This window comes from Lotus japonicus, chromosome 1 (assembly GCF_012489685.1).
Source record: "Lotus japonicus ecotype B-129 chromosome 1, LjGifu_v1.2".
Taxonomy (NCBI): Eukaryota; Viridiplantae; Streptophyta; class Magnoliopsida; order Fabales; family Fabaceae; genus Lotus; species Lotus japonicus.
The window spans coordinates 64,206,256-64,267,203 of record NC_080041.1 but is presented as its reverse complement, the minus strand read 5'-3'; the positions used below and the strand labels follow the sequence as shown (position 1 = coordinate 64,267,203).

The 60,948-nt window shown below is 40.2% G+C and overlaps 5 protein-coding genes across 5 annotated transcripts; 3 read left to right on the top strand and 2 right to left on the bottom strand.

Moving 5' to 3' along the window:
- Nucleotides 1-15,342: 15,342 nt before the first annotated feature.
- LOC130742148 (uncharacterized) lies at nt 15,343-17,731 on the bottom strand. Its single transcript, XM_057594437.1, has 3 exons — nt 15,967-17,731; nt 15,763-15,881; nt 15,343-15,657 (listed from the first exon to the last, which is right to left on the bottom strand). The coding sequence occupies exons 1-3, from the start codon at nt 17,729-17,731 to the stop codon at nt 15,343-15,345; spliced, it is 2,199 nt and encodes a 732-aa protein (XP_057450420.1).
- A 5,932-nt stretch (nt 17,732-23,663) lies between these two features.
- Nucleotides 23,664-31,049, top strand: LOC130738178 (IAA-amino acid hydrolase ILR1-like 6). Its single transcript, XM_057590111.1, has 5 exons — nt 23,664-24,239; nt 25,577-25,702; nt 29,375-29,689; nt 30,107-30,235; nt 30,339-31,049. Exons 1-5 carry the CDS (start codon nt 23,772-23,774, stop codon nt 30,702-30,704), a joined length of 1,404 nt encoding a protein of 467 aa, XP_057446094.1. The 5' UTR covers nt 23,664-23,771; the 3' UTR covers nt 30,705-31,049.
- A 763-nt stretch (nt 31,050-31,812) lies between these two features.
- Nucleotides 31,813-38,025, bottom strand: LOC130738172 (delta-aminolevulinic acid dehydratase, chloroplastic). Its single transcript, XM_057590099.1, has 12 exons — nt 37,694-38,025; nt 37,496-37,607; nt 37,336-37,409; nt 36,164-36,232; nt 36,003-36,086; nt 35,832-35,901; nt 34,554-34,609; nt 34,037-34,158; nt 33,313-33,384; nt 33,130-33,211; nt 32,944-33,021; nt 31,813-32,217 (listed from the first exon to the last, which is right to left on the bottom strand). The coding sequence occupies exons 1-12, from the start codon at nt 37,925-37,927 to the stop codon at nt 32,050-32,052; spliced, it is 1,221 nt and encodes a 406-aa protein (XP_057446082.1). The 5' UTR covers nt 37,928-38,025; the 3' UTR covers nt 31,813-32,049.
- An 11,766-nt stretch (nt 38,026-49,791) lies between these two features.
- Nucleotides 49,792-51,194, top strand: LOC130742132 (uncharacterized). The gene is made up of 2 exons (XM_057594436.1): nt 49,792-49,986; nt 50,322-51,194. Exons 1-2 carry the CDS (start codon nt 49,792-49,794, stop codon nt 51,192-51,194), a joined length of 1,068 nt encoding a protein of 355 aa, XP_057450419.1.
- Nucleotides 51,195-56,944: 5,750 nt separating this feature from the next.
- On the top strand, nt 56,945-58,243 carry LOC130742100 (uncharacterized). The gene has a single exon (XM_057594435.1). It carries the CDS (start codon nt 56,945-56,947, stop codon nt 58,241-58,243), a length of 1,299 nt encoding a protein of 432 aa, XP_057450418.1.
- The last annotated feature ends 2,705 nt before the right edge of the window (nt 58,244-60,948 follow it).

Sequence of the window (60,948 nt, the reverse complement as noted above, 5' to 3'; positions counted from 1 at the left end):
AGCAAAGTAGCGATCCTCAACCACCCGGACCCAAAACTTATCCTGCCGCTGCACTAAACTCCACAAATTTTTTCCCAACAAAGCCACATTATTCAACCGAGCACTACGGATACCAAGCCCTCCATGCCGCTTTGGCTTCGTAATCGTTTCCCAAGCAACTAAAGGAATACCAGTGCCATTAGCATTCCCCCAAATAAAACGGCAAACAACAGCATCAATTTGATCACAAACAGATTGAGGAAGCCAATTTAATTGCATCACATACACCGGATTGGCAGACAACACAGATTTGGCAAGAGTAAGGCGAGCCGGCTTATTCAATAAATTAGCCTTCCAAGAGGACAGTCTAGAAGTGACCCGATCCACAATTAACGCAAAATCATCCCTCTTTACACGACCCTGATGAATAGGAAATCCCAGATACTTCCCTATGTTATTAGTGAAAGGAATAGTGGTAATCGAGACCAACCTATCCTTTAAAGCACTATCCACACACCAGGAAGCCATTGCCTTGGACTTGGCAAAATTAATTTTAAGCCCAGAAGCATGACAGAATTCATCGAGCACCGTCTGAAGTACCCTTATCTGAGATACCTCCTCTTTGGCAAACAACAAAACATTATCAGCAAAGAAAAGGTGAGAAATACCTGGACCCTCACGAGAGATGGTGACTGGCTTCCACCTTCCAACGCTAACCTCATGCTGAATCATATGAGCCAGTCGCTCCATACAAAGCACAAACAAATAAGGAAAAAGAGGATCGCCTTGGCGAAGACCCCTAGTGGCACTAAAGGCTGGGAGTCTCACCCCATTCCAAATTAGTGAAAGAGAGGAAGACGATACACAGTGCATGATCAAACCAATGATTGGGACAGGAAAGCCAAAGTCCCTAAGAGTGCCCTCAAGGAAGCTCCAGTCCACCCGATCGTAGGCCTTCTCCAAGTCTAGCTTGAAAAGCACATTCCTGCTTCTCTTCTTTTTTGACCTCATAAAGTGAGCAACCTCCTGCAAAATGATGGCATTATCAGAAGTACCTCTTCCAGGAATGAAGCTACTCTGCAGCGGCCCCACGATATCCTGCAAACAAGGTCTCAAGCGAAGAACAAGGACCTTCGTGACAATTTTATAGAGGACATTACATAAACTTATGGGACGCAAATCACGGAAAGAGCCAAGCACATCAACCTTAGGGATCAAGGCCACAAGAGTCTCCGAAATAGAGCTATCAAAGGAGCCTGTGACAAACGCATCTCTAACCAGCTGCCAAACATTATCTCCCACCGTATGCCAACAAGACTTGAAGAAGATGGCTTGGAATCCATCCGGCCCTGGGGCCTTAAAAGAACCCATAGTGGACACAGCTTCCCAAACCTCCTCTTTTGTAACAGGAGCAACAAGACGCGCCACATGCTCATTACCCATCTTAGGGCACGCAAAAAGGGGACGAAGGGAAGGTCTAGTCGCCGAAGGTGAGCAAAACAGGTCTTTAAAAAACGGATTGCCTCAGTTTGGAGCACCTGCTCATCCATACAAACCTCCCCAGAAGGCAATGCTAGGGAAAAAAATTTACTCCTCCTACGACGGATGATAGTTTTAGCATGAAAGTACCTCGTATTGCGGTCTCCGAGAAGAACCTGCTGCACCCTGGACTTCTGGAACCATAACAACTCCTCCTGTGCTAGAGTTTGATCAAGCTCGACCTGAAGCTGATTATGAAGCAAAGATAAAAAAGCAGAATCCACGCGATCTAGCCTCAGTTGAATACCTTTGATACGAGCTTCTAGGATGCGCTTCCTCTTAATAATATTCCCAAACACCTCCCTATTAAACGCTATAGAGCGCTCTTGCACTGCCATCAAGTTACTAGGGAGAGCTGCCCTGTTACACCAAGTACTCGCCACCACCTGATCATTGAAGGTATGAAAAACGGTAGAAAGGGGGGGTTTGAATAACGTTTTCAGTATAAAACTTCCACCTTAAAGATTTTGACAAATCTTTCGAGAACTTAAGTGCTAAAGATAAGAAATAGAAAAGCACACAAGGATTTTATCCTGGTTCACTTGATAAATCACTCAAGCTACTCCAGTCCACCCGTTAAGGTGATTTCTTCCTTCTTAGAATGAAGGCAATCCACTAATCAGGTAAGAGTTACAACTGCACTTGAAACCTACAAGTGACTAACAATTACACTGACTTAGCTCACACTAAGATTCACTCTCTTAGTCTTCTCTAGGATCCGATCAACCTTGATCTCCTAAAGGAACTAAACAAACTGTTTATCAAAGAATCGTTTACAAGAGATTTGCTTCTAAAAAGCTAATAGTAAACTCAATGAATTTCAGATGAAAGAAAACTTAAAAGATTTTCGAATATGTCTTGCGTATGTGAATGCTTCTTCTTTCTAGCCGTTTCTTTCAGTCTTCAGCCTCTTTATATACTCCAAGGATTAGGGTTGAGCGATGCATGGGAAATGCTACCGTTGGAGGGCAGTTCTGGAAAATCCAGCTTCTGCTGTGGCTGAGAACGTTAGGTAGGTCGTCAGGAAGGTACAGTTGCTTTTGTACTTGGATAGCGACGCGACCTTTAAACCTAGGAGACTTCTGATCAGAGGAATGCTTCGTATTGGAATTTGTGAAGCCGGTTGATCAGAGTCAGAGGGAAAGCACAGATCCTCTGACCATTGTATCTTCTGATTCTGAACTCAGAGGGAAGAACATGGCCTTCAGAGTTTCTTGCTTCTGGACTTCAGAGATTCCACTATTCAGCTTCTGGATCTTCAGAGTCTTCTACACCATCAGAACATCTGAACCTTCAGTGTTTCTTGGTTATCAGAACTTCTGGATCTTCAGAGCTTCTAGCGACTGAGTCCACATCAGAGTTTGTATAACTTCAGAACTTCTGAAGCTTTTCCACTGTTCATACTGAACATGGTGAATGCGAAAGCGTTGCTTGGGTCACCCTTTGTACACAGTGCTTCTGATTTGTGTGAGATTGAGTTGAGGTCAGAGCCTGTAAATAGCACACTCAGAAAAACACGTTAGAGTACCACAATTGTTCGTATCAAAAGGTTAACTTGTAATCATCAAAACATAGAGTTGTACTACTAGATCAAAACTTGATCTTACAATCTCCCCCTTTTTGATGATGACAAAACTAAGATTTTTGATGAACAATTCTTAAACATTAAACTGAATTCACTCAGAGTTTAGAGATATAGAATAATACTTATCCTGATGTGAATAGTTTATCTTGATCATTCTGAATTCAAGTCACTGCTTGATTCTGAGCTTAGCTCCCCCTGAATCTAATACTTGATGAAAACGTTAGTAAAGTCTAGATTCTGAGCTAAATAATATAAGAGTTCAGAGTGAAAAACTTATGACATAGATGAAAATCGAATAATCAGAGCGCATAAGTAATCAGAGTCATGGACAAGGTATCAGAGTTTTGGGTATCAGAGTCAACTTGTAATCACTTCAGAAGAAGTGAAATGTATTCCTTGTATTTGCCCAGTGACACATCTATGGTCATGAAGGTGGAACTCTTAAAATCTCCAAAAGAAAAATAACTCACACTAACACATCTTACACATCAAAAACTGGGTTTACTCCCCCTTTTTGTCATAAGCAAAAAGCTTGGGGTGTGAAAAACTTAGCTTGAAGTACAAGGTACTCCCCCTTAGAGAAGGTCTAAGTTTAAAGAAAATGAATACGATGCAAGACTCAGAGTTAGGCGAAATAAATAGAGGAGTTAATGCAAGAGAAGAACGTTTACCACCGGTCAAGTGAGTAAAGAGAAGGGTCAGTTACCAAGAACTTAACCTCGAGAAACTGTAGGAGCATTAACTTTCAGAGAGAAAGTGAAGCCTATATAAAGCGTTGGAGAGAAGGGTAAGCTTCACATCTCGAACAATTTTCAGTAAAGAAAAAAATGGCATCATACATCGTAGCACTAGAAGAGCTGAGGAAGAAGGCCTTTGAAGAGGACTTGTTCCTGAACATCAGGCATCCAGAGGGTACAGCGACCATCTCGGAGCTAACACGGACACTGCTGGAAGAGGACCTGCGTCCAGAGTTGGAGAGAGACCTGAAGGAATTTCTTGCCTTCGTGGAGGAGGTGCAAGAACTCAGCCGGCTTGAACTCAAGCTGCTGGAAGAAAAAGAAATCTTGGAAGAGAAGCTCAAGACTTCAGAAGAGAGTCTGGAGAGGGATGAGCTAAAGGTCAGGCTCAACAACATCCAGCATGTACTGGAGCGTCTGGAGAAAGATAGGTCAGAGCAGCGCCAGGAGTGCAGAAGAATGAGGAGGAATCCTCCATTCTAGATTTTTAGGGAAAGAATCGAAGATGTAACCATAAAGAATGTATGATGTAAACGGTAAAATATTATGAATAAAAGGATTTTTGCAAACATATGCGACACAAATATATATATAGATGCATATATAATCACAAACGAATAAAGTAGAATAAGTAAATAAAAAGAAACAGAGTTTAAATAAAACAACGTTAAATAAAAAGAAAGAAAAATGAAGAGATCCTAAAACTAAGGTTTGTCAGATCGTCGCAGAAGTTCCATCATCATGTGCTTCATCTCAATCAGCATGGATTCATGAATGTCAAGACGCTGTTCCATGATGTCGAGTCTGGATGAGCTTGTCTGAGTAGAGCTGGAAGGAACATTCTGAGCAGCTTGAGAGTCTGGAATGGAAGCAGAAGCAGCAGGAGTAAACACAACTGGTGCAAGTGCTTGGCATCTAAGAGCTTCAGCCTCAGCTTCAAGTCGCTCTGCCTCAAGTCTGGCTTGTTCAGCTTGAGCTGCTGCTAGACGTGCAGCTTCTTCTGCTTGAGCCTTCTTTCTCTTGGCTTCTTCAATAGCTTCAAGAAGCTTATTTCTCTGTTCTTGTTCATGAAGAGCCACCTTTCGAGCAAACCTTTGCTTTGCAGCCTCAATGCTCTGACTTCCCTCTGCATGCAGGAGCTGCATCATAATTGGAACTTGAGCCACTAGCCAAGTGCCCAGATTGTTCCACTCATCAGCCACACATTCAGCATTCTCACTGAGGTCAGTCTGACCGTGCACATTGCGGAGCCTCAAAGAGGCTTCATGATAGAAAATATTGATGCACTCAGAGAGAGATGTAGGTTGGAGGTGAGTATAGGGAATTATGGAGAGGTTGGGTTCAGGAGAGGCTGGGTGATTGCTGCTATGAGCTTCAGAGGCACCTTGTGGAGAACCAATGTTAATCAGTTGAGCATTGGGTTCAGAGGTTCCAAGGTGAGGGTCTGAAGTTTCAACCAGAGGATGGGGTGATCTAACCGAGGATTGGTTAGACACTGAATGTTTGGGTTCAGGTTCTGGTTGAATAGGCTCTTGTTGGTCAGGGACAGGGTGAGCTTGTTGAGCCAAAGGGTCTGCCTCTTGGATAGGATTGGCCAAGATAGGTTCATCTGGGTCAACTAGACGTTCAGGTCTAGGGCCAGGATATCTCCTAGGGCTTGGACAAGTAAGGTAATATTCCTCTAAGGTAGACACCTTTTCTTTTCTAACCTCCATGAATTTTCTAATGGATTCAGAGTTATTGGAGGGAGAAGAATCAGCAACATTGGTTGGGAAGGATACAGGTGTAAAGGCTGTTGAAGAGTCTGTATCCGTGGTTCTGGCAGCAGGACGTTCTGATGCTCTGGGAACAGAGTGATCAGACGTTCTGGGTTGTGGTTCTGTTTGGTTTGGCTCTGGTTGTTCATGGATGATGGGTTCAGAAGATAATGGGTCGTACGGAATGGTAAGGAGAGAGGTTGGTTCTTCTGACCTAGAGGGTTGATTCTGAAGCAAATTCCAGAGAGGTGCTTCAGTAGGGGAAGGTTGAAAGAAAGAAGATCTTGGGGAATGTGGTGGAGAGGTGGTTTGTGCGGCTGGTTGGGATTCAGGAATAGGAGTGAGGGGATTTGAGGAGTGTGTGAGCAAGGCAGAAATAGGGAGTGCATCAAATAAATTCAAATCATCATCAGAAGCAAGTGCAGGCTTACTTGGATGTGCTGATGATCGAGTCACTCTGGCAGGAGGTTCAGTCCTTCTGACCACTTCAGCAGCTGGTTCCACCCGAGTAGGCTTCACCACGATTCTGACCTTCTTCTTCTTCTTCTTTGGAGGACCATCCTCATTGTCACTATCATTACCATCATCAGGCTTTCTCTTCTTCTTTTGGACCAGAGGGACATCGGATTCCTCAGAAGATTCGTCCAGTAGCATCTTCCTCTGAGCTTTCTTCTTGGGAGGAGAAGGAAACTCTGGAGCTGGCGGTAGTCTGCTGACGAAATCATCAAGGTCAATTTCGAATCCTTGAGCCCTGAGGTCTTCAACATAGCATCTGATGGCGTCAGGATTGTCTGCCTGTGTCCACAGAGGGTAGTCATTCAGAGGCATCCTTCTACCTCTGATCTCAGAAGATGTGTCTTCATGAGCAGGAGCAATCTTCTTCTGGACCAAACCCATCTTCTTCAGAGAGTTTGCAGTGAAGACATCACTGACAATTGTGCTCAGATCTTCTACACATCCAGCATTAACCAGATCTTGCACCAGGTTGCTTTCAATGAGAAAGTCTGAGAGCAGCCTCCCAAAAGGGATATATTTGATTGCAGACTTGATGGAGGCAGTGGTGCGAGACTTCCGGATGCATTCCTTCAAGTAGGAGAACAGGAAGTAGGGAAGGCAGATCTTCTTCTGATCTTGGATGAAGAACAACATCACCTTCTGGTTGAAGTTGATGTAGTCTGGAGAACTGCCCTTCGGTCTCTGGTTTATGCAGTGGAGCAGGATCTTGTGCCAGATCCTGAGTTTGGGGTGAAGATCCATCACCTTGTAACTTGTCTTGCCCGGTTTGAAGGTGGTGTACAGGGCCTGGTTGATTGTGTCCTTGGTGCTGGGTTTCAGTTTCGATTCCGTGAGTTGGAACCGATACCCATAAGCAGTATCTGCACCCAGCAAGTTCACGAAGGACTTCTCCGTGATGATGATCTTTCTGCCAAGAATATGAGATACCACCTGAGTATCATCGCAGTCGGCGTGCTTCCAGAATTCCTTGACCAATCTATCATACACCGGTCCGCGAAGTCTGTTGAAGTAATTTCCCCAACCTTGAGCTTGGACTTCAGGACGAAGATCATACCCATTTGTAGCCAAGTTGTCGAGGTTGAATCTCCATTCTGCCAGGACTTGGAGTTCCTCAGGAGGATAAACACAGTGAACGGCACAGCCCCGTTCTGCAATTGGAAGAATCTGCTCTTGAGCTTGACCTTGATCTGGTGTCGGATTCTCAGGGCCCCTTTGACCCGTTGCTAGACCAACTACCATGTGAGGGAACTGAGGTGCATCTGCAGTAGATCTTCTGGTTTGTCTCACCATTTTTGAAGAGGTTGAAGGTTTGAGGTAGAAGATCAAGGTTGAAAGATGAAGAAAGATCGAGAGAGAAATCGAGAGGAGCGGTTTTGAAAAGCAGAGAGAGCAAGAGTAAAAACCGGAAGTGAAAGAGAACGTGTGTGTATAGTGGGTTTTATCAAATAACCGTTGTTGATTCAAAAAGCACTTTAAGATCAACGGTTGAAAATTAAAGATAGATAGTAACAGTAAAATACACAATCACACACAGGAGAGAAGCACATCTACACGCAATCATAACAGACTGTCACACGAGCACAAGGAACAATGCATCAGAAAAACTGACACACGCGTTGTTGTCTCAGCTTCAGAGTCAGTACCAGTGGGCACACACACTCTGATTGAGTTACCTTCTGGACTAGACATCTTCTGATCAAGAAGTATCATAGTCAGAGGTTCTGATCCATCTTCACTCTGGACAAAAGTCCATGTTCAGATTTTTCAGAATAAAATTAAATCTATCCTCAGCTAAGGGCTTTGTAAAGATATCTGCCCATTGATGGTCAGTATCAACAAACTTCAGAAGAAGTACGCCCTTCTGTACATAATCTCTAATAAAGTGATACTTTACCTCAATGTGCTTTGCCCTTGAATGCAAGATAGGGTTCTTACTCAATGAGATTGCAGCAGTGTTATCACAATAGATTGGGATATTGCTCTCAAGGATCTGATAATCCTCCAGCTGATGTTTCATCCAGAGCATCTGAGTGCTGCATATAGCTGCTGAGATATATTCTGCCTCTGCAGTTGATAGTGCAATGGTTGATTGCCTCTTGCTTGCCCATGAGACTAGATTGCTTCCCAGAAATTGACAATTTCCAGAAGTACTTTTTCTCTCTGTTCTATCTCCAGCATAATCAGCATCACAGTAACCTGAAAGCTTATACTCTGATGTTTTCTTATACATCAAGCCAAGGTTAGTGGTGCCTTTCAGATACCTTAGGATCCTCTTAACAGCAGTTAAGTGGGTTTCCCTTGGATCTGATTGGAAACGAGCACATAAGTGGACACTAAATAATATGTCTGGCCTAGATGCAGTTAAGTATAGAAGTGAACCTATCATGCCACGATAGAGCTTCTGACATACTTTACCACTTTTATCTTCTTTCTCCAGAATGCATGTAGGATGCATTGGAGTCTTGGCCACTGTAGATTCCAGCATATTGAACTTCTTCAGAAGTTCTTTAGTGTACTTGCTCTGATGGATATATGTTCCTTCTGGTGTTTGATCAACTTGTATTCCCAGAAAGTACTTTAATTCTCCCATCATACTCATCTCAAATTCAGCCTGCATCATCTCAGAAAATTCTTTGCATAGAGATTGATTAGCAGAACCAAATATAATATCATCAACATAGATTTGCACAATTAAGATATCATCTTTATAAGTCTTGCAAAAAAGAGTTGTATCTACTTTACCCCTTACAAACTCATTCTCCATAAGGAATGAGCTAAGTCTCTCATACCATGCTCTGGGAGCTTGCTTCAGACCGTAGAGTGATTTCTTCAATTTGAACACATGGTCTGGTTTCTTCTCATCTTCAAAACCTGGGGGTTGATGAACATAGACTTCCTCTGAGATATAACCATTTAGGAAGGCACTCTTTACGTCCATCTGATGTAGAACTATGTTGTGATTTACTGAGAAAGAGATCAACAGTCTGATAGCCTCCAGTCTTGCTACTGGAGCAAATGTTTCAGTGTAGTCTATTCCTTCCTGCTGGCTGTAGCCTTGAGCAACTAGCCTTGCCTTGTTTCTGACTACATCTCCTTTCTCATTCAGCTTGTTTCTGAATACCCATTTCGTTCCAATAACATGGACATTCTCAGGCTTCTTCACTAAGCTCCAAACATCGTTCTTGGAAAATTGATTCAGTTCTTCTTCCATGGCCAGAATCCAATCCTTGTCCTGAAGAGCTTCATCTATGGACTTGGGTTCAATTAAGGACACCAATCCTTTCAGACTGAGCAAGGTCTCTTCAGAGGGTCTGAAGGCAGATCTGGTTCTGACTGGTTCGTCTTTGTTGCCCAGAATCAATTCCTTAGGGTGAGCTGCAGTGATTCTGCTCTTCTTCAGAGTTTGTGAGTTAGAGGGACCAGCTTCTTCCTCTGATTCATCTTCCTCTGGCTCATCTTCCTCTGGAGCTTTGCCTTTGTCAGAAACATTAATGCTTAAATCTGCAAACTTTTCAACTAGCTTTGACTGGTCAGAGTCAAGCTTATCGTCAAATCTAACATGAATAGATTCTTCAATAGTCTTAGCATCAGTATTATAAAATCTAAAACCTTTAGATCTCTCAGCCTTAGAAGACTTAGCATCAAATTTATGCAATCTATCCTTAGTATTGAGAACATAACAAACACAGCCAAAAGGATGAAAATAAGAAATGTTGGGTTTTATGTTCTTCCACAATTCATAAGGAGTCTTATTCATAATTGGTCTCACAGAGATTCTGTTCTGAATGTAACATGCTGTATTTACTGCCTCTGCCCAAAAGTGCTTAGCCATGCCTGTTTCTTGGAGCATGGTTCTAGCCATCTCCTGAAGAGTTCTGTTCTTCCTCTCAACAACACCGTTTTGTTGAGGAGTTCTGGGACAAGAGAAATCATGTGCAATTCCATAGGAATCAAACAGACTCTCAAATTTATCATTCTCAAACTCTCCACCATGGTCACTTCTGACACGCACAATCCTACAAGCCTTCTCGTTTTGCACTTGAGCAATAAAGGTAGAGAACACAGCATGAGACTCATCCTTGCGGGTTAGAAACTTTACCCATGTCCAGCGGCTATAGTCATCAACGATAACCATCCCATATCTCTTGCCACCTATAGACTCAGTTTTCACTGGTCCAAAAAGGTCGATATGCAGAAGTTCCAACGGCCTTGAGGTTGAGACAACATTCTTTGCCTTGAAAGGGACTTTTGTGAATTTGCCTTTCTGACATGCTTCACAAAGAGCGTCTGAAGCGAACTTCAGATTGGGTAAGCCCCTGACAAGGTTTAGCTTGCTCAGCTGAGAAATCTTTCTCATACTGGCATGCCCTAACCGTCTATGCCATACCCACTGCTCTTCATTAACAGACAGAAGGCACTTCACGTTCTGAGCCTCCAACTCAGATAATCTGATCTTATAAATGTTGTTCTTCCTCTTGCTGTTAAACAGAACAGAGCCATCGATCTGACTTACAGCCCGGCAAGACTTTTGATTGAATATAACATCATAACCCTTGTCAGCTAATTGACTTATAGACAATAAGTTATGTGTTAAGCCGTCTACCAATAACACATTATCAATGCATGGACTACTATCTACACAAATAGTACCAGTACCAACAATTTTACCCTTTTCATTTCCTCCAAAGCCAACTTCGCCTCCAGGCTTAAGTTTTAGCTCTCGGAACATACGCCTTTCTCCCGTCATGTGACGCGAGCATCCACTGTCCAGATACCATGATTGGTGTTTCAGTGGAGCTATCAAGGATATCTGCAACATAGATAATCTTGTCCTTAGGTACCCACTTTCTGGGTCCTCTCTTGTTAGTTACCCCAGAGGTTCTGATCACCTTGGGTGTCTCAACATGATATTTTAAAGGAATATTTGCATGATATTTAGTCATAGAGAAAGATCCCTTTTTAAGAGGGTTTTTAGCAACTTTAGCAGGTAAAGGATCAGGCAATATGGTACCAGAGGGAACAAAGCATTCATACAAGGATTTAGCTTTAGACACAGAGGGCTCATTTCTAATTGGTTTAGAATAGCCAATGTCATGCATTCCATTTCTGCTTACGCCATAGATCATTGAAGCCATTAAGCTTCTATCCACGCTTTTAGCTAGGAATCTTTGAAAGGACTTTTCATACTTAGATTCATTTCTACAATCAGAGGCATCACATGCAACAATTTCTTCTAACTTAGCAATTTGGTTCTTAAGCACAGAGTTAGAATTGATCAAAGCATGATTATCATTTTTCAAATCAGAAATAATTTTCTCATGTTCAAAAGGAGTTTTGGAAACAACAGATAAGTTCTTTTTCAGCTTCTTATGTTTAGACAATAAGGAGTTATACTTATCCATAATATCAGACAATGCATGTTTCAGTTCAGAGGTAGAGAAAGAAGCGAATACCTCATTTTCATCGTCTGAGTTAGGATCTCCTTCTGATTCTGAGTCAGAGTCAACAGCTTCCTTTGACTCTGCTCCTTTGTCTTTGACAATGGCCATGAGTCCTTGGACTTCACCATCAGAGTCAACATCCTCTGACTCTGATTCATCAAATGTCACCATCAGACTTTTCTTCGTCTTGAAGTGCTTCTTTGGCTTCTTGTCTTTCTTCAACTTTGGACAATCACTTTTGTAGTGCCCAGATTCTTTGCACTCAAAACATGTGACTTCCTTGATTGAAGACTTCTTCTGGCCTGAGGACTCATACTTTCCTTTTGCCTTTCCAGAGCCTTTGAACTTGCTCTGCCTGTGCTTCCAGATGCGGTTGAGTCTCTTGGAGATCAGAGTCAGCTCATCTTCATCAGAATCTTCTGATGCTTCTTCAGATTCCTCTTCTTCAGCTTGAAGAGCCTTTGACTTCTCAACCTTAGCTTTTTCAGATTTGGATTTCAAGGCTATGGACTTTTTCCTCAGATCTTGCATCTCTGAGCGCTTCAGCTCATGGCATTTCAAAATGCTGATGAGTTCTTCTAAACTCATATTCTCAACGTCTCTCGTGAGCTCTATTGAAGTCACCAAAGGCATCCAACTTTCAGGAAGACACCTGATGACCCTTATGACATGATCTTTTACTGTGTAGCTCTTGTTGAGAGGTCGTATGCCAGCTACAAGCAACTGAAATCTGGAGAACATTTCTTCAATGGACTCATTTGGCTCCATGATGAAGGATTCATACTTTTGGATCAAAGACAATGCCTTTGATTCTTTGACTTTCTTGTTTCCTTCATGAGACATCTTCAGAGATTCGAAAATGCCTTTTGCAAACTCACGATCTGTAATCTTCTGGTACTCTTCATAGGAAATAGCACTTAGAAGAGTTGCTCTTGCTTTGTGATGTTGTGAGTACAGCTTCTTTTGATCTGCAGTCATCTCTGACCTTGGGATCTTCTTGCCATCTGCATCAACTGGACGCTCGTAGCCATCCACAATAATATCCCAGAGATCTGCATCGAAACCCAGAAAGAAACTTTCCAGTCTATCTTTCCAATATTCGAACCTTTGACCATCGAACATAGGAGGCTTTGCATTGTAACCATCTCTTTGAGTTTCACTGGTGGTGGCAGCCATTGTTTTTCACACCGGCCCGGATCACTGAACACTGTTAGGTGTGGTAATCAGAACTTGCGCTCTGATACCAATTGAAGGTATGAAAAACGGTAGAAAGGGGGGGTTTGAATAACGTTTTCAGTATAAAACTTCCACCTTAAAGATTTTGACAAATCTTTCGAGAACTTAAGTGCTAAAGATAAGAGATAGAAAAGCACACAAGGATTTTATCCTGGTTCACTTGATAAATCACTCAAGCTACTCCAGTCCACCCGTTAAGGTGATTTCTTCCTTCTTAGAATGAAGGCAATCCACTAATCAGGTAAGAGTTACAACTGCACTTGAAACCTACAAGTGACTAACAATTACACTGACTTAGCTCACACTAAGATTCACTCTCTTAGTCTTCTCTAGGATCCGATCAACCTTGATCTCCTAAAGGAACTAAACAAACTGTTTATCAAAGAATCGTTTACAAGAGATTTGCTTCTAAAAAGCTAATAGTAAACTCAATGAATTTCAGATGAAAGAAAACTTAGAAGATTTTCGAATATGTCTTGCGTATGTGAATGCTTCTTCTTTCTAGCCGTTTCTTTCAGTCTTCAGCCTCTTTATATACTCCAAGGATTAGGGTTGAGCGATGCATGGGAAATGCTACCGTTGGAGGGCAGTTCTGGAAAATCCAGCTTCTGCTGTGGCTGAGAACGTTAGGTAGGTCGTCAGGAAGGTACAGTTGCTTTTGTACTTGGATAGCGACGCGACCTTTAAACCTAGGAGACTTCTGATCAGAGGAATGCTTCGTATTGGAACTTGTGAAGCCGGTTGATCAGAGTCAGAGGGAAAGCACAGATCCTCTGACCATTGTATCTTCTGATTCTGAACTCAGAGGGAAGAACATGGCCTTCAGAGTTTCTTGCTTCTGGACTTCAGAGATTCCACTATTCAGCTTCTGGATCTTCAGAGTCTTCTACACCATCAGAACATCTGAACCTTCAGTGTTTCTTGGTTATCAGAACTTCTGGATCTTCAGAGCTTCTAGCGACTGAGTCCACATCAGAGTTTGTATAACTTCAGAACTTCTGAAGCTTTTCCACTGTTCATACTGAACATGGTGAATGCGAAAGCGTTGCTTGGGTCACTCTTTGTACACAGTGCTTCTGATTTGTGTGAGATTGAGTTGAGGTCAGAGCCTGTAAATAGCACACTCAGAAAAACACGTTAGAGTACCACAATTGTTCGTATCAAAAGGTTAACTTGTAATCATCAAAACATAGAGTGGTACTACTAGATCAAAACTTGATCTTACAATCATAATCCGCATGAGTAAGCCAAGCTGCCTCAAAGCGAAACGGTCGGGAACCCACAGGAGAAGAAACACCACCACACTTGACAAGGACCGGGGAATGATCAGAATGAATCCTGGTAAGATTCTCTGCCACTACATCAGGGAAACGAATATTCCACTCTTGATCCGTCAAGCACCAATCCAGCTTCTTATGCATAATTGGTAGTCCACCTCTACGATGGACCCAGGTGAACCTTAGACCAAGGGTATGAAGAGGGTCCAAGTTACAAGCATGAATCATATCAGCAAACAACGTAGCCCTGGCCTGAGAAAACACCCCTCCTCGCTGATCAGTGCTCAAGAGGGATTCATTAAAATCGCCCACAAGCATCCAAGGACAACTAAGACGATGGCGAAGAGAACACAAATACTCCCAACACCTGCGACGTACAGCGGGAACGGGGCTAGCATACACTCCTGTGCAACACCACGACCACTGAGCTAATTTGATCTCCACTGTGATAGCATGTGCATGCACTTCAACAATGGTGAAACTAAGAGAGGTCTGTGTGGGCACAAGACACCACAATCCCCCGGAATGTCCTTGAGCTTCTACCAAATGTAATGCTTTGAAACCCATATCATCCCAAAAATGCTTCACCTTCTGGAATTGCACATGAGTCTCCATGATAAATACTAACATAGGTTTATGTTTGCAAATGAGGCTTCTAAGATGCCTCCTCACCCCTTTGCTTGCTGCACCACGGACATTCCATGCGAGCACTGTTACTTCTTTGTGGCTCAGCATAAACACGTATAAAGTGGTGCAAACCAGTGTAATTAATCGCGGATCGCGGCAAATCGCGATGAGCCCAAAATCCGCTATGACATATAACGGATAGCGTAGCGGGCAAATAGCGGTTAAAATAAGTAAAGTTTTATATAAAAAATAGCTTGTCACAAGCTATTATTTCAAAAAAAAAAACTGCTGCACAAAATAAAAACAAGACATGTAATGAAAATGCATGAAATAACCATTCATAACTCAAAAATATTAAAATATCCAAGGTAGTTCCAAATAACCAGACATGGTAAACTCAAAACAGTGAAAATAAAAACACAAAACCAGTCACTGTAAACTCAAAACAGTGAGAATAAAAACACAACAAGGTTCTACTCATTATCCCCTCCTTCCTCTTCCCCATCAGAGATAGAGAAATATCCTGAAGCATCAACCTCTGAATCCTCCAAATCAATATTCTCTACCTCTTCTTCATCCTCTTCAGCTACAACAATCTCTTTTCCTTTTGCAGAACCTTTCTTCTTCTTATTCTTCTTCCTAGAACCTTCAGCACTTGAACTCTTGTTTCTTTTTTTTTGTTTTCTGCCTAGTTGTCATTCGATCATCTCCAAGTCCAGAAGCATCCATTACAATATCCCAAGTAAGGTCTTCATCTGCAAACACCCTCTCATTTCCAACATAATCTTCATTCGCATCCATCCTCCCAACCAGCCACTCATTGCACTCATCAATGTCAGACAGCGAGATAAGATCCAACTCGTCTCTAACATTGTACCTCCTTAGTAGTGCTTGATTATATTTCACAAACACCAAATCCTGAAGTCTTTTATGCTCAAGCCTATTCCTTTTCTTAGTGTGAATCTATAAATAGGAAAAGATATAATAATTAAAATCTAAGTGACGAAACTCAAAAGTTAGAAAGAATTACTATTTATAATTTGTTCAGTTTGGAGTTTAAGTGCTTACTTGCTCAAAAACACTCCAGTTGCGTTCGCATCCCGACGCACTACATGTCAAGCTTACGATCTTAATAGCTAGCCTTTGTAGATTTGGTGTTGACAATCCATACATTCTCCACCAATGAGCTGCAAAGGACAAGTCCAATTTTTGTTAATATGTTATGCTGAAAGCAAGCTGTAACATATTTAAAAAAAATTCAACTATGCTCACCAGGTGCAATCTTGCTCCTTTGTTCAATAGCAAATGGTTCTCCAAACATGCCAGTACCAGTTTTGTAAAGTGGCAGCTCCTCAAGTATCTTCCTCCTAATCTCAACAGAAGGTATCAGCCTATCAATACAGTCATACAGCCCTTTCGTCACCTCATAATCAAACTCCAAGTCAGGATTACTATAGTAGAACTCCGGGTTTAGATAGTGGCCAGCAGCATGTAAAGGCTGATGAAGTTGGCATGTCCACCTCCCATCAATGATTTCCCAAATTTTCAAATATTTGCTTTCATTCCCTTGAAATGATTTCTTAATTGCTTCTTTAGCCTTATCCATAGCCTCATAAGTATAACCCATAGAAGGTTTTCTCTCACTGTCTGCTTTGCGCAGTACTTCCACAAGTGGACCCATGATTAAGAGTATATAAGATACAGTGTTCCAAAAAGCTGTTGAAAAAACAATTTTTGTAGCTTGCCTCCCTTTGGTCTCTTTTGACAGGTTGTTATTTGTCCAATCATCAGACACAAACATCTTTTTCAAATGAGATCTCTCTTGTTGCAACCTTTCCAATGTAAGGTAGGATGTAGCAAACCTAGTAACAACATGTCTCACCAATTCTCTTTTGTCGGTATAGAACCTTAACAAGCTCAAGGTACTAGAGTGACCATAGATGAAACCAACAAGATATATAGCCTTTCCAATTGTTTTCTTTATTAGAGGGATCTTTCCAATGTCTTCCAAGATTAAATCCACACAATGGGCAGCACATGGGGTCCAATACAAGTTCGGCCTTTTTTCTTGTAGTAACTTACCAGCACGAACATAGCTGCTGCCGTTGTCAGTTATAACTTGAACAACCTTGTCTTCCCCTATCTCATCAATTATAGAATCAAGCAACTCAAATAACTTCTCACCGGTTTTCACAAAGTCAGAGGAATCAATGGATTTTAGAAACATTGTCCCAGCTGAACAATTGACCATAAAGTTGATGATTGATCTCCCCTTTCTATCTGTCCATGCATCGGACATGATAGAACATCCAAATCGTCCCCACTGTTCCTTCTGGCCCTTCAACAATTCTTCAGTATATTCCACCTCCTTTGTGAGGAGTGGAACTCTGATGTCATGAAATGAAGGCGCCTTCAAATGAGGTCCAAAGCTTCCAATGGCTGCAAGCATGTCCTGAAAGCTTTCCAACTTAATCATATTGAAAGAGAGGCCAGCTTGATACCAAAAGCGGGCTATGTATTGATGAACTCTTGCTGTGGCCTCCTTGTCACAAGCTTCTCTAATACTTGCCTGCTTGAGTTTCTCAACTCTATTCCTTGTAATTGCACTTTCTGGTTTTCGAAGATACAAATCAAGCTGGCCTTTAGGAACCTTTTTCTTTCCCTTGTCTCTCATGGCAGCAATCTCTGAGCGTCCTTCATCAAAAGCACGTTCTTCATCGCTATCACCACGATCACATATTTCGTCAAGAAGATCAAGCCTGACCCTTGCATATGCTTCGCTGTCCTTTTGCTTCTTTTCATTCAAATATCCCCACAGTTCATCTCGAACCTCTTTTGGACACTTATGACAAGGAGCAACGTTCCCTTTCTTCCCCATCAAGTGTTCCTTCATTCTGGTAATTCCGCCCTTTGTGACTTTAGAACAGAAATTGCAAACACATTGACTGGTATCATTCGGGTCAAGTGGTTTGCAAAATTTCCATCCAATGTCAGGCCTTGGAATTGCAGGGACTGGGGTTGAACCTTGTGCAGCCATGGTTTCTGAGGTTTTAAGAGAAAAGAAAGAAAACAAGTTAACAGGGATGAAAAACTAAATAAAAACAGAGTGTGAAAAGCCAAAAGAACAGAGTGTGAAAAGTGAAAAAAAAGGAGTCTGAATGAAGAAGAACAGAAAAGAAAAAGAGAAGAAACGTTTGAATAAATAGTATGTAAAGGCAGAACATGAAATTGATGAAAAACAAAATAGCTAATAGAAGAGAAGGTAAAGGTAGAAGAAATAATGTTTTTATAAAAAAACAGAGCATGAACTTAAGAGTGAAGTAGGGAAACTGTTTACTCACCAAAAAGACCTTAGAGATTCGCTTGTTGTCTGGGAAGGAGAAGAAGAGTTTGTTGAATGAGGAAGAGAGAAAGAGAATTCAGAAGAGAGCATAAGGAGAATGAAGTGAATAGGTCTTAATAAAGGGAAAAAAACGTTCAGGTTTCCTAATTTAATGCCCCAATCAACAATTTCCTAATTCAATGCTCCAATTAACCAATTTCCTGATTCAATGCACCAATCAAGCAATTTCCTTATTCGATGCTCCAATCAGCCAAAAAAAACGTTTAGGTTTCCAGGAAATCCGTTATTTCCGCTTCAGTATCCATAGCCGCTATGGCTTTCGCGGCCGCGATTGCGTTTATCGCGGTGGCCGCGATGTCGCGGCGTCGCGATCGCGCCAGCCCTAAAATCCGCTACGTTATAACGGCATAGCGCCGTTATAACCGCTATTTGATTACACTGGTGCAAACAAGAAGGGAGATCCTTCTCAATTACGTGCATGGGCTTCATCAGGTGGCTTATCCACCTAAATTTCACCCTCCTCAGCCTCCGCACCACCCATCTCTGTCATGTTCCCGCTTCCGGCGTTCGCCCCCACTTCCGGCGGCACGGGCTCATCCTTTCCTTTATCAGAGTGAATTTGCTGGATATCCTGCTGCACAAACAAGCCCCGAGCCACCTGCTTCAATGGAACAGTATGCTTGGCAGCCCATCTTTTATTATTGTTAACTCGCGACCTGGTTTGTGGTGTGTCGACGACGCCTTCTTCGCCCCGGCGACGTTTTGATGGCTGATCTCATTAATAACTATTAAATGGAATATTAATAAATTAATTATTTTTGAAAATATAGAATTATTTAATATTTAAATTACTAAGAAAAATAGAAAATATAAATATGACATCATATACCTACTGATTATAGTATGAGAGAAAAAACTATAAAGAAAGACATAGAATGGGGGGATAACACTGTGTTAGAGTTACCACTTTTTTGCCTTGACATAACCAACAACAGGTCGACACCAACGCGGGATCTGATCTGGAGATGCGTGCAAACACACTATCGGCCTTGGATTCGCCATGGCAGCCGTCATAGATAATGCTAGCTGCAATGTCTAAGGGATGGTGAGAAAATATTCGTTAAAGTTCCACCAGTTCCGGCGCATCCAAATTTCCCAAGCTGTCATTGCAATATTTCCAACAACCCATGGATCCTCCAAACTCAACAACCCCACAAGCCATTCATGAAAAGACCCTTGTAACTGTGGAGAAAACTCGGACATAAAGTTGGGACATAAACTGGACATGACTCGTCAAATAGGCTTTTGGCGGGTCCTTATGGTTAGAGGATTATAGGATGGCGACTGTGCTGATATGTGCGCAAGCGTGGGAAATGGACCCAGATAGTTAGTGGGCTGGTAGCCAGGCCCATAGAACATAGATGAGGCCCATATGTAATAGATAATGGTTAATGTAACAGCCCCACTATAAAAGGCAAAAGACTTCATTGAATATACAGGTTCTCATTTCTACTTACATGTATTGTGTTTGCGGCTCGGAACCCTAAACCATAAAACCTCCGATTTGGGGGCTCTTGGCCGTGTAAGAACACTTTTTGGCACCCACTGTGGGGCCGACAACAACAACATCAGTCCCACTAGAGTGAGAGCTGGCTGGATTTACCAGAAGAGCGGTTGCGGCGAGATTGACGACGGACCGACACGAAGAACCCCCACCTACCGGAGAGCCGAGCATGGCAGAAGATGGGGGAGGAAATCCAAGTCTACTGGAGATCGTGGAGAGTCTGGACACAATGCAAAGAGCTAATGAAGCTTTGCAGGCTCAGGTGACGGAGTTGACTCGTGGTAAGTCAGATCATCAGGGATCTGACCGCCACACGGCGGCGGTGGTCAACTTCCAACCATTTTCATAAGAAATCGCGGAGGAGGAGATCCCAGAGCATGTCAAGACACTCGCTCTCGATCCCTACTCTGGAACCACAAATCCGAAGGAACATTTGATTTACTTCAACACACGGATGGTAATCGCTGGGGTGAACGATGCATTCAAGTGCAAGTTGCTTCTGTCTACCTTCAGGAAATCGACCATGACGTGGTTTACCACCCTTCCCCCGGGTTCAATCGCAGATTTCACCGAGTTCTCGACGCGTTTCTTATCTCAGTTCTCGGCTAGTAGATCTGAACAAGCCACCATAGCAGCTTTGCTAACGATGATTCAGCGAGAGAACGAATCGATCAAGAGTTACATGACGCGATTCAATGAGTTATCAGTGCACTTGGAGGACTCAGTACCATCAGTTTGCGTCGCAGCCTTCAAGAATGGACTCAGGGAGGGGCGTTTGAACGGGAATCTGACGAGGCGCCCAGATATGTTTGTGGGCAGAATATAAACAATCAAAGATGCACTTCACCCTTCAGAAGAAGGTCTCGACATCTTGTGGGCATGTGGACAGGACTCGTCAAATAGGCTTTTGGCGGGTCCTTACGGATAAAGGATTATAGGATGGCGAGTGTACTGATATATGCGCGAGCGTGGGAAATGGACCCAGATAGTTAGTGAGCTAGTAGCCAGGCCCATATGTAATAGATTAGGGTTAATGTAACAGCCCCACTATAAAAGGCAAAAGACTTCATTGAATATACAGGTTCTCATTTCTACTTACATTTATTGTGTTTGCGGCTCAGAACCGATCAAGGGGCCTTCGAACAGACAGAGGAATTGAGCATATTGGCGAAGCCTCTTAGCCATGAAACAAGGAGCGAATTAAACCAGTCTTCCACGTACACCTCTCAGCCTCGATCAGATCGGAAACCAGACTTACAGAAACATCACGTGGAGGTGGAGATTGAGCTAGGAAATCAGAGTTTGAAGGTATCCACCGGTGTCCCCAAAATTTAATATGTGAGCGATCTACCTTCCAAATCCCCCCTTGATCAATGATCCATCTCGCATTATAGATACTTCTCCAGAAAAAAACTAGCATTGTGTGTGATCATTCGTTCATGGATTGAGCAATTTGGAAAGTATTTAGCCTTCAAAAGTGTAGCAATAAGACTATGGGGTCGAGACAATAAATGCCACCATTGTTTTGGTAGAAGAGCCTTGTTGAACGCATTGGTGATTTTGAAACCCAAGCCACTATATGGAGCCTTGTTGAGCGCAGAGGTGATAACCCAAGCCACCATATGGTTTTGGTTTTGCCATATTTTCCCAACTCATCCAGTGTAATGGGCGTTTCTCCACATTTTCCCCCTAAAAGAACCAACTAATCATTCCCTCAATCTACCGACATATTCCTTTTGGAATTCCAGAGCAACTCATGACATAAGAAGAGATTGTCTAGACCACTTACTTAATTAACGTTTCTCTGCCCGCTCTAGAAAGCTCTTTCTCATTCCATCCCTTTAGCTTCTTCCAGGCTCTATCCTTGACAAAGTTAAAAACTTGGAACTTGGACTTACTGATGATGGTAGGGAGACCAAGGTATTTCTCAACACTCTTATTTGCCTCAATATTCAAAAGTTGCGTAAGCTCATCTTTTCTGATGGTAGGAACATTTTGGCTGAAGAAAAGTTGAGATTTGTCAAGACTACATTTCAGTTGAAGAAAATTTGAGATTTATCAAGATTAACTTTCTGTCCAGAAGCATGTTCATAGGTTTGGAGACTAAATGAAATTTGTTGTGCTTCCTGAATAATGGCTCTGGTTGTTTTAATATTATCATCACTAAAGAAAATGTGAGAAATTATAGGTACACTCCTTATAATCCGGATCCCAAGATTGCACTCTTAAACAATGTCCACAACCTTAAACAATAAAATATCAGGAACAGAGTGAGTATTTCTCAACACTCTCATTTGCCTTAACATTCACAAGTTTCGTAAGCTCATCTATTTTGATGGTAGGGACATTTTGGCTGAAGAAAATTTGAGATTTATCAAGACATTTCAGCTGAAGAAAAGTTGAGATTTGTTGAGATGAACTTTCTACCCGGAAACATGTTCATAGATTTAGAAAATAGATGAAATTTGTTGTGCTTCCTGGATAATGGCTCTGGTGAAAATAATACCATCATCAGCAAAGAAAAAGTCAGAAATCGTTGGTACACTCCTTGCAATCTGGATAACATTAAGATGAAGGGAAGTATTAACCATAACCATGTGACATAAAAGGTGGAAACTATGGTGTCACCCGTAAAAGGGGGTTCACCGGTGCCCCCAATTTCAACCTATGATAACCAGTTTTTGTCACCGACACTATTGGGCTTGAATCAAATTATGTAAGACTTTTAAGATTAAGTCGAAATTAGGGGAAACAGTGTTTGGAAATAGGTCAGGGATTTTCTGCCGCCAGTACCGAGAGAGAGAGAGAGAGAGAGAGAGAGAGAGAGGGGGGGAGGGAGGGAGGGAGGGAGATGGAATTCCGGCAGGAAATGCGATGCGAGCGAAGGCTGGAGCTTCTTCGACTCTGATGCGGCGTGGCGGAGGGAGTGGGATATGCGTTTGTGGATGCAAAGCTCGATGGTGGAGGCAACAACGACTTCAGAACTGCACAGATTCGACAGTCATGACGGAGGTGATAACGTGGTTCTTCTCCCATTAGCCTCGCCGCGAGTTGTACGAGCAGTGAAGGAAGAGTAGTGGTGAAGGATTCAAGGTTTGTTTGGCCTCCGCCGCCGTTGTCCCCATCCCCAGATATGTTAGGTGTGTTTCGCCTCCGACGTCGTCATCTCGCTCCCCATATTTTTTAGGCTTGTTTGGCCTCCGCCGCCACATCTCCCTCCCTAGATCTGTTATGTTTGTTTGATCTTCGTCGCCGTTATTTCCCTCCCAATATCTGTTCTTCGCCACCCTCCATTCTTACGAGTTTACAGTCATTGTTCATCATGTCCAGGTCTTGTCGGAATCAGAATCAACGTCAAGGTGCAGCGGTAGAGTTGGGGTATGAACAGAGAGGTGGTCACGATAGTGGACTACCAGGGACTGAAATTGTGAAGGAAAAGGAGTTGGAAGACTTCATTGTAATTTCAATAAAATTTCTCCAAAACTTAAACAACTGGTTACCAGTAGAGCATCTGAACCACTCATTTAAAAAATTAATATATCCAACGGGCGTAAAATTGTATATACCTGTGACCCCCTTTTATCAAAGTTTTGGCAAGGGTGGGCATTGGTGGAACCCCTTTTTGGGGTGACAATGTAGACTTCACCGACATAAAACGATTGGTTAAAAAATAAAAAGTGTAAAAGCCTAAAGAAGTTCCAAATCTTCACACAAGAGTTCCAAATCTCCCAAAAAAACAAAAAAAAAAGATCAGTGTAAACACAGAATATTTTGTCCTTTTTACTATATATTTTTTTAAAATCAGTGCGTATGCATCATCCAATGAGAAACCGCCGATCACAGTGGTGGGGGCCTCAACTGTCCATCTACCTCGATTCCACGCCTTAAACAGAAACTCCCCATCAATTCAGAGTTCCGTCAGTTCTTGTTCCACCCACGTGCTCCAATTCTCCAACAGCTATCACCCCAAAAAAAAAAAAAAAAAAAAAAACAGAAACCAGCATAAAAAATTTCCATCCCATAATTATTTTAATTTTCTTATCCTCACGTGTTAAAATTAACCCTCCCCCACTACTTCACTCTTTCCCTTTCTATATATATCTCTCCCCCTCTCTCTGTTTTTTCACTTCTCTCTGCTCAGTTTTCTAAATTCTAACTCAAAATTCAAAAATGGAAATTCGCTGTTTTTCCATGGCGATGGTGTTTCTAGTTTTACTAATCAATCTGAGAGAGACCGCGGCGGTTCCCTCCGCGGTGTACGACGGCGGCGTGTTGTTTCCTGACCGGAGATGCAGGGAGGACAGAGAAACGGTGTCGCCGGGGAACTTGACTCGTCGGAGGACGGAGGCGGTGGGAGGATGTGAGGTGTGGAGTGAGGCGTGTTCGGAGGCGGTGATGAAGGTGGCGCGGAGGCCGGAGATGGCGGAGTGGTTGAAGCGGTTACGGAGGAGGATCCACTCGAATCCGGAGTTGGCTTTTGAGGAAATCGAGACGAGTGGTTTGATTCGAAAGGAGTTGGATCTGATGGGAGTTAGTTATCGGTACCCGTTGGCGAGGACCGGTATTCGAGCGTGGATCGGTACTGGGGGTCCGCCTTTTGTTGCAATTCGAGCTGACATGGATGCACTTCCCATCCAGGTAACACCTGTTACTGTACTACTGTGCTTAACTCACTCACACCTTCCATGTTTTCCCCCAATTTTTAGTTTATGATGGCGTGTTGATTTTAGAAAAAAGAATCTGAACATTTTTAAAAGGGAGTAATTATAGTAAGGGTAATATAATAAGAAAAGCACAATAATGGTGTCCTTATTTTATTTATTTGACTCCATACTTCTTTTATTACACTATGGTCTTTTTAAAATGATTTTTGTCATTTGTCTTGGATTACTCTACTCCTATGGTATTCCATAATTTTATCTTTGCAAAATATAATTATAATGTTATGAAGTTCTAAATTACTTTTTCTTAGTATTTGTAAAATGTTAGTGATTTCATTTTTTTTATAGTAAAATTAAACACGTTTTAATATCTCATACTTATCTTTTTCTGTTAGTATAGTATATCTGACGTCAGGTGTGACATCAATGATTACACACTTTTGTCTTTTTAAAATGATTTCGAACACCGGTCTTAGATTACTCATGTTATATTTTATAAATTTATGAAAAGAAAACTATTTGTGGAAATTTGCAACTACCATATAATAGTTATCTATCTTTATTTTATATTGTTATGAGAAACGTTTTAATATCTCATATTTGTCTTCTTCTGTCTCTAACGTCAGGTGTGATATCAATGATAAACTTCAAGTATATCTTATCTACATCAGGTGTCGGGACCTATTTTTCTGACATAAACAATAAACTTGTGAATAACTTTTTAGTTTTGTCAGACTTTTTGTGTTTGATGAAAAATAGAACATAATGTACTAGGTTTAGTGTACTTTTTCTTTGGTGTAGCAAATTTTTAAAAGTTAATTTTCACATGTGTTAGTTGGAAAAGGGAAGAGATCATCTCCATCAATTAATTTTTTCTCTACATAGATCTCAACCATTAAGTACTTTTTTTAAGAACAAAATTAGTAATTTTTTGAAAGTTTTATTGGCTAGATTATCAACGGAATGTAATTCAATGAAAAATAATAATTTAGATTATCTCTTTGTAAGAAGAGAAGGTGTGTATGTACTCCTTGTGTTACGCTTGATGCGTGTCTTATTGTAAATTTTGATTTTTGATTTATTTTTAAAAGGTGCATATCTGTTTTCGTACTTTAATACTAGCCATTTAATTTCTATCCATAGCAGTGAAAATAAAGAGGCCTATCAAAAAAGATAGCCCTGCCTAAAAGTACAAATTATATTTGTGGTAGCAGAACATTGATTGAAGTAATTTTGAATAAAATAAATAAAATGAAGAGAATATTAGTAGCAAAATGCATCTCATACATAAACTACTTGTGGGATTGGTTGTAGGAAGCTGTGGAGTGGGAGTACAAGTCTAAAGTTGCCGGTAAAATGCACGCTTGTGGACACGACGCACATGTGGCGATGCTTATTGGTGCTGCTAAGATCTTGAAAACTAGAGAACATTTATTAAAGGTCAGTTTTTAATTTAATTTAAATTAAATGTGCTTATTTTTTCATTATTTTTTTGTACATGTTTTTGTTTTTCAATTATTCCATATGTAAATTAAAAATACTATTTAAGAGGGATATAATTATGTAATGTTACTACACAATAATTATATTGATCATAGTAATCGCTTAATATTATATTTTTCCAATGGGTTAGGGGGATTTTCACACCTTTTGAAAGGGACGTTTTAACCACAATGAAAGATAAGGACTAATAGTTTCTGAAATCATCAAGCCAAGTCTGACAACTGAATTTGGGAAGTGCAAATCTATAATGGGAAGGAATTCTATTTTATTTACAGTCACTTAGTCTCTTTTTTTTTCTTTTTCAAAACACCTTTTTTTACTTTCTTTTTTATCACATCATTATAACATTTTTTACTTTTTTTCTACATATCTCTCTTCCCATTCCAAATATACAATATTTTTTCTATTTCAAAATTATGATGACATAGTTGTGTCCTCTCTTTCACAAATTTCAATCCATTTTATATTAAATATCATATTTATATAGAGAGAAAATTAAAATAATAGTAAATATCATTTTTCATAAGAGAATTGACCGGCTTGCTTTCAAGGATCGTGCTTTGTTAGATTGGCTGTGGCGGGTATTTCAAGATTTCTATTGTTGTTAGGGTGATTTTTGGACCAGGTTTTGGTTTTTAATGTTCTGAAAATCGGACCGGCCATTAAACCGGTCAAGGCACTGGTTCAAGGTTTAATGGTTCGATCGAGGTCGAACCGAGACCTCGATCGAACCGGTAGTAGTTAGTTAATTAATATTTTTAAAAGTTATATACTATCCTATTATTTATTTATTTATGAATAATATCTGTAATGATATGTTTTTTTTATTGAATGTATGATATGTTTTTATTTGGTCATACCTAGTATCCTTTTACTATTTAAGAGGCACAATGACATATTTGCTACCAGTGCTTTTTATCATCCAAAGTTCCAAACTCTGCAAGGTAACGTTTGGTTTTTTTTTTTTTGGGGTATCAGATCAAAGTTGTAATAAACCAAATTGTATGGTAAAAGGCTTTAGCATGATATAACCATTTCAAGGCCCACGAAAAACACAAGCCTTTTTACCCACATAATCCCACTTAGGGTTTCTAGTGTTTTATTGCTTATGTTTCATGCAGCCTCCCTCCTTCTCATTAGCATGATTGGCAGCCTCCTCTTTTCCTTCTATTCACGCAGCCTTCTTTCTGTCTATCAAAAAAAAAAACGCAGTCTTCTTTCTACATGATCACCAAAATCGCACAACACCTCAAAGATTATTAAATTGGGGTCTGTTATCTTCGTTCTCGTTCTGCTTCTTTTCCCTCTTTCAATTTTTTAGTTTTTTTTTTTTTTAAACAACCAAACGATGTCAGTTCGGCAGATTGCAGGTTCTGTTACCAGGTCCTGTAAATTTCAGCAAAAAACGACGTGATTTTAACCTGTTTAACAGAACCGGGGAAAACCGGGTAACCCGCGGTTTTGACCGGTTTGGCCGGTTCAACGTCGGTTTTACCGGTTCAACTCTGGTTTGCTATGTAGCCGGTTATTGTAGTGTTCCGGACCGGGACTATGTCCGGTTCCCGGTCGAACCGGTTGAACCGGCCGATTCGGTCCGGTTTTCAGAACACTTCTCTCTTCTTGTTTTCTTTTGGTAGGTTGGTTTTCTTATTTGAAGGGCTTATCCTCACCTTTTGATTGATAATAAATTACTTTAGTTCTCTAATTTTTTTGTATAAAATAATAACAAGTAAATGATTTTTTTGTGATAATTTTTTTTTAAATCTAACAATACATTGATAAGGAGAGTTTTGCCGTCCATAAAAGTTCTACTAACTCGAATAAAATTATCACTGTGGAAGACATGTGATTTTTTTATAATTATTTTGAAAACTGAAACTATTTTAAGATCTTCTATTCTTAGAAATTCTTCCTTTAAAGAAGTTTAAGAAAGTTGGATATTTTTCCTATATTATTATACCTAGAATTCATTTATTCCTACTTTGGTGAAACCTTTTGATAAGTGGGATGACATCTACCCATTGCTTTGAAGTGTGAAGAATTTGTTCTCGAGCAATGTTCCTGGTCATTGTTAATCATGAATCTTTAGCACATGTTTATTGTCATACTTAATCATAAAAGTTTTGAATAATTTTAAACTACGTAAATTAATTATTCTATAAACAAAGCCATGCGCGCGTTGTGATACCGGAATACTTTCTGTCATGTAAAAATTTTATGATGTTAAAAAAATTGTATTTATATCTCTCTTAATAAATCCTTCAACAATCCTCACTTATAACTAAACATAAATTAATGTATAAGAGAGGAATAAACACAAAATGAGTAAGAAAATTTTGACATGAGACATCTTCAGGCATGTATCGAGAGCACCCTGGATGCGCCTCAATCGTGCTATCCGAGAGCTTTGATCTCGTTTGAAGATAAAGTAGTATTTCTGTGAGTATGGAAAGTGATGTGACAAGTGAACCTACATAATCATAAACTTTTCAGTCCATTTGGACATATGGGGCTATAAATTGATTACATTAAATTCAGATGCCCTTTTAGTGCACTTGTTGATAAAATTTCTCGCATAATTAGTCACGTGTTTGATTAGGAAGACTCCAAGCAGTTTTCATTTCTATTTTTCTAAATTAAACCAAGTGTATTACTATTGAGTCAATCCTACTAAGCTGAGAATAATTTATGAGGGGTAAAACTCTCATCCTCAAGTATTTAACAATGCTAAATTCAACAAAAAAGATGATGGACTAAGTGAGGTGAGATATAATTATAATCATTTGATATAGGAGTATTTTTCACCATATTAACCTACAAATATTAATTTCTCATAATTGTATAAAACACATAAATTATTTTACTATCAACACCACTAACAAGGTGCACGATTAGTAGATAATTAAACTCCTTAAGCATCTAGTTTATAGTTCGATTTGTTGGCGGTGCGTAAAAAGAATAATTTATTATGAGAGATATTCCTACTTAATGCGATCTCTAAATCTCGAGAGAATTAATCTTGTGACTACAAACTGTGAGAACACTTTGGAAAGGAAAATCAATTACTCCCTTCGTTCCAGAAAGTTTGTTGTTTTGCACCATTTTTCAATATCCCAAAATGTTTGTTGTTTTAGAAAACCAATGCATTTTCTGATAATTTTTTCCATCTATACCCTCATTTAATACATTTTCTCTCACTTATCACCTTTCATATTAACCAACCACAACTCTTCTCTATAAATTATAATTTTTTCCATCTATACTTTTATAGTTGCACATCATACTAGTAAAATTAAATAGGGGTAATCTAGTCAAATTATACTATTAATAATTGCTTTCTTACTCTTTGTGCCACAACCTTAAACTACAAACTTTCTAAATCGGAGGGAGAATATATGCACCGGCAATTCTAACAAACACTTAACTGCCAACGGTTGGAGTTTCAACACACAGACTTATAAACACCATTGTTTTGCTCTTGAACTCCCCCACATGTGGATGTGGGATTTTTTTTTTTAATTTCATCAGTTTATAAGTAGATTAAAATAGAATTCAGTCGAATCTCTAACCATTGGCCTTAACCATATACTGTTGTTCTGTTCATGACAGGGAACTGTAATTCTGATATTCCAGCCAGCAGAGGAAGCTGGCAATGGTGCAAAGCGAATGATGCAAGACGGTGCTTTGGAGGATGTGGAGGCTATATTTGCAGTTCATGTATCCCATGAGCATCCAACTGGTATAATTGGGTCTAGACCTGGACCCTTGTTGGCTGGGTGTGGTTTTTTCAGAGCTGTAATTAGTGGCAAAACAGCCATTGCTGGCAATCCTCAACGCTCTGTTGATCCAGTTTTGGCTGCTTCAGCTGCAGTTATCAGCTTGCAGGGTATTGTCTCTCGCGAATCAAATCCCTTGGATTCACAGGTACTGCTACCTCATAATCTCTATTTGTTGTCATTCTTCATTTGTTTTTATTTTTTTCACTAATTAACAATCTTAAAAGTGTAAGCTCTTTTCCCTTTACACAGTAGTCTATTAGTCTTAATGCATATTTGGAAATTCTTTTAAAATTGATTCTAAGCTTAAAATCAATTTTGGACAAAAGTTTTCTCACTTTCATAATTGATTCTGAAAAAATAGAAACTGGTCCAAATACGCTATTCGTCGCCGCAGGTGTCTAATTGTCTCTAGAGTGAACAATTCACAAAAACCACTTAACCATATAGACTTCACTTGACTCTGTAAAGTAACATGATTTTATAACATTTTTGTTTTCTGTTCTTTGGTGGTATTGATTCCATTCCTTCCCTAACTAAGTATTTGGCTCCATTTACAACTCAGGTTATCTCTGTAACATCGTTTGATGGAGGCAACAATCTTGACATGATTCCAGACAGAGTGGTCATTGGGGGAACATTCAGAGCTTTCTCTAACACCAGCTTTTACCAGATACTTGAAAGAATAGAGCAGGTTAGTAGCTACTTATCTCTGTGTGTCTGGATACCAGTTAAGTTAAGTACGCTGCGAACCGATTTTCATTTCATTTTTGTCTCAAAATGAATGTTATATTCAGGTGATAGTGGAACAGGCCAGAGTCTACAGATGCTCAGCTGAAGTTGACTTCTTTGAAAAAGAGTACACAATATACCCGCCAACAGTCAACGATGACAGAATGTATGAGCATGTGAAGAAAGTTTCCATCGATTTGCTGGGTCAAGAAAATTTCAGGGTAGTCCCCCCTATGATGGGTGCTGAAGATTTCTCTTTTTACTCAGAGGCAGTTCCTTCAGCTTTCTACTACATAGGGATAAGGAACGAGACACTAGGGTCCACTCACACAGGACACTCCCCATATTTCATGATTGATGAAGATGCTCTGCCAACAGGGGCTGCTGTTCATGCCACCATTGCTGAGAGGTACCTCATTGAACATAGCTGAGAACGCTTATCTTTTCTCAGAATCAATTCTGATAACTAGAAGCGGCTCACATAAGCTTTTCAGCAGAATTAATTTTGTCTTTAGAATTTATCCCGATCCCAATGGTGCACTTTGTTGTACAAAATTAGTAGCACACAAGTTTTTCCGTCCTCCTCTTGTTATTTACATATTTATTTGTTGCTTGAGGTTAAGGAACGGTGGAAACAAAAGCTACCATTTTCTCATGTAGAAAGGTAGGTTCATAGTAGCAAAAGAGGAATGACAATGTTTATTCAGAAAAGTGTTTATCGTTTATGGAGGTAGATTTCAATCACTATAATATAATAATGACTTTAATTGAAGAAATCTTAATATAGTTTATTTGTTTTTTTTGTCAATAGTTTATTTGCTTTTTCTGAATGACATAATCACATAACTGAATAAGCACATTAGTTTCTTTTGATTCAACTCTTGGATTTTTTAAAACCGAACCTACTCGATCAAACAATTAAATTTTCAGATTTTTTTTTGGTTACAAGAGGAAATAGACTTTTCAGATTTTGTATTCATGTCTCATTTCTATTTTATTTTTCTTTTTAAAATCATATTAACTATGAGGTTGTCTAAATGACCCATGAGAAAATTTGGGTTAAATAACTCATCATCCAATCACATTGGAGATAAGTGAGTTGGAAATAAATTAATAAATAAAATATATAAATTTCAACTCACTTATCTTCAATGTAATTTGATGATGGGTTATTTAACCCAAACTTTTCTTGGGTCATTCAGACACCCCCTTAACGATATAATATAGGTTATCAAGTGTCTTAAGATGTATATTTATTAGTAATTAAACTATCAAATTTTAGATAAAAGACCAATAGTTTATGCAAATTTATTATCATAAGGAATTAATGTTAATTAAAAGCAATACTATTAACATTTGGAGTGTACTTAATCATTAAAAAGAATTATTAAAGAATTAATTTTATTACTCTTAGTTATTTCAAATTTTGTACATAAAAACTTTTACAAGTCGATGATTATTTTTGCATCTCATTCCAATGACCTCCACTTATTACTTTTTATTCCTTTTGAACAATCTGAATTGAGCACTGGTGGTCAATTTTTTATTTTCAATGTCACATTCTTTATTCACTAAATGGGCTTAAATGGCCCAAAGCTCTCATTTGAAATCTTAATACAATCCTCATTGTTCTAAGGTATCAAAAATAAATATGAAAATAAGGATCAAGTTTAATTTGAGGGTTCACAAGTATGATTTTCAAACCCTACAGACTGGCTAGTTCTTTGAGCTCTTCGGCTTGCTACAATGAACAATGCCCTAAATATGTGAACAATCTCACCTCTTCTCTCCACACAAAGATCTGGCCGCTTGAAGAGCAAAATAAGTAAGGATGACATCAGCACCAGCCCGACGGAGGCATAATAGTGACTCCATCATAACCTTTTCTTCATCAATCATTTTAAGAGCACCACCAGCTTTGATCATCGAGTATTCACCAGAAACCTGTTCCATGAATTTATAAGGTATATGAAGAAAAAAAACAGGGAGGGGGAATAATAATGTGAAACATGTTTTCAAACTATTTAGAACTATATCTTCTCATTCACATAAACAACATGCAAGGTATTCTTGTATTCCAGCTATAAAGGCATAGCAATTTACGATATAAAGTGTATGGGCTAGAGAAGAGGAAGCATAAGTTGAGGAATCCTTTTAGAACACAGAATGCAGAAGTTTACAACTGCTAAAAGTGTTCTAAATAAAGTAATAAACTACTAAACTTACATATCAATCAAATTTCTTCAAACTTTATATCCTTGTCATCAACTTTGTATTCGCCAAGTTTCTTTTCATTACTATTGACAGTTACAAATTTCACTAACAGAAAATGGAGTTAATACTCCCAAATTGCAAGAATCAAAGAAGAGCACAGATATAATGATCATTTCACAAACAAATTTCCATTCAATCACTCTTTAAAAGAATTGGATTAGAATTTGATATGTATTATGTAATAGCATAAGAGAACAAGAACAATAACTGTTAAAGCAACCATATAACTTGTGTGCAAGCCTGATATAAAATTAGGTGTGAGTTTTTTATTACTAATGATAGACTTCTGTTACTAATAAAAGTTAATCCAGCCTTCACTGATTGAAATTCATTGAATATTTGATCATCTTTTCTTCAGAAATTTTTTCCTATTGCTAGAATGGGCCAGAGAAAAACCTGGTATGCTGCAATTGGCAAAGGAGAATTATCCCTGAGCAGCCTTATGACATCCAAATAAGGAAGAGCTGGCTTCACCTGCAAATCCAATTTTTCTATAGTTTGAGTAGAGATAGAATTTAAAAAAGAGCATGAGATGAAATTCATTCTCAACCATGATCAACACAGAGATAAAGCTAAACCAACCAAGAGAATATCAGCTCCTTCAGATTCATCTTCTCGCATCTCTGTCAGAGCCTCTCTGTAATTTGCTGGGTTCATCTGATAACTTTGTTTCAGCCATGCAAGAATTTACAAGTGAGAATCAATAATGTAAAATTGATTAAATTAAATATATGATAGTAAGTCTAATTTCAAGTTAACACATACGTCTTTTTGTCTCCAAACCGGGGGTTTGAGTCCAGTGCTTCTCTAAATGGGCCATAAAATGAACTTGCATACCTATTGTCAAAATATAAATGGTGTAGTTTAACATTGTAAGTTAAATGCCACACAAAAAAAGGTACATGAAAATATTAACAGCATCCACCAACTGATCTTGTTAGGTATAATTTCTATTTATATAGAATTGGTTTACCAATGAGTAATCTCAGAAACAATGAGTAGGGGGCTTACAATTAGCAAAAATAGTGAGATGGTTCATGGTAGCAATAAGATGCATATCGGAACGAATTTGAATGCTAGTGAGTAGTGAGCGACTATGGCAGTAAGGAAGATAAAATTGCTTATAAGTTGCATTTGAGAGAAATCAACTTGTGCATAATGGAACTGCTACACTTGAAAAAATAATCAAGATGCCACAAATTTTGAATAATTGATACCCCATGCTGCAACATAGGTACCGATAGATACTAAGTCAAGATATTTCATGAACACAATCTTGCAAGCTATACACGATGATTGGAAAAATGATTCCCCAACCTTAGTAATTGTCAATTTCAATTTTCAAATAATTTCCTTTTCTTTTCACTGATGTTATTTCTAAACTTTGGATGCATGTATCCCATCTCTATAACTGACATAATCTTCACTAATTTCCAGTGCATGTTAGCATCCACAGAAAATAAGAAAAGAAAAAAGAAATGGCCATTACTTTGCTGTATATGACATTATAGAAACATGCTGAAAGCCTTCAGCATCAAGAGCCGCTCTTATTGCTCCTACCCGACCATCCATCATATCACTAGGACTGACAACATCTGCTCCAGCTCGGGCCTTTCGAAAAAAAATAAGACAAAATAATGATGTTAAGTGAGGTCAAAGAAGAGTAGCAAGGAAAACTTAGAAGGTAAAATGACTGATAAGATGATGTCATCAATTAACAATGTATAATCTTTAACCTCCCCAAAAGTAGATTACTTGCTCATAACTACCATTTGGTATTTGATTCTTCCTCATTTATTTTACTTTTATCAGAGTTGAGCACTCTGTAAAGGGTAAACCCCATTACATGAATCAAATCACATCTATAAACGAGAGAAATTTATGTGAAGACAAATGAACAGTTGGAGGCCTAACTGGAGGTGACCAACTCGCTCAGGAAGTCCAAAGAAAATAATTGGTAAACTGTATATGGTTGAAAAATGTACATACTACACATGTCATATTACCTGGGCTACAGCTTGTTTACAAAGCTGATGAACTGTCTCGTCATTCATAATAACTCCTACACGATATCAAGAATATAACTTGTAATTAGTTCTTTATTGTCTATAATCAAGAAAGACTACTTCCTTCAAGAATAGTTCAAATCACATCACATAGTCTCTATATTTTACTCATCGAAGTTGATACAGGAAGTAGATAGAGCCACAATTTAATTGCTGGCATTTTTTTTGAATAATTTTCTGCTGGACTAATAGCAAAGATAAACACACTCAAGAACATATTCAGTAAGTACAACCAGTGCTAGAAAACTGTTATTGGCATGACTTATAAGTTCCATTATCTTAATATAAACTCCAAAGCCAATAACATACGTAAAAAGGGAGAGGAGTGATTCCATTCCAGCCTCTATTTCATGGGCTCGACTCGTATGAGTATTCCTTTGTTTAGTATGGAAAAAGCCATGAGTCTTGATTCCACAGCATAAGATATTGCCATATACATAAAAAAAGAATTCCTTGTTATTGTTACCTTGTACATTAATTCCAAACATGAACAGGTTTGGTTGTTGGGTATATTTCCATTCCATATTAATTCTAAACACCAAACATGAAATCAGAAGGGAATAAAATAGATTTTTCTCTCTGGATGAACCAAATATTGAACATGAATGACTATTACATCCATAGAAATTCCTATTCCTGTTCCTACTCCTGGTGATTCAGAATAAAATACCCTGTAGTACCATAAGATGGTGATTCATATAACAAAATAGAAAGTTATACTCTTCTTGCATTCCTTACTTTCAGCTAAGTCAAAGGAACCAAAGCAAAATGTGAACTGAGAAATTTTCAAGCGATTAATCTGCTAAGTGGGTGTTTGGATTGTCGATGGCTTTCCCCATCCATCCTGCACACTGCAGTGGGAAAGAAGCTACTGGGTGTAGCTTCAGTAGAGGGAGAAATGATTCGGGGGGGAGGGGAATGTGGAGTCAAACATGCTGTAATACAAGGTGGAAATGGACATGCACATGGTGACACAACCAAATGTAAAATGTTTTATTACTTTCAAGGTGTCAGGTTGTGCCTAAAACATGGGCCAAGGGGAATGGTGCATTTTATTCAGTGTCTGCCTACACATTTTTAAATTATTAACCCATTGGGTCATCTTCAATAATAAAAAAGATTAACTAAAAAAATAATTAACTTAAGACAACTATACTTTTACATCTTTTTCATAAGATTACCAGCTATAGAGTACAAAAGATAAATTCGATAGCTTACCATCTTCTCTAACTATGCCATCATGGCCATCTGATGAATAAGGATCTAATGCAACGTCTGTATAGATAACCTGAAGAAAGATTAAAAGACAAAGGATATTGGCTTAGCTTTCTACAGGCACCAGAAAATATATAATATTCTCAAACTAAAGAAGAACTTATGCTCACTTACAAGGTCAGGGTACTTATCCTTGAGCAAACGTATTGCTCGAGGCACTAAGCCATTCTCACTGTATGCTTCATCTCCGGTAGGAGTCTAAAGGAGGAAACCCGTTATACAACGTTGCAGTTATCCTATGAAAAACTTATGGTATGTAGCAGAGAGAAAAGCACCTTCAAAGCATCTGGAATTTTGGGGAAGAGGACAACACTATTAACACCAACATCTCGTGCCTTTGCAACCTGAAGCAGAAAATGCCCACTAAAATTTTACTGAGTATACAAGGTATAAAAAGAATAATGTCACCATCACCCATGCAATTTGGGAATATAAAAAGCAAAGACTGTGATTGTGAGTTAGTGTGAGTGTATCATTAGTTATGACACTAATAAGAAAAAGTTTATTCAAAAGAAAACAAGCAATGTATTAGCAGATTCGGTGTGGGGAAAAAATAGCAAAACGAAACCTGCTAACTTCCCAGTCTTTAGAATTTGGGTTAGGCCCAACTCTACCCAAAAAGCTAGCTTAGGAGTGACCGAGTGAGAGTTATTCTACGCTTTATAAGGACTATTTTGGCCATATCCCTAGTCAATATAGGACTTCTCAACACACCCCCTCACGCTCAGGGCTGGACCATCTAGAGAATGGAATTTGCAAGAATGAACATTTGCGGGTGGCTCACACATGGGTAGTTTCCAATAAACAGATCTATGATAGACTTTGATACCATCTTAGGATTTGGTTAAGGCGTAACTCTACCCCCAAAGCTAGCTTAGGTATTAGGGTTGCTCTACCCTTTATAAAGACTATTTTGGCCATATCTCTAGTCAATGTGAGACTTCTTAACAATGTGGCATGATTCAAACAAGGCAGATATCTAAAAGAACAATTGAATCTGTCGAAACTCCTTGACCAAATTGAAACAGCATCAAACTTCTAATAAGTAGCTTAAATACTTAAAACAACGAAACTAATCCATAGAAGTAGATAAGGATATTTTATCTTGTTTATCATAGAAGTGGCTTGACATAGAAATATAGAGTTTGAAAGAAGAAGCATTGGAAACAATTATGCAAAAGAAAGTCTATAGATTCTTCCATTCAAACATGCTTGTCTTACACTAATAGACATCCTTCACCCCCAGTTCACTACTATTTTTGAATGGGTTGGTCATGATAACTGGTGATGCATTCCACTACATATGCCACACAATCAAATCCCTCTATAATTTTCCTAGTTCTTAAAATTAAGATAAAAAACACAAGAATGAAGCATGAGGGTGCCAATTATTCAGACAAATGACATATATGATATGAGACTCAATTTAAGCTGTGCAAATAGAAACCTCTTGCACAAGTCCATGTCTCCAACCAAGCCTGTAGCATCCAGGCATAGCCCCAATTGGTGTGTCTTCCTCACCTGCAAGTTGAAATCATCATAAGCACACCACACACCCCACAAATGAACAATGTATGTGATGTGAATAATCACCACAAAAGTCCAACCTTCATGTATGAATAAGGGATACACAAAATGCCCAGGTGAAATGGTTGTTTCCTGAAAAGCTGATCGAAGTGCCGGTGTCCTTCGATTCCGACGAGGACGCCGGTGAAGTGGCTGATACAAAATCATTGAAATCAACAAAAACTAAGTAATCACGCAATGACAACGTTTGATTTGTGCTAAGGGGTAAAGAATGTTACAAGTGGAGGGACCACAGGGGTTCCAGCTGGGGCGGCGGGCTTGGGCGGAACAGGAGGGGCATCCGGCACTCTTCCGGCGACTACGGCGGCTTCACAATCGGAGTCACTGGCCCTGACGGCGAAGAGGCGCGGAGGGCGGGGAGAAGCGAAGTTTGGAGTCCCGTGCGGTGGTCTGAGAGCAACGTAGGTTTGGGTGTTGAGCGTGCAGGGGGCGTTGGAGATTGTTGAAGCCATGGATTTGAAGTAGCAACTGGAAAGCAGAGGTTTTTGGTTTGATGGGGGAGAAGAGAGAGAGGTTGGTGGAGGGGTTGAATATGTGATGAGTTTGAGGGAGAGAAAGAATATAGAGAACCAATGGGAGGAGAGTTGCAGGAAAAGGATAAGTGTGGAGGAACACACAGGATAAGAAAATGTCAATATCACAAAATATTTTATCAATTTTGATCCTTCAAATTGTATAGGGAATCAAATTGAGTCCCTGAAAAAATTTCACATCAAATTGGATCTGTAGAAATATTTTTTTAATCAAATTAAGTCTTTTTGCTCAATTTTGACCGGTCAACGGTCCAGTGGCAAGCCTAGTCAGCTGAGGATGGTCACGTGGACTTTTTCACATCAATTTTAGTCCCTTGAAAAATATTTTAATCAATTTTAGTCCTTGTTCTTCCACCTTCATCTTCTTCCTCTTCCACCTTATTCCTCTTCTTCCATAACTCAAATCTTTAAACTCAGAAATTCAAAACCCTAAAAAAACTATTGTTCATCATATTCACCTTGTTCTTCCAAAACCTAGAAAGTCATAAGCAACAACAAAAAATCATGCCACAAACACCCGACACAACTCCAGAACCCTTAGATCTGCTTTTGCACACTCTTGCATCATGCTAGCAAGAGAGGGCTTGGGATGGAGAGTTGGCCTTCAAAGGATACCTATAATGGATAACTTGCTCAAGAGAGGGCTGGTTCCGCAAAATAACAACGCGGGCTATTGCATTTTGTGCAGGGAGCAAGTGGAGAGCACTTCTCATCTGTTTTTTTCATGCATCATAGCTTACAACATATGGTGCTATGGTTGGATTGGGGTCCAAGTGGTTCTACCACAAGATGCCAAATCTCACTTTCATCAACATGCACTGGTGGGCAAGAGAAAGGAACAGACTATGGAAATCAGTCGGGTATGCGGTAATATGGAGCCTATGGTTATGTAGAAATTCTATTACTTTTAGGTCTGATGCCATTGATATGGAGAAGGTCTTAAGCTTAATTAAAATAAGGGCATGGCTTTGGCTTAGAGCAATGATGAAAGGGATTAGGTGATGAAAAGAAGAATCCTCAACTAACTAAAATCAAATCTTTATCAAGACTCAATTGTAGCATAGCATCGGGTTTTGTCGTCTCCACAGGGATCGTGTTGCTACGCACTAATCTCTCTAACTAGATATTACTTGAGCAATTCAAAGATAAAGATTTATTAAATTGAGATAGATAATAAAGATTAAAAGAAAAGAAAGAACAAACCTAGGAAGTGATTTCACTTGATGCACAACTTGTTCTCAACCCTTATACTCATAGAACATGGATTAACATTCAAGAATGCCGATAAGAGCTATCCACCCATTATTCCTAGCTAGGTAAACCTTCCCGTTGAAACCCTAGCCTCAATTCCTTGTAGTCCTAGTGATCTCTAAAGGAGCATTGTACTCTAAACCTACTCGATGAGACATACCCAAAGCTTTGTTCCAATCCAAAGAAGCTCATGTTTAGGTGGAAGAAATCTAAGACTGTCACTCAAAAGATCCCTCTAGCTCCTAACAAGACAATTCTATCTAAGCGGTGAGTATCCCGACTGTCACTTGGTTTCGACCTCATTCCCAACTCGAGATATTATTACCTAAGGGTTTTAGTTCTCCATTGTCGCCTAGAAAACCTCAACCCTGCCCAAATACAAACATATCCTCGAATGACTAAAGCAAAGGGTAGTTCCTTTCATCTACTAAACTCACACCCATCTTCCGATTGTCATGTAAGCCCTATAAATCATCTAAGGGCGATTGATACATGAAGCACAAAGAGAATAAACAAACCTAAGACATAGGTGTCTCTCCCCTTTCTATGAATTAAGCAAACGATAACCCACATCAATCTTACAATCTATTTATGAATTATGAAAGCTCTTATGACATCAATCAACTAAAAGAAGCATTAAGCATGGAAATGAACTCCAACAATGAAAAACCATAATATAATTGCATAAGGGTTTGTTGAATCAAGAGTGAATCAAGTTACATCAGAGAAATCTGAACAACCTATATGGAAGGAAGGAGAGGAAAGAAGAAACCCAAGGTAGATTGGAGACATGGCCTTCCGGAGGAGCTCTCACCTTCCTCCATGGTGCACAAGCACCAACCCCCAAGGGGTCAACCTCCCTCTCCACCAAGCAAGCCTCTCAGCTATGGAGAATGTAAGACCCGGATTTGCAGAACTGGATTTAAAGTTTAATTTCCGACTAACGCGTAGAATCAGTGTAAGCGTGACATGAGTTTACAGTTTGGGAAAGTTCAATGAAGAAGAAAGTTCAGGAATTGCTTGAGGATAGTACCATAGTCGTTTTAGGAGTTAGTGCGAGTCGTCTGCACACCCGCCTTATGGCGAGAGTGTCCGGAATAGGATAATTCCGCTCTTAAAGCAATGTTTAAGCGAAATTCTAAATCCTTGGAAAAATAAGAAGTTCTCTTTATTTTTCCTTCGACCAGTGTTTCATTTCGGAACCCTGGACTGTACGCACGATAGGATTCACTTCTCGGAAGTCCGACGACGCTAATTTCTTTGCTTCAAAAACCCTAAATTCAATCACTGAATGAAGACTTTTTCTATTCGGAGCTTTTAACGAAGTTTCCATCCGCGTTGCCAAATTTATTTCGATGTTTCCAATCTTTCTTCAGAACGAAGTTTTGTCGTCTGACCTTCACAGCAAAAAGTAGTTTTTCGGGGCAAATTAACTTATACCTCTTTTGGACCGTTTTTCCCAAATTCATGAAACCTGTTTTGAGTTCTGGAATTCTGTCGCCAGAATCTCGCTTAGAATTCACCGATGAACGTCCTGCAAAAATCGGAATCGCGAAATTTTCACTTTCCCGCGATTTCACTCTCCTATAAATAGTAAAAAAATCAAAAATCTTACCCATAATTCCCATTTTGAGGCCGCGGGTTTGAGGGAGCAAGGGGAGGAGAAGAACTTCGTCGTTTCTCAACCGATCTTCGAGCTGTTTGTCTCTATTTCACGGCATCGAGGTAACTTGCTTGATTCTTACCTCTGATCATTCTTTTCGTCGCGTTTCTTTAGCTATTTCTGTGCTCAAAGTTTCGAGCTTTTCGTAAAGCTGTCTGATTTTCCTGATTTTTCTGTTGATATACCTTCCATGCTTGCCCAACAAACTAGAACACTCGCCGTTATTCGCCGATTTCGATCGAGTTGTCAAAGATCTGAAAAACTGTGTAAAAACCCTTTTTGCGCACATATTGAAACTTTAATGTCGAAAAGTCGCAATCCGACTTAGTGCCTTTAGGATTAGTTGCTACAAATGTCGTTGTGAATGTTCCCATCAAATTTGTTTTCCGAAGTTTTAACTTTGAGTTTTTGAGCTTTTATTTTGGACCAAAACGCCCCTGAGTAGCCGTATTTTGACCCAGTTGTTCTAAAATTTTTCCGACAGTTTATTTACCCTAGTTTTACCCTAAAACTACCTAGGAATTAATTTAGATCGAAGAAAAAGCGTCGGAACCCTTTTTCTCTTAGGGTCGTGAGCTTGTTTTGGGGGGGGGGGTTTCGTTCTTCGATAACTCGTCCTCTCGTGTTCGATTGTTGTACTCTGAAGCTTTAAATGCTTTGTTTATCGTTAATTAGTTGTGTGTGATCGAGCTAATCGATTTTGTATGGATTTCTGCTTTGTTTTCTCCGAGGTTCAGTTGAAGGAACTTTGGGATCTACTGAGCAACTATGTGTGGAGAACCTATACCGCGAGGCTGGAACAACTCGAGGTTAGGGCAACTTACCTATTAGCTAAGATTGCATGATAGGCATCGATAAATTCGACTTATGTATGATTTTGATATTGGTTATGTTCATGATTTATTGTTATGTTGTTTTCATAACTTATGATATTGATGTTGTATTGAACAGTGCGTATTGACGCGATTTCGTAGCGATGAATCACTGAATTGATTTCCTTTTGATCTTTCGGGTTGGATGAACAACCCTAGGCAAGTACAAACACGGGGTTTGAGACTTAGCCATTCGTCGGTATACTTAGACTTTCCCCGGGATTTACGTTGGTGGACTTTTGGCAAACTTAGAAAAAAATAGAATCTTGGAAACTAGAGACTTTAGGAAACTTAGTATTCAAGAACTAAACTCATAACTTGACTAATTAAATTCGAAACGTTTTCATTAACGAATAAACCATAGGGAATCTAAATGGGAAAATAATTGCGAAAGACGGGGAAAAGTCGACTTTGTCGTGGGTTCTGGAGAATTGGTGGACATCACGGGGGTGAGCCACGGTGACGAGTGAAAGTCACCGAGTACTTGGGTACTCTTGTTGTTGGAGTTATGTCGTAGGGTCGGCATTTAACTCTTGGGTTTTGAATTTGAGAATTAAGCTAAACACTTGCGTTGGGAGGACGATTCGATGTTTGGCTAACCATATTGCATCATGCATACATTCGAGGTTTGTACGATCGAAAGATTGGGCCTCGGTGAAGTTGGGAAGGCTTCACGAAGGTTGGGACGGCCTTCATCGAAGAACACATGGATGTATCTTCGGCATAGCGGGCAGAGTGGCACGACCTAGGGTGGTTGGGGCTGATCCGACTATGCATGGGTTTGTAAGCGACATCCGAGCAGAGTTGTCGACACTAGGCCTGTGTCGGGCAGACTCGTGGTGCCCATCCCAATTGAATTATCCGGATCATATTGAATTGCATTTCACGCATACATTCACCCTGACTGGAATTGTATGTTATTTGAATTATCGAAGCATTGTTAGAGCCGATAACATGCTAGGATTATTTATATATATATATATATAAACATATATATCTATACCCCAATCACATGTTGTATGTATAAATTACTTTATTCCGTGAGTTGACCCTAGCGCCTTGGCTTTGGTTTCATGTTTGTGTTTGGGCGGTCGGCCTACTGCCAGATGTCGATGGCGGACTGGTTTTCGATGGTCTCTCCCTCGGGGGGGATCAGGTTTGAGTTGGTGGACAGACATGCCCCCACCGCTTGGGTGATCGATGCTGTGGATCATCGGGCGACGTACCGGGGAAGGGTCATGGAGGACCGTATTGACGAGCGTGGACGTCTGACGAGGGGAGTTCTACGACGCATGGAGTTGAGCTTCAACTTGCCGCCTTCAGTTCGCTGTGGACCAGGCACTGGTCGAGGACCACCTGCACCACCTTCATCTTCATCCGAGGTCGAGGCTGATGTTGATGCACCTGTCGCGCCACTTCCTGCTACTGCTGTCGATCCTACCGACGTTGCGTCGTCCTCGAGGCTCGTGGAGCCGAAGAGGAAGCCTGTTGTTCCATCTGCCACTCGCCGTTTTCCGTTTACTCCACCGCGCGGCTACCGTGTGGAACCCCTGGTTCGGGTGGTGGAGGAGGATGTCCTTACTGAGGAGGTAGATGTTGAGATGGGCTCGACTAAGGTTGTTCGCAGGACAGTTAGGAAGGAGGTCGTGGACTTGGATACCGAGATGATCACGATGGACTCTGACTCCGACACTGACGTCGACAGCTACTCGCCGAGCGACGAGGAGGAGGAGGAGGAGCTTTGAGCGGTACTGGGAGGGTAGGTTAGGCAGCGTCATATTTTGTGTAGAGCTCTGATTCGTTTTGCTTTTGGGACAGGGTAGGTTCCCGACGCATGACTTTTTGTGTGGTTCTCTTAATGAGGGATCACAGTGATTCAGTCGGATATAGGGGTCTTTACTTAGGCCATTTTGAGGCTGACTTACTCTTGGAGGATTGTATTTATGACTTTTACTCACACTTCTGGATCTGTACATACTTGCCTACGGGCACACTACTTGGAGTCACTGCGAGTGCGCGTGACGTGGGAGTGCAGCTGAGGCTGTACATGTTTATATATGTTGTACATCGGTTAGTTTAGTTGCTGGGTTATGTCTTTATTTTTCTATCGCTTTATTAAAAAGAAAAAAAAATACATGTTTTCCGCGTAAAGTTTATTTTTGAGTTACTAAAGTGACACCTGGAAATCGGGGTGTTACAGAGAACCTCCTCTCTCTAGGTTTATTGGAATGAGAAAATATACAAAAGATACCAAAGAAAATTACTAGAATCCTATTTATAGGTAAAATAGGCGAAACTAGGCGCTCAAGCGCTGCATAGGAGCGCTCCCAAGGCAAAAACAATCATCCCCTTGTCTGGCAAGCTGGACACACGTTCTGATGGCTTTAAATCTTCCCCTTTACTCCCCTTGAATGCCTTCATCAATTCTCCTAGCTCTTTGGCCTTCCCTCTTCATCAGTTATCAGCTGAACACTTGATGACCAAGCTATGGAAAAAATATCTAGAAGTTCAAAGGGTTAAAAGCACAAAAGTCTTCACATTAAGTGGTAAACACATGCAAGTCCTAAACTTACTTAAAATGCAAGAAAGGTCCCTATGAAACTACTAAATTACCAAAACTAACCAAAAACTCAAAGAAAGGTAAAAATGCATGAGAATGCATGAAACACTACATGAGACTCAACAAAAAGACTCAAAACAACCTAAGAAAGGACCCTAAAAACACTACTAAACTAGGGTCATCAAGCAAAGATAGCCAAGTTCAAGGTGTCATTTTATGAATGGGAGAAAGATCCATTAAGGATTTGAGTTAGGGAGGAAGAGGAAGAAGATGGAAGATGGAGTAGATGAAGGTGGAAAAGCAGGGACTAAAATTGATAGAATATTTTTTAAGGACTAAATTTGATGTGAAAAGTTCATGTGGCCATCCTCAGCTGACTAAGCTTGCCATTAGACTTTTGACCGGTCAAAATTGAGTGAAAGGACTTAATTTGATTAAAAAATATATTTCTAGGAATCCAATTTGATGCGAAAATTTTTCAGGGACTCAATTTGATTCTCTTTACAATTACAAGGACCAAAAGGTTATTTAAGCCTTTTGTTTAATAGGAAAATTGAGTTAAAATGGGTCTTTCCCTCAAAGCATTGAGTATGCACTCCATGTTTAAAAGAATAAGGATGTTGAAGAGAAAGATGATTGATACAAATGAACGATTGTGAGACTATGTCAACTCAACAAGGACTATAATCATATCGTCTATGCATTCATTTATCGTCTATGCACTCAAAGCAAGGACAACATGAGCTAATGCCTTGCATAAGTTTCTACAAGCTTCTGATCTCTCCAATATAAGAAGACAAAGTTTAAAGCTCAGATCGTCCGAAGTTCAACGTCTCACCAATCCAAAAGTGTCAATGTCTGACTTCCGTCTCTGTGCATAACGCATCTATCCAAAGAAGAAGCCATGTCATGAAGACTCAAGCATTCATAAGAGGAACGAGTCTCATAAGGAAGCATGTGGAATAAAGCAACTAGAATCAAGCAAACAAAGTCAAACACTATGCTTGCTCACACGTGACTAGTTAAGCCTAACACAAAGTACAAATCTTGGCACAGAGTTGTCACATCTGCATAAGCTATGAGGAGCGCCTACTAGCCGAAAGCTGAAATGTTTCATCAAGCGCAAGCTTCAACGTTCAAGAGACTACTCAAATTCAAGCTAAGCCCGAACCTGATAAGCTAGACATAAGCAAACTAATACTTCCTAAAGCTACAAATATCATGGACGATGAATACCTGATCAGAAGCGTTCACCAACGATATCAAAAGTCTTCATCCTTCATACACAAATCAGAATATCTGATATCATGTACTTGTGATCATAACAGCTAGTTTCTACTCTCTAACGTCCACTGCATACACTCAGTAAGTCTCGCACTTTGCAACGGTCATATTTTCAAGATTAAGTATAAATAATCAATCTAGTTGAAAGAGTAGAGGTTTACGATGAAGATCGAACTAGTAGAGAGAATGTTGATTTGCTGAAGGGCAATCACAATCACTCAGAAGAAGAGAAAGAGCATAAAATTCATATTCTAAGAGATGAGCTCAAGAGTCAAACTCCAATAAGAAGAGATGAAAAGAAAGAAGAGAAAAGCACGAGCCAAAACTTCATATCCAAACATGCTTTTGAGAGATAGAGCTTCGAAGTCATATGCATCTTGTTTACAAGATGAGATGAAGAACCCAAGATAAGGTACTATTGATCAAACTAGATCGATAGCAGCAGACCATGCAACAAAATCTTTCGTTTCTTATGGTCTTTCGATCGGTTCAAACCCGTCCCCGGGGGGATACGCTTCGCTTTTTCGTTTCCTTCAAGGAGATGCCCCTAGAAGTGCCCCATGAATAAGAAGAAGAGATAGAATGCACTGATTGAGGGGGAATTCCTAATTGATAGAGTAGTGCATCCTGTACATGAGTTCTCACATGCTGAATTGTTCATTCAATCTAAGAGCCATGTAGCAAGAAGAAGAAGAAGCTTGTTGAAGTTGATGGTCTAGTTCTATAATCCCATGTTCAGATGACCTCAAATGAATGAGCTACAGCAAGATGAAGAAAAGTTAGATTGAGCAGATTCAACAATTACATCTATGTCTATGCTATGAAGATTGAAGAATGATCTTGAACATGAACATCCAACGTCTACTCAACAAGGAGATCGAGTATATTCGAGAAAGGATTGAGAGTATACGTCGTCTATTAGCTCTATCCTATACATCTAGAGGTGAATTGTTATTCAACGTACATTTATATATATATCCCATAAGTTTGTATGAACAAGACTCTCAAACGTAATCAATTCATACATCAATGTGCCTGAAGAGGCGTGGCAAAATAATACTTGTAATGCCTGAAGAGGCAGCAAAAAAATACTCAACAATGTCTAGAGAGGTAGGATAAAATATACTTGTATGCCTGGAGAGGCAGGATAAAGAATACCTGTATCCCTTGAGATGCAAGATAAAGAATACGCGTATGCCTGGAGAGGCAAGATAAAGAACACTCGTTTTCCCGAGAGGCATTGGATAAAGAATACTCATTATGCCTGGAGAGGCCGTGGATAAAGCATACTCGGTGAACCTGGAGAGACTCGTACAAGAATACTCGTTACGTCTGGAGAGGCAAGGGATAAAGAATACATTTGGAGCTTTCATTAAGTGTTTAATATTGATGTTGTGACATTGTAAAGATTATTTAAACAGTAAACTAATTATATTTCAATGATTGTCATATCAATACATTAAATTAAATAAAATTATTTCCCCCAAATATTTGAAATTATATTGGTTGACTGTATAAAAAAGATTACGTTGTCTATGCATATATCTTTTTCTCTTTAATAAAATTAAAATGGAAATTATTTTAATAAAATAATAAAAAGAAAATAATATATAGGCGAAATGATTTATATTTAAACATATACTCATTTTTTTATCCCATAATATATTAAATATCTATTTTTGATCCCTAAATTTTGTTATGTTTTGTTAAGTTTCCCAACTTTTAGAAATTAGCACAATGTAGTCTCTATTCTTAAGAAATCACCTTGTCCATATTCATAATGTAGTATTGATCCACATGTCAGTGTCGTCGGCTCACACACGATGTCAGCAGATGTAGAAACCATTCTCCATTGCCTTCGGGACTACCTGTACTCTGGGTTGGCCTGGGTTTATGAGTCAGAAGATGTTGGAGTGGATCAGGAGGCAGGCTCGGGGACCTCTCGGGATCAAGTTTGTGGCTACCTTAGATTGATCACCTAGGGTATTTTTATTGATTCGACTTGTGAGCGGAAGCTACAACGTTTGAGTTTGAAGTAGAGTTAATCACCTAATAATCCTAATTTCTAGACATATAGTTAGGTTTATTAGTCACTAAACACTCAAACTTCATGATAACTTTCTTTCTTAATCATGTGAGACGTCAATGTTTAGGATTAGAGAGTTATTGTTATCCACTCATGCGAGACATCGATGACGTAGTGTTGAACTGATGTAGATGAATCATATGCTTGAACATGTTATGTATTTGAATCACTAGAATGCAAAAAGGTCAAATAATGAAATCTAATCCCAGCAAATTCTCAAACCTGTTTTTTCTCCATCAATTTACTTGTTTTCCTTTTTATTTTCATGTAAATCCAAACAATCAATCTCTTTGTTAACCATCATTTGAGTATGCAAGCTATTGAACAACATTAGTATTACATCTCTCTAAGGAAGATAAACTCGTATGTGCTTTACTGCAATTGAATCTTAAGGGTTTAGTTCCAAAGTAGTACAATCAAGGAAAAAACCTTTATCGCAAGGTCTGGAATAATATGAAGCTTGATGGAGAATATTCCATGATCATGATGACTTTGTAACCTTTCTGGATCCACAAGGTCTGGAGCGCGATGGTAGCCTCATGTTCGGCAAGTGGAAGCCTCAGAGAGTGGCACAATAAAGATTAATGTTGATGAAACTTATAGAGATGCCGAGAACTATATGGGGGTGAAGGTGTAGCTCGAGACGAAGGGGGAAATTGGTTGCTTGGTTATCACTCATTCGAGGTGAGGCGCAACGGGTTCCAGACATAAGCCATGGATCTTAGGGATGGTCTTAAGGTAGCTTGGAGGCGGGGGTACAGAAATGTAACATTGTCTATGAGGTGGATTGCTAAGAGTTGTTAACGTCATTAGAGGAGGATCAAGTGTGTTTCATGTCTATTCTTGAGGAAATTTAGGCTTGGCGGTAATGGGATTGGACAACAGTATTCTTTGTGATTAGTCGAGAGATTAATACGGTGACGAATCATTTGGCCAGATTGGGGGTGAGCATCCACCATTCTGGGGTTTGTGTGTTGGATTCTCCTCCTCAAGAGCTGCATCATCATCTTTTGAGGAACTCCCTAGGTATTTGTCAGCTTGTTGGTTTTTCTTATACTTTTCCAAAGTAGAAAAAAAAATACCACAATTTAGCCATATTTATTTTTATTTTCATTTTGTTTGATTTAAGTCATTTGCCACCAAGACTAAAAGGAGTTAATTAGCTAGTTTAAGCAAACAAAAAAAACGTACGTGGGGATCAAAATGAAATATTTTTTATATTATATGGGTCAAAAATATATCTAAGCCTTAAATGAATTTATCATAATAACTTTTTTTAAATAATTAAACGTGTAATTATTGAAACGGATTTAGTTTTCCATACATGCATGCTTCTATGTTTACTTAAGAGTTTAATGGAAATGCATTGTTAATGTAAAATAGTTTTATACCGACATCCAATCAATATATGCTACATAGCTAAGCTAAGGGTTCATTTCCGAATCAGGGTTGGAAAAGAAGATCTTTATCTTTGTTTGTCTTTCGTCTAGAGCAGAATTCCACTTCAGAATCTCAGAGAGAGTTACATTCACTGTTAATTTTAATTGAAATAAAAAAAATTATAATTTAGAGGAATTCAATTAGATATATGTGTAAACAAAATTTTCTGTGCATATACCTTAACTTTTTACCTTAAATTTTTTCTTCATCATGATTCATTATTGAATGAAATGTTTTTAATCCCTCTAGAGAGAATATTTTTTTTTTTTTGAAAAATAGAGAGAATATTCTAAGTATGAACTAATAACAAAGAGTACTTCTAAAGTCGGTTGCACAAGCATTCCATCTTATATTATGAGTTGCTTTCGCATTCCAAGTGGTATTTGTAGGAATATGGAAGCCATGTGTGCCCGATTTTGGTGGGTACAACGGGGTAATGAGAGGAAAATTCACTGGATTAATTGGAAGACTTTATGCAAACCAAAAGCCAATGGAGGGTTGGGCTTTAGGGATTTTGAAGATTTCAATACGGCTTTGCTAGGTAAGCAATTCTAGAGGCTCTTACATAACCCAACTTCCCTTATTGCTAGAATTTGGAAGGCAATGTACTTTCCACGCTCCTCACTGATGGAGGCATCTATAGGCTACGACCCGAGCTACGTTTGGAGAAGTATTTTGGGGACACGTGAGGAGGTTAGAAGAGGCATTAAATGGAGGGTGGGTGATGGAAAGGATATCCAGGTGTGGAAGGATCCTTGGTTACCAGGAGCATCTTCGGGTTTGGTCATCTCTTCTAAACCCAATCTAGCAGTGGAGGATAAGGTAGCATATTTATTTCATGAAGGCTCACCTCCTAGATGGAACGTGTAAAGGGTTAAGGCGTTGTTTTCTCAGATGGAAGCTACAACCATTTTATCTATTCCATTGAGCTGGTCATCCATGAAGGATAGAATAGTATGGAGATGGCGAGAGGAGGGAGTTTACACGGTAAACTCGATGTATAGACAACTAAAGGAGGAAAAAATGGAGACAGTGGCAGGTTCATCATGTTCTTATCCGTGGAGCAAGGTCTGGAGATTGAAGTTGCCTAATAAAATTCGCCACTTTGTCTTTCGAGTGTTAACAAATTCCCTGCCATGTGGACAAAGCCTCTGTAGACAGGCATTTTTGCTGCACCTCAGTGTCCTCTATGCCAGACCGTGATACCAGAGAGCTTGGAGCATATTTTCCTACGGTGTGCATGGACACAACGCTTGTGGTTTGCTGCACCAGTGTCTCTACGGTCTGATATGATTGATGCACTACGACCATGGTTGGAGAGTTTAATATCCGGTGCGGATCCAAGTTTGTTACAGTTAATTGTCATGTTACTATGGGCAGTGTGGAAACAAAGAAATGATGTCTTATTTCAGAATGCAAGTCCTAGTATAGAAGCCACAATTAACATGGCTTTTGGGGTGCTGAATGATTGGTTGGCGGTTCAAGAGCAACATGAACCAAGGGATACAACGCATGATGAGGAGAGTACGAGCGACCTGCCTACATGGAAACGACCAGCTCCAGGATGTTTTAAGCTTAACATTGATGCAGGATGGGCAGGGGAACATGGTCAAGGCTATGGACTGGTTATTCGAGTTCATGAAGGGGAGTGTTTCTTCGCAACAACTAGTTTCTCCCCGTACCGTTTGAGCCCGTTAATGGCAGAGGCAGTGGGTGTAAGGTGGGCGTTGGCTGAAGCTCTGAGAATTGATATGGATTCTGTGATTATGGAAACCGATTTAGTAGAGGTTATATCATGTTTTGTAGGTAGAAAGTGTGTTGCTAATTTAGAAACTGTTATTCAAGACTGTAGGAACCTTGCAGTTCAGTTTGCATCTTTCAGTATTGTTCATACTAAGAGGGAAGGAAATAGAGTAGCTCATGCTCTAGCGGCTAAGGCCTCAGATTATCAGAACCGTTGTTGGTGGTCTGAGTTTCCATCCTTTCTTAATTCCGCTATTTTAGCTGATGTATTTTCTGTTTCAATTTAATGAAGAAGTACTTTCCATAAAAAAAAACTAATAACAAAGAATAATTAACAGTTATGATTAAACACAAATTAATTTTTCAATTTTGAGATGTAAAAATAATAGATATTTTATTTATTGTTTTTTTTGAAAAATGTAAAATTGCTAATATAAACACTATTACTAATAATTGACAAAGTTAGATTTTTCGCGTTGCATTTTCCTAGTTCCCACTTTGCATTGATTATATTGTAATTGGTGTGACATGATTTGTTAGTGTTTCATTACCTCTCTCAAGTTTCAATAGTATATGCTATATAGGTATTAATTAATTTTGGGGCTTGGCTTGCATGGCCTTGCCTTATTCACCCTCTGTTCACTATTATAAGTAAAAAAACAAGTTTCTAAATTCATTCAATAAATGATGTATCCAGTCTATAATAATGACTAAATACATTATTTATTCAATGAATTTAAAATATTGTTTTTTTTCTTATAATAGTGACTGGATGGTGTACACTGCAGTCTCTTTCTCTCAAAATAAGTCTTGTTCTTATTTTTTTTTGGTAAAAAAAGTCCTGTTCTTTTTTTTTGGACGAAGAAAATGGTATTTCCATTAAAGTGGGCTGAAAGCCCAAAGGTACAAGACCTTATTAACGACACTGTAGGTAACAGATATTTCCTTCCAAGCGCGTATACCTACTCGTTAATAGCTAGATTAACTCTAATAAGAAAACAACATTAGAAAGATACGCAAATCCACAAGAAATCCAGGCTTGTCCCATCACTAGTTGTCGAGCCTGGGGGCCATGTGCTGGGCGTTGGGTCACGAGAGCACCATTTCCCATCAGTCAAAGTCACACCTTTACTCCTCTTTAAAGTCTTGCCTAACTCTGAAAGCAAAAGACTAGATCTACTTTAATTTCCTCTTCTTCTATCCGCACTTGCATCTGTCCAGTCCTTCATCATAGCAGCTCGAAGGGCAGTCGATGGATTGTAAGCCCAAATTCTCACTAAGCTCCCAGATATGCAAAGTTGAGCAATTGTGTGAGCGCTGGCATTCCCCTCCTTCTTATCCCACGAGAAAGTCCAGAGAGGTTTGCTTCCACTCCATGCTTTGATGTCTTTCACAATTTGCTTGATTTCTCCCACTGCTGAGACTCCACGACACGCTTGAATTAGAAGTGAGCTGTCAGATTCAAAGCAAACTCGCTCTAAGTCCATATTTGAAGCTATAAGAACCGCCTCTCGCATGGCCATGGCCTCAGCAGCTAGTGGTGAGGAAGCTTCATATCGCCGAGCAAAGGTGCTTAACAAACTCCCTCTGTCATCTCTAAAGAGAATCCCACCAGCAGCTCTCCTTCTATCCCTGATAAAGGCAGCGTCTGTGTTGCACTTGGTGAAACCCCATGGGGGGAAAGTTCAATTTGCGTCCGTTCTATTGGTACCTTGTCTCACTTGAGGTGGTTGCTTTTGGTTGGCTGCTTCAAATTCTGCTTGAGCTGCTGTTATGATGTTGAGGATTACCATTGGATTTGGAGGTTTCCCTTTGAAGACCATCAAGTTCCTCGCTTTCCAAATCCCCCAAAGTATATAGCAGAGATGGCTGGCTAAGAAATCCTTGGATTCAACATTTTGATCAAAGCGATCAAAGGTTTCAGAGAGCCATTGCTTCATATTTGCTTCCGGTGAGAGGGCTGGACTTAATTGCAGGGTGCTGCCAAACCAAACTACTCGTGTCCAACTACAGCCCGTAAGAATGTGTTCAATTGATTCCGGGGCTTCATTGCAGACAGGGCACAGGTCATCTGGTGAGCATTTTCTACGTTTTAGGTTGAGTTTGACTGGTAGAGCATTTTGTGTGATCTTCCACATGAACATCTTTAGTTTTTCAAGTATTTGAATTTTCCAGAGTCTTTTCCACAGCAGCTTTGGCGCATCATTGGAGGAGGACGTTCGTTGCTCTATAGGTCTTATGGCTTCTTTGATCTTCCTGTAACCTGATTTTGCTGTATAGTTGCCTGAGGTTTGATGGGGCCAGGTTAGCTCGTCTTTTTCCAGTCCCCAGCAGAAAGGAGTTTGCAGGACTTTCCCCATGTCCACCCGAGGGAGTATCTCTTGAATTTTGTCAGTATTCCAAGTTCTCATGTTTTTGTCTAAGAGAGTACTCACCTTCATGTTTTGTATTGTAGGATGGGGTTGAAGCAATTCTCCAGAGGCGATCCATCTGCTATTCCACACATCAACCGTTTCACCATCCCCTATTTGCCATAGGCCTTGCTTCAAGATGAGTTCTCTACCATGCAAAATACTAGTCCAAACCCAAGAACCTCCTGCTCTTCTACACGTGTGGAGAAAATCAGACTCAGGGAAATAGAGGCCCTTAAGCACTTTAACCCATAAGGCATCAGGGTTTTGTTGGATCTGCCATGCTTGTTTGGCAAGAAGTGCTTGATTGTGTGCTTCAAAGTCTTTGAAGCCAAGACCGCCCTCGTCCTTGAGATCCGTGAGGATATCCCATTTCCTCCAATGTATACCACGATCTCCCTTAGTTGCCCACCAAAAACTTGCCACTCTACTGCAGAGGTCATTGCAAAAAGCCTTAGGGAATTTCAAGATGGCCATTGCGTACGTTGGAATAGCCTGAATTACTGCTTTGATAAGTGTTTCCTTCCCCGCTTGATTAAGACAACAGCCATTCCATCCCTGCATCTTGTTCATTACCTTGTCCTTGATCCATCCCAAGGAGTTTATTTTAGATCTTCCCCATTCCGCTGGCATACCAAGGTACATTCCAGGATTATCCCAAATTTGAACTTGGAGGATTGCTGCTAGTCTTCTTTTCTTTTCACTTGTAACTTCTTTACCTCCAATGAGGCCTGACTTTTGGGTGTTAATTCTTTGTCCAGATGCCATGGAGAAAAGATGCAGGATCTGCTGCCACTTGTAGAGTTCTGGTTCTGTTGCCTTGGCAAAAAGTATTGCATCATCTGCAAAGAAAAGGTGGGTTAGAGTAGACATGTTTTGAGTAAGGTTGATACCTTCTAAGCCCCCTGAATCACAGCTTTTAATGATCATATGGGAAAGGACATCCATCACCAACAAGAAGAGGTAGGGGGAGAGGGGATCTCCTTGACGGAGGCCCCTATGGGGTTTCAGTTTGTCACCGCAGCAACCATTAATTTTATAGCGATATGTGACTCCAGTAATCAACCTCATAACCATGGTTACCCAATTCTGGTGGAAGCCGTATGCAAGGAGGGCTTTTTCCAAGAATTCCCATTCCACTCTATCGAAGGCTTTGCTCATGTCCAGCTTCACACTAAGGTGATGTTTCCCTATTCTTCCTCTTTTCTTTAGGGCATTGAAAGCTTCTTGGACAACAATAATATTATCTTAAATTTGGCGTCCACCTATGAATGCGCTCTGCTAAGGTGTGATGATAGAATTCATAGCAGGCTTGAGGCGGGTTACTATGATTCTGGAAATTATTTTGCAGGTGAAGTTGCAGCAGCTGATTGGTCTGAACTGAGAGAGATTTTCTGGATGTTGGGCTTTTGGTGCTAAGGTCACAACCGCTTCGTTGATTTCTTCAGGAAGAAAGCCAGTTTCAAAGAAGGTAATGATGGCCTTACAAACAGCGGGGCCAACAGTTTCCCAATTCTTTTGGTAGAAAAGGCCGTTTAAACCATCAGGCCCAGGGGCCTTTTGCCCACCAAGATTGAAGGCAGCTTCTTTGATCTCCCTCTCTGTGATGGGCTCAAGAAGGCGCTGGTTAAGATCAGTGGAAATTAGCTTGGGCACCGCAACAAGGCAATCGTCAATACTATGGTAATTTGACTTGGCATAAATGTTGGTGAAGAAATTCAAGGCTTCTTTATTGATTGCTGCTTGTCCCCTGATCCAGCTTCCCTAAGAATCCTTAATTCGTACAATACGGTTTCGTTCTCTTCGTTGGACTGTAGAAGCATGGAAGAACTTTGTGTTCTTTTCTCCCCATCTTAACCATTTCACTCGGGATCTCTGATTCCAGTAAATCTCTTCTTGCTTCCATAATTCCTTTACTTTTTCTTGTAATTTCCTCAGTTCTGACCAGTCTTCTTCCGTGTTGCAGGTGTTTTGCATAATCTGGATTCTCTCTTTGAGGGATGCAATTTCCTTATCAGCTCGTGTAAATGTTTGGTGGTGCCAATCAGTAAGACCTCTTTTGGTATTCCTGGACTTTTGAAGGAGATTTTCCCAGGCCTCCTCGTTTCCCAAGTCAGTTTCTTCCCAAGCTTTTTGGATTGTAAAATAAAAAAAAAATCTTGTTCTCAATGCTTGGTAATGGTAATGTAATGAACTGGATTATGGACCTGGCCCAAAAAATTGCATCTTGCTCAAGGCTTGTAAAGAACTTAAGTTGAATGGAAGCTTGGCAAGTGATAAAGTTGCCAGATCCAACGGTGCTATAGGCCTATAGCACTTGAAGAAGTGAACATTGGGCCATTTTTGTTACTTACAAATCTTTTTTTTATTTTCGTACTGTTTCTCTAACACCTTTTCCAATGATTGTAGTTCATATGTAAAACTAGTATTTTTTTTTTTTTGATAAAAAGGGGGGGCAACGCCCATAAACAAACAGAACAGACTAATGAACCAAACGGGGGAAGGACACCCCAATAACATCATCCCTCAAGAAAGGAAAAAGAGAGGGAGGAACATGATCCTGGTCAAATTCTTCTCCTATCAGATTGTGGCCCATCCGAGCTAGGTGGTCAGCGCATCGGTTGGCTTCTCTATAGATGAATCTGAACTGAACATTCCTATTAAAGGAGGCTAAGAACTGGATGTCCTTAATGAGATCAGTGCACGGGTGGGCATGAGGGCATCTGACTGTGATCAAGTCATAAGCTGTCTTGGAGTCCATTTCCACAAGGAGGGGAACAGGAGCAAAAGTTTGGGCCACTCTAAGTCCTTTCAAGACACCCCATAACTCAGCACGAACCGATGAACAAAGACCAAGAGGGGAGTAGAAACCAGCTAACCGTTTTCCAGAGGAGTCACGCACTAATCCACCACAAGCCGCTCTGAAATTTGCTTGAAAGACAGAGCCATCAGAGTTCAGTTTGATAAATCCGTGGGGTGGGGTTCTCCAACCAATCAATTTCTCCTTTCTAGGATGAGGGATGCTTCTGTCAGGGAGGGACAGGGATTGAGCTACTTGGGAAGCCAAGCTAATAGCTATGATGACAAGGGAGTCGGGCGTAGACGTTTGATTCTTGAAGACCAGTTCGCAACGATCTTTCCAAATCTGCCAAAGTGACAATGACATGTATTAATTAGAAGATGAGCGCTGCTAGGGTTGGCGACATTAGGGGCGACCCTCGCCTCTCATCCACGGAAGAACTTGATCAGATTGCTCGAAGCACCAAGAAAGTGAAGACCCATGGGGAGGAATCCATCATGGATGCAGATATGCCTCAGATCCAAACTGATTTGGAAGGATCCGCTGCAGGTTCCAACTCAAAAATGGTGAGCAATGTCTCGTATAGAGATAAAGTGATAGAGGGTGAGGGCTTCAACAACTTGTTCTCTCCCAAAGAAATAATCGAATCTGTTCATGAAGAGCTATGCTTGAACTTCTCGGAGGAGAATGTACCAGCGAAGGAGAAGGGTGTCTTTAACCCAAATCCGGTTATTCCAATCTCTATGGAGAATACGGCGAATGGTGTCGCCCCTGGAGATGCTCTCTGATTGTCAAGCTGATGGGAAAAAAGTTAGGGTTCAGGTGGATGAATCTGAGGATTCAAAGACTATGGGCTAGAGAAGGGGACGTAAAGGTTATGGACCTTAGTGAAGAGTATTTTCTGGTGCGATTCTCCTCTGAGAATGACTACAAGTTTGCACTCTATGAAGGACCTTGGATGATAGCTGACCACTACTTGATGGTCCAGCGATGGAGGCCTATGTTTAGAGCTGGTGAAAATGAAGTCAAGAAGATTGCGGTCTGGATTCGTCTGCCTGACTTGCCAGTTGAACTGTTTAATGACACTTTCCTGTGGAGACTAGGATCCATCCTAGGAACCATGTTGAAAATCGACTCACATACTTCTATCCACACTAGGGGCCGGTTTGCAAGAATCTGCGTGGAGCTTGATTTAAGTCAACAGCTAACTCCTACCTTCACTGCCATGGGAGAAGAGCACCGATTAGAGTATGAGGGCCTTCACTTTATTTGTTTCAGATGTGGAAGATATGGCCATAAAATTGAAGGATGCCGAGAACCAACAGCTAGTGTTCAGATGTCCCCTACCCTGCATATGTCGATGGGAGCTTCAGACCCCCCTAAGGAAATCCCAGTGGATACAGTTGTGCAAGATGTTGACACCGGAGTAGCAATGGAAGCTGAGGACCAACAGGCAGCAGTTACCAAGGAAACTGAACCCCCCAATTGTTTTGGTCCCTGGATGCTGGTAAAGAAAACTGTGAGGAAAAGAACAGGAAAATCAAATGGCAGCAATCTGCAAAATCAGAGGGCTGGGTCTAGATTCAATGTTCTTGAAGATATCACAGAAAAGAAGCAAGACCTATTTGAGGAAGTTACACCAACAAGTAAGGTTAGTCACCCACCCAGACAGGCCAAAACTGCCCCTGCCCAAACTAAGAAGAACGGGAAAAATCAACCCAAGCAAGGGTCTTCAAAAACCCCTGGACCAACCAAAACGCCAAAGGAAAACATCATCCCCCAGCCCAAGACTCCTCTTGACTCCAAGGTCCCTTCCCCGAGTATGGTTCTGAAAGAGAGAGCTCTCATGGAGGAAGTCAGCAGACACCAACATCGTCTGTGGGAAGATTTTAAGGCAGGGAAAGGAACAAATGATTGGCTTGAGAGCAGTGCCATAGTTCCTACTGAAGAGGATCTTCAATTCATCCAAGCTATGCTCAGGAAAAAAGGTGTTGAGAAAGTCAATCCAGGAGACAAATGTTTGGAGCTGGTAAATCAAACTCCTCAATGCTCTCTGCAACAAGCTGGCAATGCATTGCTTGAACAAGATGCCCCCATGGGGGATGCACCTGACTCTTCCTCGTAATGAGGACTGTACCTATTTCACCCTCTCCCCTCTTTGTTGTTTATATGATGAATTGGCTTTTCTGGAATTGTCGGGGTGCTGGTAAGAAAAACTTTATTAGTTTTGTTAAGGATTGTACCAGGATTTACAACCTGGGCTTTATTGTTCTTCTTGAACCCAAGATTGGGGGTGATAGAGCAGATAAAGTAAGTAAACTTTTAGGTTTCGATAGTGTGATTAAAGCAGATCCTTGTGGCTACTCAGGAGGCATATGGTGCTGCTGGAAGTCCTCTATTGTGTCCATCAGGGTAATTGAAACTACCCGCCACTGCATCCATCTCCACATAGACCCCATGAACAATGGTGGTTGGTTCTTTTCTGTGATTTACGCCTATCCTCAGGAAAGACTTCGTGTTGGACTGTGGGAAGACCTCAAGAGGTATAAAGATCAAGTTCAAGGGCCTTGGTATGCAGCTGGAGATTTCAATTCAATCCTCAGTGAAGCGGAAAAGAAAGGAGGGAGTCCTATTAGTCGATCTGCTATAGGCAGATTCCAAGACTGCTTAGACACCTGTGAGCTGGTGGATTTGGGGGCAAATGGGTGCCCTTTTACCTGGCAACGTGGGGATCTTCTGGAGAGACTGGATAGAGTGGTAGCCAACCTGCCATGGAGGACCTTGTTCTCTTCAGCTTCAGTTACTAACGTGGCGCTCCCCATGTCTGATCACTGCGGCCTCTGGATGAGAATCAACCAACAAGCCTATGCTCCAAAACCCTTCAAGTTCTTGGCAGCGTGGCTCGGCCATCCAGATTTCCAAACTCAAGTCAAAAACAACTGGAGAACCTCTGATTCTTGGTCTAGAAATATTAATAGAAATACAGAAAACCTCAAATCCTGGAATAAACTAACTTTTGGTGATATTTTCAGGAAAAAGAGGAGGCTGCTAGCTCGTATCGATGGTATCCAGAGGAAACTTGGCCAAGGCTTCAACCCCTTCCTCATCAAAACTAGGAAGGAACTTTGGGAGGAGTACATAACCATCTTATCTAGGGAGGAAATCTTCTGGGCTCAGCAAGCAAAAACCAAATGGCTGAAGCTCGGAGATCGCAACACTAAATATTACCACCAAAGCGCTATCTGTAGAAGAAACAAGAATCAGGTAGAAGCTCTTCTCAACAATGATAATATCTGGATCTTTGAGGCAAGTGAGCTCAGAACTATGTTTGTAGAGTATTTCAAGGCTTTATATCTTGACCCTACTAATTCTGGGCCTACTCTTCTTTCATCCCCCAATCATCCTGTGCTTGTGGAAGGAGCTAAAAATTATATGATTAGACCTGTTACCCTTGAAGAAATTCGAACTGCTCTCTTTGGCATTGGCAATTTAAAATCCCCAGGCCCTGATGGATTTCATTCCATCTTCTTCAAGCATAACTGGGAAATCCTCAAAGATAGTATGGAGGATTTTGTGAAATCTGTCTTCTCTCAGCCAAGCAACATTGCATCAGTCAACCAAACTGTTATAGCCCTCATCCCAAAGGTTACTTCCCCTGAAAGAGTGACTCAGTTCAGACCTATCTCCTTGTGCAACACATTCTACAAAGTTGTTACCAAGATCTTGGCTGAAAGAATGTCTTCTACTCTTCCTTACCTGGTTTCTCCAAATCAGGCCAGCTTTATCAAAGGGAGATGTACAACAGACAATATCATCATCTTCCAGGAAGTCATCCACTCCATGAAGTCTATGAAAGGAAAGGAAGGTGTCATGGCTATTAAACTTGATCTAGAAAAGGCCTACGACCGCCTCAGGTGGCCACGCTCCAATTCTTTGGCTTTGATGATAAATTCATTGAGCTGATTAAATGGTGTATCTCTTCGTCCTCAATGATGATTTCTTGGCGGGGAAATTATTCAGAATCCTTCAACCCATCAAGAGGAGTTAGGCAAGGAGACCCAATCTCCCCCTATCTCTTTGTTCTTTGCATAGAGAGACTTGCCTTGACTATAAAAGATGCTTGCTCGGATGGTAGATGGAAGGCCTTTAAAGTTGGAAGATCAGGGCCCTCTATATCCCATCTTCTATTCGCAGATGATGTGGTCCTCTTTGCGGAAGCCTCTGTGGACCAAGCAATCCTTATTGATGAAATCTTGCATAATTTCTGTGAAGCTTCTGGCCAGAAAGTTAGTCCCCCAAAATCAAGAGTGTTCTTCTCCAAGAATGTGCATGATGGGAAGGCTGACCAAATTGTCCATGCTCTTGGGATCCAAAAAACTACCAATCTAGGAATGTACCTAGGTGTGCCTCTTCTCCACTCTATATTATCTAAGGAAAATTTTAATTTCCTCATTGACAAAGTCAGAAAGAAACTATCGGGGTGGAAAGTCTCTACTCTTTCTTTTGCAGGAAGAGTCTCTCTTACTCAGAGCTGCCTTTTGAGTCTCCCTGCCTATGTCATGCAAACCACTCCAATTCCAATTGGTGTTTGCCAGGAGATTGAAAGGCTTTGCAGAAACTTCATTTGGGGCTCTACGGCCGATCATCGCAAATGCCATCTTATAAGCTGGGATACTATTTGCTCTCCAAAAGACCAAGGTGGGCTAGGTTTCTGCGACCTCCGAACCATCAATCAAGCCTACATGGCGAAATTAGCTTGGAACATTCTAGCTGATAAAGATTCCCTCTGGACTCAAGTGCTTAAGGCTAAATACAAATTCAACCCTGGTC

Excerpts from the sequence above, each read along its gene's own strand:
- LOC130742148 (XM_057594437.1), bottom strand. The coding sequence starts at position 17,731 with ATGGCTGCACAAGGTTCAACCCCAGTCCCTGCAATTCCAAGGCCTGAC. Across the intron at positions 15,882-15,966 it reads AAGGAGCAAGATTGCACCTG|CTCATTGGTGGAGAATGTAT; the intron begins GTGAGCATAGTT and ends TGTCCTTTGCAG. Across the intron at positions 15,658-15,762 it reads ACTGGAGTGTTTTTGAGCAA|ATTCACACTAAGAAAAGGAA; the intron begins GTAAGCACTTAA and ends TCCTATTTATAG.
- LOC130738178 (XM_057590111.1), top strand. The coding sequence starts at position 23,772 with ATGGAAATTCGCTGTTTTTCCATGGCGATGGTGTTTCTAGTTTTACTA. Across the intron at positions 25,703-29,374 it reads CTAGAGAACATTTATTAAAG|GGAACTGTAATTCTGATATT; the intron begins GTCAGTTTTTAA and ends TGTTCATGACAG. Across the intron at positions 29,690-30,106 it reads CAAATCCCTTGGATTCACAG|GTTATCTCTGTAACATCGTT; the intron begins GTACTGCTACCT and ends TTTACAACTCAG.
- LOC130738172 (XM_057590099.1), bottom strand. The coding sequence starts at position 37,927 with ATGGCTTCAACAATCTCCAACGCCCCCTGCACGCTCAACACCCAAACC. Across the intron at positions 35,902-36,002 it reads AGGATAAGTACCCTGACCTT|GTTATCTATACAGACGTTGC; the intron begins GTAAGTGAGCAT and ends ATCTTTCTTCAG. Across the intron at positions 33,022-33,129 it reads AAGGAGCTGATATTCTCTTG|GTGAAGCCAGCTCTTCCTTA; the intron begins GTTGGTTTAGCT and ends TTGGATTTGCAG.
- LOC130742132 (XM_057594436.1), top strand. The coding sequence starts at position 49,792 with ATGGAGGCATCTATAGGCTACGACCCGAGCTACGTTTGGAGAAGTATT. Across the intron at positions 49,987-50,321 it reads ATCTAGCAGTGGAGGATAAG|ACAGGCATTTTTGCTGCACC; the intron begins GTAGCATATTTA and ends AAGCCTCTGTAG.
- LOC130742100 (XM_057594435.1), top strand. The coding sequence starts at position 56,945 with ATGAATCTGAGGATTCAAAGACTATGGGCTAGAGAAGGGGACGTAAAG.